This window comes from Tamandua tetradactyla, chromosome 13, assembly GCF_023851605.1.
Source record: "Tamandua tetradactyla isolate mTamTet1 chromosome 13, mTamTet1.pri, whole genome shotgun sequence".
NCBI lineage: Eukaryota > Metazoa > Chordata > Mammalia > Pilosa > Myrmecophagidae > Tamandua > Tamandua tetradactyla.
In genome coordinates this window covers 70,518,822-70,590,910 of record NC_135339.1, presented here as the reverse complement: position 1 = coordinate 70,590,910, position 72,089 = coordinate 70,518,822, and the positions used below count along the sequence as shown (strand labels likewise).

General features: G+C 37.6%; 1 long non-coding RNA gene and 1 other non-coding gene across 2 annotated transcripts; one reads left to right on the top strand and one right to left on the bottom strand.

Moving 5' to 3' along the window:
* The first annotated feature begins 33,782 nt into the window (after positions 1 to 33,782).
* On the top strand, positions 33,783 to 33,889 carry LOC143654730 (U6 spliceosomal RNA). Its single transcript, XR_013161921.1, has one exon. It is a non-coding gene; the product is annotated as a U6 spliceosomal RNA (small nuclear RNA).
* A 15,714-nt stretch (positions 33,890 to 49,603) lies between these two features.
* Positions 49,604 to 62,100, bottom strand: LOC143653221 (uncharacterized). The gene is made up of 3 exons (XR_013161169.1): positions 61,980 to 62,100; positions 51,998 to 52,055; positions 49,604 to 49,658 (listed from the first exon to the last, which is right to left on the bottom strand). It is a non-coding gene; the product is annotated as an uncharacterized LOC143653221 (long non-coding RNA).
* Between the last annotated feature and the right edge of the window lie 9,989 nt (positions 62,101 to 72,089).

The following is a 72,089-nucleotide window of genomic DNA, read 5'->3' as shown; positions in this document are numbered from 1 at the left end:
GTGGGTATTAACTTCAGATTAGAGGGAGATGTGACTCCATCCATTCCAGGTGGGTCTTGATTAATTTACTAGAATCTTTTAGAAGAGGAAACATTTTGGAGAGAGCTATGAGAGCTCCACGAGATATTAAAGAGCCCGTGCAGCCAGAAACCTTTGGTAATGCATGCCCCTGGGGGAGCTTCACAAAACAAGAAGCCTGGAGAGAATGTTAGCAGATGTCACTGTGTTCACCATGTGCCAGTTGAGAGGGAAACCCTAAACTTCAGCGACCTTTTTTAAGTGAAGGTAATCTCTTGTTGGTGCCTTAATTTGGGCATTTTTATGAACTTGCTTAAATTTGGACTTTTCCATGGCATTAGAACTGTAAACTAGCAACTTATTAAATTCCCCTTTTTAAAAGCCATTCTGTTTCTGGTATATTGCATTTGGGCAGCTAGCAAACTGGAACACATGGCAAGGCATGTGGTGAATCTCCTGGTCTCTCCTTTCTCTTCTATGTTGCATTGATTTCAGATTCTGGCTGCTTGCCCTATGGCTTTCTCTGTTTCTCTTTCTCTGAGTCTAGTCTATTACCAATTCACTATTGGGGATTTACAGTTTTCACTCAAAATTCTTAAGTTCCATGCTGCAGCTTCACCAAACATTAAATCCATGTAAAGAACTGTCTCTTGACAGTTTTTAAAATCTTAAAAAAGATGTAGAAGAACATCTATTTTGAGGTTTCCCTGGATGACCCTAGAGACCATTTTATCTGAGGAGCTTTATTAATAATTTGTATTCATAAAGGAGGGGTGTCAGGAATAGAAAGCTTTGGGATATACTGGATGAATTAGAGTACAGGTTTCTGTTCTGCAAGATTCTCAGAGCCTTTAGAATGTTATGGCAAATCTCTGAAAATAGATGGAGTTGGCAGCATTTCTTAAACATCTTTTTTCACAAAACCTTTTTGCTCCTGCTTCTTGTTTTGCAAGCAAAAATTTATATTGCAGGAAATATAGGTCTAATCCAAATGTATACTTTTACTGAAGGGGAAACTAAGGCAAAGAGGAGTGCGGTAATTTGTGGGTGGTAGTACATGTGGTCACTGTATGATACCAGAAACTGAGCAGGGGATGGGGAAGGTCATGGAACATAGTTTTACCCAAAGTCATGTGAGTAATGTGTTACAATATTTCATATTCTGTAATGAAATAACAGAGTGTACTAGACAGTGAAACAAAAGAGGAAGTGACAATTTTTTATCTGTCATTTGTTTCATTCTTTTAAAGATGACCCTCATCATTACACAGCACACAGAATGCTTAGAAATGGCATTTCTTCACTTTATGGCAGTGAAGATATGGCTCTTACATTAAATTTTTATTTGGTATTTGGAATAAAACCATAAAAACAGTTGTTTACATTACTTAAACCTTTATTCTAATCTATAGAAATGCTTTAAGAAATATATGGATGCATGTGAAATTATTTTTCATATGTCCCAGGATTTTAAGGGAGACAAATTGATTAAGCAATACTTAGTTTTTTTAGACAAGGAAACTAAATTGAGACCTGTGCTGGTTTGAAAGGATTTATGTACTGTAGAAAAGCCATGTTTTAAACCTAATCGCATTTTGTAAAGAATCGTCTCTTCTAATCCCTATTCAGTACTGTATGTTGGAAACTTTAACTAGCTTATCTCTATGGAGATGTGACTCAAACAAGTGTGGGTGTTAAACTTGACAAGGTGGAGACATGTCTCTGCCCATTCTACGTGGGTCTTGATGAGTGTTCTCGTTTGCTCACAGACGGAATGCAATACACCAGAAACAGAATGGCTTTTAAAACGGGTAATTTAATGAGTAGCTAGTTTATAGTTCTAAGGCTGAGGAGATGTCCCAATTAGACAAGTCTATAGAAATGTCCAATTTAAGGCATCCGGGGAAAGATACCTTGGTTCAAGAAGGCCAGAGAGGTTCAACATTTCTCTCTCAGCTGGAAGGGCACATGGCGAATGGGCTCAGGGTTCCTTTCTCATTTGGAAGGGCATATGGCAACCATGGCATCATCTTCTAGCTTCTCCTGGCTTCCTGTTTCATGAAGCTCCCTGGGAGACATTTCCCTTCTTCATCTCCTGGGCCGCTGGCTGGTGGACTTCAGCTTCTCGTGGCTATGTCGTTCTGCCCTGCTCTCTCTGAATCTCTCATTCTCCAAAATATTTACTCTTTTATAGGACTCCAATAAACCAGTCAAGACCCACCCAAGTGGGTGAAGACGTGTCATCCCCTAATCCAGTTTAACAACCACTCTTGACTAAATCACATCATCCAGGGAGATGATTTGACTACAGTTTCAAACATACAGTATTGAATAGAGATTATTCTACCTTTACGAAATGATATTTTGATTAAAACATGGCTTTTCTAGGGAGTATACTTCCTTTCAAACCAGCACAATGAGTTTACTGGAATTCTATAAAAGATGAATTATTTTGGAGAAAGCTTCAGAACACCACAGAACCACAAAGCAGAGAGTCCACTAGCCAGTGACTTTTGGAGATGAAAAAGGAAAAATTCTCCCAGGGAGTTTCATGAAACAAGAAGCTGAAAGAGAAAGCTAGCAGATTTCACCATGTGCCCTTCCAGCTGAGACAGAAACCCTGTATGTTACAGGCCCTCTTGACTCTAGATATATTTCCCTGGGTGCTTTAGATTGGACATTTTTATACACGTGTTTTAACTGGGACATTTTCATGACCTTAGAACTGTAAACTTATAATTTATTAAATTCTCCTTTTTAAAAGCCACTCCATTTCTGGTATGTTGCGTTCTAGAAACTAGCAAACTAGAGCAGGCCCATCTCAGTTAAACAGCAAGGTCTCACAATTTGTTTGTGGCAGAGCTGGGATAGGAACCAGTTCTCTGTATTCCCATAGCACAGTATTTCCCATCTTGCAAGATCATCCATTGTAATGCCAAATTATTGACAATGACTACAATGTATTCTCATTTAAACTTCCATTTATTTGTGTAAGATGGGGGCAGTTCTGGAAAACAAAATCAACTTATCATTCCTTGATTCTGGTTCCTCTATTTTAGTCTGTGTTTGTTACATGATCCAACTCCTCTAAATTCAGATGGTCTAAAGCAACTCTATTACCAGTAACCACTTCTACTTATCATAGCCAGTATTGAATAAGGACATTCTTTTTGCATCAAATTATTAATGTGTACAACACTGTTTTCAAAAACAGGATTGACCCCGAAGCATAATAAATATCTTCTCAGCCTAGAAGCATAATATACTTGGTGAAATCACCTTCAATCCAGATATATATATACATGAAACCACAACCTAAAGGAAAGAACATTAGAAGCCTACATTAGAACCTGTTTACCCATGTGCTAGGAGATTAATTTTATAAAATTCATTTTGTAATAATCAAGTTTATCCTAGACAACCTTTTGTTATTTATCAAACTGGGACAAGAAAGGGGACAGTTCAGATTTGCCTAATTGTTTTATCCCATTTTGGGTGGGGGAAAAATATCAGTGATAAGAAAAATTAGTAAAATGCTAAAGTAAAAGGCTATTTTAGAAAATAATCCAGAAAAAATAAAAAGACTACAAGGTTTCTGCATGTGTTTTCACTTGTTATTTCCCAACCACCGACTATTGATTTAAATTTTGATTTTCCATTAAACACCTATATGTCTATTACTTATTGAGTTCAATATGAGAGAATTAAACCACTGGAGTGGGAGGATGGTGAAGATATTTGTATGATGGAAAATGACCAGGAAAAACCAATCCATATTAAGGGGAATGGAATTTTGAAGAAATACTGAAAATCACTTAATGTCACTGTAACTCCATGCAAAGTAAGTTACTATGTGCATTTGGTAGGTTGAATCATGCACCTTCATTTAGACATGTTCTTGGTCTAGTCCCACATGCCTGTGGGTTTGAACCTATTGCAAATAGCATCTTGAAAAGATGTTGTTTTAGTTAAGGTATGGTCCAAGTGAATGAGGTTGGGCCTTAATCCAGATGACTTTATAAGCAGAAGAAATTGAGAGAGAACTCCATGGAGAGAAACCAGAAGCTGAAAATCAATGGAACCCTGAAGAGAAAGGAGAGAACATTACTGTGTGATGAGAAAGCCAAGGAACCTACAGATTGTTGGTCAGCAGAATGCTACTGACCCTGGAAAGATGCAAATTTTCTATCATCTGAAACCATGAACCAATAAATTCAGGTTGTTTAAGCCAAAATCAGTTTGTAGCATTTGTGATACTCACCTAAGCAAACCTAAGACAGTGCAGACGAGAAATATTTGAAACACAGGAGGTCACAGAATGTGGAAATATGTAAATGTTCACAGCTGTCTTGGCTTCAAGGTTTAGGTTTTTCTCCAGAGCCAGTCTCAGAGTTTTATTTCAATTGAAAGATTTACCTGATATATGAAGCAATAAGATTCTAACAGAATTCATTGAAGAGAATTGATTTCTGCAGTGACATATGATTTATTCATTCACATCTCTGAGCTATTTAGAGGAAATTATTCATGGGATTGTATCATTAGTTTAAAAGTTTCTGCAGTTGTTTTATGTCAGTATAATTTTAAACCATATAAGATTATTTGGAAAAGCATTTAAATAAGTATACAATTATTTTCATATATTTTTAGATTGAGATTTCAAGGAGTAATTGCTTCTTAATTTGTTATATCAGTGAAAGCCCTTACCCACAGGGGTAAAAAGATGTAGTGCCCCCTCACAATTCCTCCATTTAGAGAATTGCTTTAGAAGTCAAAACAGGCACTCAGTCAAACCTATGCTGATCGTTTCGCTTCTCTAGTCCCAAGCTTCTGGAATCTTCTAAACCTGTGCCTCATCCATAGTACAGACAGAGAACACAAGTCTCTTGATAGAATAATCAAATGTATTGGGGAAGGAAGCATTTTTTGTTATGAGAAGCAGGGCCTTCTTCTTCAGAGGATGTGCTAGCAGAAGAGCTAGTGGAATTTCTGAAACTGGGCAGAAACCTTATTTTCAAGGAAATTTTCTTTGTAGGACGTCAAGGAGGAGAACTTTTTAGGTGACTATGGGATGTATCTCCAAAGATAGAACATATGACAATGGTGATGGTGCCCAGAGACAACTCAGCTTTCCCTTGGGCCTGGGCTCTACAAAGGTTGACAACAGCATGGGTTTTTGCAAGCAATCTTCCTGCCTTTTGCTCTGTTGGCTGGGATAAAACCAGTGAATTGAATTCTTTATCATTTTGTTGAGTGGCAGGAAATGGAGTGCCTTGCTGATATACTGTCCTGAGCTGGGTGGCTGGTTGTTCTGGTGTGGGAGCCCCTCAATCCTGTATCCCTTCCTCAGTGTTATCCTTCTTTGTGTCTCCTGGAGTCTTCTGTTTCTCTACATGTTGGGTAAGATTTAACCAGTGGAACTTTTCCAGCTCTCTGGCTTTCAGGATGTCTTTTTGTTTGTTTGCTTCCTGATAAATAGTAGACTTGTCAATCTTAGCTCTGTCCCCACATTCTTTGGCCCCTGAGGGAATTCTTATCTTTATCTCCCACGTCTTTTACCCAGGGTCTTTGAACATCTTCTCTTCTCTCATCATCTAATCCACTGAACAAGGACTCCAGGTCGAGTTTTTGCCTCATTCAGGCCAACACTGATTACTTGCTCCCATTAATAGGACTTGAGTAAAGTGCGAAATCCAAGAAGATAATGCATTGCAACACATACACATATATATAACCCATGTTCTGAGTGGAGGTAAATTAGCAAGCATTTATAAAGTTCAAATTTTTCATGGTTTAGCATTGTTCAGCTCTGAAGGCAGAGCTGCAGGATCTCTTAATATTGTGGTAATTAATACTCAGTGTGTGATGTCTCATTGTATTCAATTTATGCTTACTGTGCCCTGCCAAAATGCAATAAAAAGAACATTTTAAAAGCCAGGGAGGCATAAATTATTAACAAGATTATTTTTCTCTTTTTCTGAAGCATGATTTTAAATAACAGTTAGGGAAATGTCATCCAGGGCATTTGGAGGTTGCAACTTTTGTTATTAATAAATGCTTTGGCTGAAGCAATGCAATTTAGGTGTACCTTAGAGTGTGAGTAATGCATACACATGGTAGGATGCATGGATGTACACCATCCCCCTCCATTTTAAGTCAAGAAGGAGTATTGGATGGGGAGAGTTTCTGGGAAAGTGTCTGAAGAACAGTGGAAGTGGGGAGCAAGAGTGATATGTGCTCCCAAACTCAAGGAGATATTTCCCTGTAGGTGGCACCCAGGGAGGTGAACTGGTGACCTCAAGTTTCTACCCTCCACCTCCCTCTATCTCCTATGAAGGATTTATGGCTAAAAAGTGAATCAGTTCTCCATCTTGAGGACCATCCTTGCTATTCTGGATATCCTTATGAATACCATGAATTCTATTTGAGTGGTTTCTGTATATCTTCTTTGGTTGAAGACTTGTTTCTTATGGAGAGAGGAGCAGCACAGAAAATTCTGGGGTGACAACAGATAAGAACAACGGGATAATCAGACAACAATGAGAGTGTAGTGCTATTTTCAAGATTTTAACGATGAGAGAGGATATGAACAATGCTAGAAGTAAGGAGGCACTAGCATCTGGGGAAGACAATAGGGAAGACAAAAGGGCAGCTGATGCTTTTCATGTAGCAGGAATTGGAGGGCATGTAGAGTAATGGCATACAGCCATGACCTCAGTTTATAAAATTTATATATTTTTAAATGCCATAGAAATTTATTTATATAAAGTTCAAAATAAAGCACAATTCACCTTTGCTGTTCAAAGACAGAATGTTGGTTGCCATGTGGAGAAAGTGACTGGAAAGGGGTTGGAGGAATTTAGGCGAGGTGGCAGTGGTAAGTCTTGCTTCAAATGATAAATAAGGGAGTTTAGTTTGTGAACAGTCATCAAGCTGTATACTGATGGTTTATGCACTTTTCTGGTTCTATATTAAATTTCAAAGACCTCTGAAAAAATCATGTTGGGATGACTCAGCTCCTTCCTGTGAGGTAATGATGCCAATATCAAGCTCCTGGACCTCTGCACTCCTGGTGAATAAGGGGAATATGATGCATACTGGCTTAAAGCTAAAAGAAGGAAAAGTAGAAGGCTTTCTTTCTCAATGCACAGCTTCACTCCTTACATTTAAAGATAGTAAAAAGCGTATATAATTGAGATTCTACCTTTTGGAAGAAACAAACCTATTCTAAAGAAATTAGGTGAAACTGTAAATGAGAAATGAAAATATGAGGAGAGCTTTCTTTCTCTCAGCTTTATAAATTTTAATAAGTACTTTATTGGGCTATAAGCAAGAGAATATTTGTGTATATAGCCATGATGTCATTTAAATTGTGGCATCATTTTGAGAGCAATCATGGAGAATTTATAGAAGAAAGAATTGGATATTTTCATTGTAGATGTCATGAGCTCTTTCAAAGCCATATATTATTACAGGTTTTCAAAATAGAAATGAAGAATCCCCTGAATCATTCTAGGGTTTAATTTCTAATAAGGTAAATATAGATAGGTTTAACCTACCTAAACACAAAGCTCTTTGGGATCTCAATATTTTTGTTAAAAATACAGAGGTTTTGTGAGACCAAAAAGTGAGAAAAATCACTGTGAATGATCTCCAGCCTGGATTGGTCCATTTCTTGTGATAACCTCACAAGAATCCATTGTTATAGAACTCCAAGCCCCTTTATAAGGGGATCTTAGGTTCCTGGTCTGCTAACCGAGGAAGGAGGTTTTGGTAACTTGTGGGACTTAGACAAACCTAGCTTGTTTATATCTTGTTCCTGTGGATTCTTTATTTTGTTCATTATTTTCCATTCTTTTCTTTACTCATTTTTCTTATTTTCTTTTTTTTTAACATTTTGTATTGTGAAATATAACATATATGATGAAAAGTGATAAATTTCAAAGTACAGTTTAATAAAAGTTATAGAGCAAGTTTCATAGTATAGTATAGGTAACAGTTCCACAATTTCAGGTATTTCCTCCTAGCTGTTCTAATACATTAGAGACTAACAAATATCAATATAATGATCCAGTAACTATAATAGTTTGTGACTATCTTTATTACAGCTCTTCCCTCTCATTTGATCCTTGTCCAATCTTCAGGAATATTTGGGTAACAACCATTCTTACTTCTTCATGTTGAAAAGGGGCATCAACATTATGGGGGGGGGTAATGCAATTAGCTGATATCCTGGATAGACTGGTGCCTCTGGGTTTCAGGACTTACCTGGCACAGAAACAATCTGGAGGTTTTAAGTTTCTGAAAACTAATTAGTGAGTGAAACTTTATGCAGTCTTAGATAGAGCCCTGGGTTATCTTTAGGGTTTTCAGGAATACTGTTGGTTGGGGCTTGGCATACCATGGCAATTTGCAGCATCTAGCTGAAGCTTGCATAAAAGTAACCTCCAGAATCACCTCTCAATGCTATTTTAAATCTCTTAGTCTCTAATACCTTATTTTGTATTATTATATCAGAAAGACATTGTCAAACTCATGATGCCAAGGCCAGGCTCATCATGGGAGTCATGTCCCAAGTTGCCAAGGAGACTTACACCCCTGGAACTCATGTCCCACGTGGTGGTGGGGGTAATGAGTTGATTTGTGGACTTGAGCTTAGAGAGAGGCTGCATCTGAGCAATAAAAGAGGTTCTCTGGAGGTGATTCAGGCATAATTATAGGTAGGCTTAGATTCCCCATTACAGAAATAAATTTAGTAAGAGCAAGCCTTAAGTGCAAGGGCTTGGGTCATTAAATTGGGAGTCCCTAATGCTTGAAAGAGGATCAGTAATTCCCCAGATGGGGAAGTTTAATAGTTCTATATTTTTTCTACAGTCTCTCAAGGGACTTTGCCAATACTTAAACAAATTTTTTTATTGAGAAATCTTCATGCACATCCATTTTATACATGGTGTACAATCGATGGCTCACAATATCATCACATAGAGGTGTATTCATTACCATGCATTCTTTAGAACATTTGCATCACATCAGGAAAAGAAAAAGAAAAAAGAAAAAAACTCATACATACCACACACCTTAACCCTCCCTTTCATTGACCACTAGTGTCTCCATCTACCCAATTAATTTTACCCTTTGTCCCCCTTATTATTCATTTATTTTTTTATCCATATTTTTTGCTCATCTGTCCATACCCTGGATATAAGGAGCATTAGGTACTAGGTTTTCACAACCATACAGACACATTGTAAATGTTATATCTTTAAACAATCATCTTCAAGAATCTAGGCTACTGGAACACTGCTCAGCAGTTTCAGGTACTTCCCTCCAACCACTCTAATACACCATAAACTGAAAAGGGATATCTATATAATGCATAAGGATAACCTCCAGGAAAACCTCTTGACTCTGTTTGAAATCTGTCAGCTACTGAAACTTTATTTTGTCTCATTTCTCTCCTCTCCCTTTTGGTCAAGAAGGCTTTCTCCATCTCTTAATGCTGGGTCCCAGCTTATCCTAGGCTTTCTGCCCAATGTTACCAGGGAGATTTACATCCCTGAGAGTCATGTCCCACACAGGAGGGAGGGCAATGAGTTCACCTGCTGAATTGACTTAGAGAGAGAGGCCATATCTGAGCAACAAAAGAGGTTCTCTGGGGGTGACACTTAGGTCTAATTTTAAGCAAGCTTAGTCTATCCTTTGCAGGAATATGTTTCATAGGGGTGAACCCCAAGATTGAGGGCTCAGCCTATTGATTTGATTGTCCCCACTGCTTCTAAGAATATCAGAAACTCTCCAAATGGGGAAGTTGAATATTTCCTCCTTTTTCCCCATTCCCCCAAGAGGACTTTGAAAATTCTTCTTTATTCATTGCCCAAATTACTCTGGGATTTACTGGCGTATCACACTAACCTGAAGAAACCAATAAGCTCTCACACCCTAACAAGATTCCATGTTCTTATGGTGTTCAACTAAACTGACCATACAAGTTAAATTTGGAAATGCACTACCCAAAATGTAAATTTTGTACCAAATAAACATCTCTCCCTTTAGTCTCACTGAGAAGTTGACATTTTAAAAGGTGGATGATATCATCCTTTACCCAGTCTTCTGATCTACCTTAGTCCTATCCAGATCAGCTTCGTTCATATCTCTACTGGATGTTTGATCACTTTTTCAACTCTTTAAACAGTTCCTTATGGGATACTGCTGAATTCCATACCTTCAGAGCACTAACTCTGAATCTCAGGTGCTACATACACACCCAAAGTTGCTGGGAAAGACCATATACAAATAGCCCAGTATCTTGAATTTAGAATTAACAGTTATATCTTATGAATCTATGTGACTGCTATAAGAGTTTTATGATATATGACTCTTTGCAATAAGCCCCAATCTGAAAACCAATGCTCTTGACTTGAGTTCAAATTTTTGTATTACACTTAGTCCATATGATTGCAGCATGATAATATTTGTCTTTTTGTTCCTGGCATTCCATTCAACATACAGCTCTTAAGGTTCATTCACCTAATTGTATGCCTCACAACTTCATTCCTTCTTTTAGCTGCTCAGTAATCCATTACATGTATATGCCGTAGTTCTCCCTTCCATTCCTCAATTGTTATATTCTTAGGCCACCTCCATTCATTGTGGATCAGGCATATTGCTGCCAGAAACACCAGTGTGCAAATGTCCATTCATGTCCCCATACTCAGTTCCTTTAGGTATATACTGAGCAATGAGGTTACAGGATCATATTTTGCCAATACTTTTTAATTATTTGTCCAACGTACTCTGGAATGACTCAGTGTATTACAGTTAAGCTATACAGAATTACAGGATCTCATTCCCTATTTTAAGCTCATTGTGTTTAGGTCATTTGCATGAAGTAGCCAGACAGGTTGTTAGATTGTGTGCTGCAGAAAATTTAAGTTTTGAACAAAATAAACACTCTTTCTTTGGTCTCACACTGAAGGTGACGTTCTAAAATACAGACACTGTTATCCTTTACCCTGTATTCTGATTTACCTTCATCCCAACCAGATCAGCTTCATTTTTAGGTCTAACTGAAGTGTTATCTTTTTTGGTTTCTTTAACAGTTGTATGAAGTAGTGCTGACTTTCAGAGCTTCAGAACTCCAGCTCTGAGTCTTAGGTGTCACACAGGTAGCCAAAACTCCAGGAAAATACCAGGTTAAATGCATATAGCACAGCATCTAGAATTTAGAAATAAGACTTAAAGCTAAGGAGTAAATCTGACTGCTGTAAGAGCTTGCAATCTAGGTCCCAATTTTCTTATAAGTATTTTCTAAGAGAAACCATACAGTATTTGTCCTTTTGCCTCTGGTTCATTTTGCTCAACGTAATGTCCTCAAGGTTCATTCACCTCCTTGCATGCCTCATGACTTCATTCCTTTCTATAGCTGTACAATATTCCATTATATGTACATACCACAGTTAGCCCTTGTGCTTCTCAGTCGATGTACCCTTCAGCAAACTCCATCCATTAAGTATCATAAATAATGCTGGCATAAACATCAGTGTGCAGATGTCTATTTGAGTATTGTTTTCAGTTCTTCCAAGTGGATTTCTAATAACGGGATTGCCTAATCATATGACAATCCTGTATTTAGCCTTATGTAGCTCCCCTACATTACCCACCAGAGGGACTACCCCATTCAGCTGCCAGCATTGAATAAATATCCCTCTCTCTCCACATTTTCTCTAGCACTGGAGTCTTTCTGTTTATTGGTTTATTTATTGAATCTGCAGAGTTTATTGAAATATATTCATATATACCCCAAATAAACAACGTCTCACAGTGTTCTCAGTGGTACGATCATTATCACTCTCAATTTAAGGCAATTTTCATTCTTCCAAAGGGAAAACTAACAAACATACAAACCCGCACCAAAGAGAAAACTCAAAACGCCCATAACTCTTATCCTCCACAAGTATTTATCCTTAGTATTATTGTGGTACTAGTGAGGCATTCCTGTTAAATATAGTCCACAGCATGCAATAGGTAGTTTTTCCCATATACCACTCATTAATTTCTTGTACAAGTGTCATACTGTATTAGTTAGGGTTCTCTAGAGAAACAGAATCAACAGGGAACACTTGCAAATATAAAATTTATAAAAGTGTCTCACATGACCGCAGGAACACAGAGTCCAAAATCCACAAGGCAGGCTGTGAAACCGATGACTCCAATGGAGGGTCTGGATGAACTCTGCAGGAGAGGCTCACCAGCCGAAGCAGGAATGGGGCCTGTCTCCTCTGAGTCCTCCTTAAAAGGCTTCCCGTGATTAGATTTAGCATCACTTATTGTAGAAGACACTCCCCTTTGACTGATTACAAATGGAATCAGCAGTGGATGCAACTGACGTGATCATGACCTAATCCTATGAAATGTCTTCATTGCAACACAGGCCCGTACTTGCCCCATCAGATAAACAGCTACCACAACTTGGCCAAGTTGACACATGTCCCTAACCATGACACATACCTTTGAAGTAGTTCATACAAGAACTTATTTGTATTTGTAGTGCTAATCAGTGAGATACATGACTTTAAACAACACCTTTCCATCATATTCACCTTCAATATGGTACTATTACTTAAAATTCCACTAGTACTACCAACACCTCTATCAATTCTCATACATTTAATTCAACCTTGTAAATAATTGGTACATATTAGGAAAATGTTCCTCCTTTTCTATCTTCTGTCTATCTCTAGTCACTTATATTCTACATTTTAAGACTCTGAATTTACATTTTCTAGGGGGTTCATGTTGGTGAAGTCATGCAATATCTATCCTTTTCTGTCTGACTTATTTCATTCAACATTATTTCTTCAGGGTTCATCCATGTTGTCATATGCTTTCAGGACCTCATTCCTTCTTACTGCTGCATAATATTCCATCATATGTGTATAACACATTTTGTTTATCCACTTGTCTGTTGACAAACTCTTGGATTGTTTCCATCTTTTGGAAATTGTGACTAATACCATTATGGACATTGGTGTGCATATGTCTGTTTTTGTCACTGCTTTCAGATCTTCCAGGTGTATATCAAGTGGTGAAATTGCTGGGTTGTAGGGTATTTAAGTATTTCGTTTTCTGAGGAACTGGCAAATTGTTTTCCATAGTAGCTGTACCATTATACATTCCCAACAGCAGTGAATAAGTGTTCCAATTTTTCCACATCCTCTCCAACATCTGTAGTTTCCTCTTTGTTAAATGGCAGCCATTCTTATAGGTGAGATGATATTTCATTGTGATTTTGATTCACATTTCCCTAATAGCCAATGCAGATGAATGCATTTTCATGTGCTTTTTAGCTATTTGTATTTCTTTTTCAGAAAAATGTCTATTCATATCTTTTGCCCATTTTATAAATGAATTGTTCATTTTTTGGTTGTTGAGTTATAGGATTTCTTTATATATACTACACATCAAACCTTTATCATATTTATGGTTTCCAAATATTTTCTCCCATTGATTTGTCAGCCTCTCCACCATTTTGACAAAGTCTTTTCAGGCACAGAAGCATTGGATTTTGAGGAATTCCCATTTATCTGTTTTTTCTTTCATTGCTTGTGCTTTGGGGTGTAAGGTCTAAAAAGCTACTGCCTATTACAAGGTCTTAAAGATGTTTCCCTATATTTTCTGCTAGGAGTTTTACAGTAGTGGCTCTTATATTTAAGTGTTTGGTCTACTTTCAGTTAATTTTTGTATAGGGTGAAATTAGGGGTCCTCTTTCATTCTTTGGGTGCTATTGATATCCAGTTCAGGTCCATTTAATGAAAAGACTATTTGGTCTCAATTCAGTGGATCTAGGGTACCTTGTTGAATATCAATTGACCATAGATTTGGTGGTCTATTTCCAGATTCTCAGTTTGATTCCATTGATCAATATATCTATCTTTGTGCCAGAATCATGTTGTTTTGACCACAGTGGCTTTATATTAAGATTTAAAATCAGGAAGTGCAGTCTTCTGACGTCATTCTTCTGTTTTAGAATATTTCTGTCTATTTGAGGCTCCTTTCTCTTCCAAATAAATTTGGTAACTAGCCTTTCCAAGTCTTCAATGTGAGTTGTTGAAATTTTGATTGGTATTGCATTGAATCTGTAGATCAATTTGCATAGAATTGACATTTTGCAACATTTAACCTTTCTATGCATACACATGAAATATCTTTCCACATATTTATGACTTCTTTGATTTTTTTTAGTAAAGTAATAGTTTTCTGTTTAGAGGTTCTTTACATCCTTGGTTAAGTTTATTTCTAAATACTTGATTCTTTTAATTGCTATTGTGAATGCAATATTTTTCTTAATTGCCTCCTCAGTTAGGTCAATACTAGTATATAGAAACAATATTGAGTTATGCACATTAATTTTATATCCTGCCACTTTGCTAAATTTGTTTGTTAGCTCAAGTAGCTTTTTCAAGGATTTTACAGGATTTTCCAAATATAGGATCATATCATCTGCCAACGATGAAATGTTTACTACTTTCTCTTCTATTTGAATGCCTTTTATTTCTTTTTCGTGCCTGATTCCTCTAGCTAGAAGTTCTGCACAATGTTGAATAATAGTGGTGGTTGTGGGTGTACTTGTCTCATTCCCAAGTTAGGGGAAGGCTTTAAGTCTCTTGCCAATGAGCATGATGTTGGCTGTGGATTTTTCCTATATGCCCTTTCTCATATTGAGGAAGTTTACCTTGATTCTTACCTTTTGAAGTGTTTTTATCTTGTATCTTCATGTGTTTTGTTATTTTTTGCTGATTTCTTCCCATTTGATTATCTTGATAAAATACTTTTGAAAGTTGATTTCCTTCACTCACCTAAGGTTTTATAGTTGTTTGGGTTTGTGTTGAAGGTCTCCTTTGGCACTTGATTTATCAGTAATTTCTGGTCTGAACAAGACCAAGGCCTCCCATAGGCGATCCAGGTCTTTTTGGACATGTACGTATGGGAGATATGGTGGAGCAGCAGTTTCCAGGTTGCGCTTTACCTTTCTTCCCTGAAGATGGTGCTCTTGGGCCACCTCTTTCAGTAAAGCCTGCTTTTTCCCTGACTGCAGCTTGCTGGATGGGTGGGGTCCAAGTCAGGTGGAATTGCAGTTAATGGAACAGGTCTCCCTGTATGCTGGAGACTGCCAGCCTCAGTGGTGGGGGCTGGGGACTGTGCACTTTAGCAGAGAATCTGCTTGAGGGCATGATGATTCTCAGGCTGCTGAGTGGAAAAACCTCAGGCTGTGGGGTTGAAAGACCTCAGCCAGCTTCGAAGTACCCTACCAGTCAGCAGCCTGCAAGATCCCTACATACCCTGTACCCATGGACCAGTGGAGTGGCGGGGGGGCGGTGTGGGAGCTCCTGGTTCTTCTTCTGGTTCTCTACCTTGTCCCTGCCTCCCTGACCATGCACGCTGTGAGCACGGTGGGCTTCAGTGGAGAAAGGATACAGGCAGCAGAACATAGAAAGTCTGTCTCGCCTGCTCATTATCAGATGGGCCCTGCTATGCTCTGCACACCCTCTCCTCCCCCGGGGAGTTCTGCCCAGTCTTTCTCCAAACCACATGCCCACCGCAGCTTGCCTCAACAGTGGTGGTGGGGGGAGCGAGGGGCAGGGGGAGGGAGGGTGCACGGAGAGTCGGCACTGTGCATTGCAGCAAGTTCTGTTGTGTTTGGCTAAAATAAGTCTGTTGATTCCTGAATTCTCATACTGGAGCTCCGGGCTGCAGGGCTGAGATGACTTTCCAACTGGTTGAAAGATGGAAATATGGGAGTGCTCAACTCTTCCCTCATCCACTCGCTGCCAGCACTTAGCAGCCAGCCCCAGAGGTAGTCATGATTAAATGAATTCATGATTAAATGAATTATGACTCCTTTTAGTCATAATTTCTCAGCTTTTTCATCCAGATCCTCTCTATATAATGTAGAAGTCCCTCTCTGGTCACTGTTACCCTGGAACCATGGCCCAGTAGTTTTCTGCCTTTTCTCTACTTATTCCACATGGAGACATTAGCTCTGCCCCTCCTATTCCACCATCTTCCAGAATTCAGCTTCTGTACATCTTATATCTGCAATTGAACTGCCACAGAGACGGGCTGTTTTGACATAAGAATAAGTGAGTGGGACTGGCCTGGTGATTGCTTTAGAGAAATGGGCAGATTTCTCCACTATGGAAGAAAGAGAGTTCTCGGCCATAACCTTGTCTTCACAACTCCTACATGCTTTTATACTAAATTTAAGATAATCAGGGGTAAGATATTTCTTGATTTTGATTTCACAAGTCATTGGGCACTGATTTCTTTTTGTTTTCTGCTACTTTTTCCCTTTCTATATATGCAGACCTAAGATAAATTCTTCTAAGAAGTAAAGGCAAATATAAAGATATGACCTTTCCTTCACAAGGTTCAAGAAAGATTTGCATATATAAGGCAGAGGCGGCCCATGAAGTCCTGGTAGGTCATCCGTGTTCAGATCAGGTGGAGAAGGATTCAGTTGGGAGCTGGACTTCAGAAGCTGTGAAGTTCTTGGACAGGTGAAGGGAAGAGGATAGAACTTCATGAGGAGGAATTTGTAGCCTCTGGGAGGAAACAGTACGTGTGTAGAGCCCAGCTTGGCTGAGTCAGGAACTTCACATAGACACCTCGCCCCATTTACCTCTTTCTTCCACACACCATGGAAAGTGCTGATTGTGTTCTATTAGCCAGATTAAAATGACCTGTGGTCTTGGATCATGTTTTTTTTTTTTAAACTAATTTATATCCTTGGAACTGAACATAATGCCCTGGTAAGAGAATTTCACAGCAGGAGGCTTTAAAGTGTGTCTTCCTAAAACACTTGGTACTCTTCTTATTTTCTTGGTGTAAGAAAAACTATTTGTCTTGTTCTGATGACACTGAACACCACAGAAACAGACCACATACCATTTTACAGTAAACAATGTCTTGTTTGTTTGCTTGTTCTTTGCCGGGCTCCCAACTCGAGGCTCGACACAGGGAAGGTGGTATGAATAATAAACTTGTTTCTTTTCAAGGTCAAACTTGTTACTTCGCTTATCTCCATTTGTTCAGTTATGTGCATATTCTGATGTGCAACCAAAATGTCCTGGTTTTCTGTTCCTTCTCTTCCTTCTGTTCCTAGGATGGCCTCTACTGCAAAGCCATTTTGAAGGCTTTGATAAAACTAAACTTATGCCTAGATATATGGTGATTGTTGAGATCATTGCTTTTTGTTGTTATTGTGAAAACCTGCATGCTCATTACAAAGAATTCAAGCAATGATGAAAAGTATAAAAGTGAAAGTTAAAATAAAAACAGCTCATCTCTATCTTAGGCCAGCATGATTCCAGAATACTTTCTAAGTGGGCATATAGATACATTTCTACCAAAAAAAAAATCTAAGAATGAGATCATATTATATAAAAATATAATATTAAATTCAATTTCATTTAAATTGTAGGAAAAATAGAACTGTTGCTGAATTTTAAATAACTGTTACCTCATCCCAAGTTGTACTATTTCCTAATATGTTCTTATAAGATTAAGAAAGGTTATTTAAAAATTAAAAGGACGGAGTCATTCTGAGATTCTTCAACCTCATGTTTTACTTTTATATAATTTTAATTGACTTCCTGCTATGAAAGCTGAAAATAGCAGGCTTTTCATACTTGCATCTACACACCTATCCCTCTACCTTCTGATTTTTGTTGATTATGCTAATATTTTTATACTATCAGGATTTTAAACGTTTTGTTCTAGTATCATAATTTTGTAGCTTAATTCTGAATTCAAATTTTAATGGCCTTACTTCTCACCATTAGTTCCTTTTTAAACCGCAACTTCTTCATTGCCAAATTCTCTATTTTGATTAACTTTTAATGGCAATTTTTTAAGTTACTTTTCAACAGTGGTTTGTAGGGGTTTTATTTCCTGAGACCATTTATATTTGAGCCTTTTGAGTGATCATGATGTTGTTATCCACAATTTCTTTTTCTCAGAACATTGTAAGGCATACATAGATTATGTGCTCTTTTCTGCCTGTATGCCAGAGAAATTATTTCTTTATTTCTGATTTAGTGGCTTAACTGGGATATGAGTCAGGATTAAGTGTTGTATGTCAAGTTTTATGACACATCATATGACACTTCAATTTTCAGATTTTTAAAACTCATTTTAGAGAAAGTCTTATATATATATTTAAATGATTCTATTTGTTGTACTCTTTCCTTTGCAGATACCAAGAAATCTTAATGAAGAATAATTTTCTCAATGACCTTTCTAATTCTATAACTTTTGTCTATTTATCTGTATTTATTCATTAAGACTCTCCTCTATACTCATAATTCAGTGTTTTAGTGGCAACTATCTCTTATTTTTTTGAATGATTTTTTTTCCAATCCACTTCTCATTTCTGTCTTGATTCTAAATTTGCTATCTTTGGTCTGTACTATTCTTCTTTATATATTTCTATTGTTTATTCAGTTTGTCTTTAAGCTTTTTTTTTCATTAAATTGAAGTTTTTTTGTTGGTTGTTCTATAGTTGTAAGCAAATGTGAGAAATTCCCATGTTTCTTAAGTTATATTTTGTTCCAGCTATGCATCTTTGCTTTTTTATAGTTTCCTTCCCCATTTCTCCACATAATGTGTTTGCCTGAGGTTGGATAGGAAAAGATCTAGGACTTTCTATAACTTCCCTAGTTTATGGTATAGAGCTGGAACCTTGAGTCTTACAGTTAATCAGCCATGTTGTTTGATTTTACATGTTTCAACACTCTCTGCAGTAGCCAAGTATAGAATTTTCTCAGTCAAAAGAGGAGATCAATGTGACTATACCTTTTATGCATCTTTGAAATGAATGTGCTCATGAGAATATTTAGGATTATTGTCTCCTCACCTATACAGCTACCATGGTGTTAGATAGAGGGGCTGGGTTTGGGTATTGGGGGAGGTGAGTGTAAGAGGGGGCTAAAAGTTTAATGTTCTGCTTACCATATTCTGAGCCTTTTCACCTTCTTCCCCAGTCTGGTTTCTTAAGGCTTCTGCTGCCCAGTGGAAGCAAATAATTTTTTAATTGATATCCCAGAGGGAATGTTTTCTCCTAATCCATACAGAAGCCTCATATAGGGTATCTTGTCCCTGTTTCAAATTGTAGCATGCATGATAGGAGGTTTCTTCCTTATTTACATTTATGTGTTGTTGTTGTTTTAATTATTTCCTTTTATTTTTCTCCCTGATCCTTACAATATTCTCTTACTTTTGGAAAGGCCATAGTCTTATGTCTGGTGTTGTGGGGTGCACCAAAAGAGAGACCACATAATTCAAAAACTGCAAGCCAATTTGGAGTCTTTATTAGCCGGACGGCGACTGTCTCAGAAACTTCCAAGGAGGAAGATTCAGAGAGCAGCCTCCAGAGGTTTTCAAGGTGTGCTTATAAAGGCTAAAATCATGTTGTGGTTTTGAAGTTGCTAGCAAGCAAGTGTATCCTAGAAGCAGAAAAATGCTGTTAGCTGTTGTCAAAACACATCCCATTTTCTCAGTTTCCTAACATTGGTTATTGTTAAACTCTTGGGGACATTCCGCCCCAATGTTGTAGGAACTTTCCCTGCTTGTGCCTGATTGATTGCTCCTGCTTGGGTCTGATTGATTGCTCCTGACCCTCCACATCTGGGTGTCATGGTCAGGTTCATGTGTCAACTTGGCTAAGTGGTGGTACCTGTTTGTTTGGTTGGGCAAGTGCTGGCCTGTCTGTTGCGATGAGGACATTTCATAGAATTAAATCATGATCATGTCAGCTGCATCGACAGCTGATTCCATTTGTAATCAGCCAAAAGGGAGTGTCTTGTGCAATGAGTAATGCTTACTCTAATCACTGGAAGCCTTTTAAGGAGGATTTAGAAGAGAAAGGCTCTCTTCCTGCTTTGACTGACGAGCCTCTCCAGTGGAGTTTGTCCATACCCTCCATCAGAATCATTGGCTTCACAGCCTGCCCTGCATATTTTGGACTCTGCGTTCCTGTGGTCACATGAGACACTTTTATAAATTTAATATTTGCGAGCGTTCCCTGTTGATTCTGTTTCTCTAGAGATCCCTAACTAGTGCATCTTGGTACCAGGAGTGGTTCTTAAGAAACAGAATTTTAAAAATATTTTTTTTATGAATAGTTTTTTACTCTGACTGGACACAAAGGCACTAAGGACTCTGATTCCCATAATCAGAATTACACTCCCAATCCATCGAGTGAGTTGGCAAAAGAGATAATCAAAATATCACCATTCAATTCTCCTAATGCTTCGCTTGTATGAAGCCAGGCTCTGGGGGATAATGTTTTTGACACCTTTACAGAGTTTTGTGGAAATAAGAGGTATAGAGATGTTCACTGGTTATTGTTAGATACACTGGCTACATTAAGGAGTGAAAGGAATGGGCTTAAGGCTTCAAACAAAAAGCTTAAGTGCCATCTGACAGATATAGATGTTTCTATGAGTATCCTGAAGGAAAATCTTATTTCCTGTAGCTGTAGACTTGAGATCTCTGAAAATCAGACTCAGAAACTTATTCTTAGAGTAGCAACTTTACAACATAAACTGAAATTTCAATGTTGCATGGTGTCTGCTGTTAAAGTGAGGGCATTAATTGGAAAGGAGTGGGACCCTGAAAAATGGGATGGTGACATATGGATTGATAATGATGTTGGGGGTGAGATTGAAAACCCTAGGTCATGCTGAGTCTTCTCTAGATAACCCTGTAATACTTTGCCCTGAGGACATAACCACCCCATCTCCAGCCTACCTTGAGGAGTTGGCCACCCAACCTCCTCCTGAAGGGATTAGCCCTAGAGTTATTAATCCTGTTTCACCAGATGAAACTGCAAATGAAGGCCCTGAAGCAAATGGCTTGGAAGATATTTCTAATTCTTTTCATGACCCACCCCCACCCCCCTCATTTCTTCCAGATTTATAACTAGACTAAAGTCCCAACAGGCCCCTAAAGGTGAGGTACAAAGATTCACACATGAGGAAGTACATTATACTCCAAAAGAACTGTGTGAGTTTTCCAATTTATGTAGACAGAAATCAGGAGAATATGTGTGGCAATGGATTTTAAAGGTGTGGGATAATGGTGTGGGAGGAATATAAGGCTGGATCAGGTTGAATTTATTGATATGGGCCCACTAAGCAGAGATTCTACATTCAATGTTATAGCTTGAGGGGTTAGAAAAGGCATTATTAGTTTGTTTGGTTCGTTGAAATATGGATCCAAAGGTGACCAACATTACCTGAGGCTGAAATGCCAGAACTGCTCTGGTATAATGTAGATGAGAGGATCCAGAGGCTTAGAGAGATTGGAATGTTAGAATGGATTTATCATGCAAAGCCTGCTCTTACACCCCAGGAATGTCCAGAGGATGCACCTTTTACCAGAACAGTGAGAAATAAATTTGTGAGACTAGCACCATCATCCCTGAAGAGCTCTGTGGTTGCACTTCTTTGTAGGTCAGATATTATTGTAGCAACTGTGTTTAAGGAATCCTTAAACACAATGGAGATGATGGGATCCTGATTTGGCAGAAACCAGGCGGTAGCACTTAATCGCCAAAGACAGAGTAGATGTGGCTATTATAATAGACAGCAAACTCAAAGCAGGCATCAAAATTATATGATGCACAGAGATTTGTGGAATTGGCTAGTAAATCATGGGGTACCTAGAAATACAATAGAAAGGCAGTCTACTAAATTCTTGTTCGAGCTGTATGAACAAAAGTGTTATAGGTCAAGTGAACAGGAGTCTAACCTGAATTACAAAAACACAGAGTCACGGCCCCTTAATCAACTTCCAGACTTGAAACAGATTACAGACCCAGAGCCCTCTTAATGAAGGGGAGGCCAGGTCCCTTTGGGGGAGAACCCTGTTACACTGCCACAAATTTATACTGTTAATCTTCCTCCAAGTTTTCCCAAGGAGACTGATGGACATTTACCAATGTAACTGTGCATTGCAGAAAAGGAAATGAGCAGATATTTGGGGGATTATTAGACACTGGTTCAGAAGTGACATTAATTCCAGGGGACTCAAAACATCACTCTGGTCCACCAGTCAGAGTGGGGGCTTATGGAGGGCAGGTGATCAATGGGATTGTAGCTCAGGTCCATCTCACAGTGGGTCCAGTGGGCCGCTGGACCAATTCTGCACTTATTTCCCCAGTTCCAGAATGTATAATTGGTATAGATATACTGAGCAACTGGCAGAATCCCCACATTGGCTCTCTAACTTGTGCAGTGAGGCTATTATAGTGGGAAAGGCCAAGTGGAAGACCCTACTTCCATTTTAACTGCCCCTACCAAGCAAAATAGTAAATCAGAAGCAATACCAAATTCCTGGAGGGATTGCAGAGATTATTGCCACTCTTACAGACTTGAAGGATGCAGGGGTGGTGATTCCTACCACATCCGCACTCAACTCTCCTATTTGACCTGTGCAGAAAACAGATGGGTCATGGAGGATGACAGTGGATTATCATAAACTCAACCAGGTGGTAACTCTAATTGCAGCTATTGTTCCAGATGTGGTATTATTGCTTGAGTAAATCAATACATCCTCTGGTACCTGGTATGCTGGTACTGTTCTGGCAAATGCTTTTTTCTCAATAGCTATTAGTAAGGACCACCAGAAACAGTTTGCTTTCAATTGGCAAGGTCAGCAATATACTTTCACTGTCCTACCTCGGGTATATCAACTCTCCAGCCCTATGTCATAATCTTGTCCACAGGGAACTTGATTGTTTCTCCCTCCCACAGGACATCACACTGGTCCTTTATATTGATGATATCATGTTGATTGGACCTAGTGAGCAAGAAGTAGCAACTACTCTAGACTTACTGGTAAGACATTTGTGTGTCAGAGGATGGGAGATAAACCCAACAAAAATACAGGGGCCTTTCATCTCCATGAAATTTCTAAGTGTCCAGTAGTGTGGGGCATGTCGAGATATCCCTTCTAAGTTGAAGGATAAGTTGCTACATCTGGGCCCTCCTATGACCAAAAAAGAGGCAGAAGGCCTAGTTGGTCTCTTTGAATTTTGGCGACAACATATTCCTCATTTGGGTGTGCCCAATTATCGAGTGACCAGAAAAGTTGCTAATTTTTTTTGGGGGGGGACCTGAACAAAAAGAGACTCTGTGACAGGTCCAGGCTGCTGTACAAGCAGCTCTGCCATTTGGGCCATATGATCCAGCAGATCCAAGGGTGCTGGAAGTGTCAGTGGCAAATAGAGATGCTGTCTGGAGCCTTTGGCAGGCCCCTATAGGAGAATCACAATGCAGACTCTTAGGATTTTGGAACAAAGCCTTACCATCTGCTGCAGATAACTACTCTCCTTTTCAGAAATGGGTTTTGGCCTGCTACTGGGCCTTAGTAGAGACTGAACGCTTAACTATGGGCCACCAAGTTACCATGATACCTGAGTTGTCTTTCATGAGCTGGTTGTTGTCTGACCCACCAAGCCATAAAGTTGGGTGTGCATAGCAGCCCTCTATTGTAAAATGGGAATGGTATATAGGAGAAAGGGCCAGAGCAGGTCCTGAAGGCACAAGTAAGTTACATGAAGAAGTAGCCCAAATGCCCATGGTCTCTACTCCTGCCACATTACCTTCTCTTTCCCAGACCAGAGATTGCTTCTTGGGGAGTTCCTTACAGTGAATGACTGAGGAAGAGAAAATTCGGGCCTGGTTTACAGATGGTGCAGCACAATATGCAGGTACCACCCGAAAATGGACAGCTGCAACACTACAAACCTTTCTGGGGTGTCCTTGAAGTACAGTGGTGAGGGGAAGTCCCCCCAGTGGGCAGAACTTCGAGCAGTGCACGTGGTTGTTCATTTTGCTTGGAAGGAGAACTGACCAGAGGTGCATTTTTATACTGACTCATGGTTGTTTCTAATGTTTGGCTGGATGGTCAGGGACTTGGAAAGATCATAATTGGAAAATTGGTGACAAAGAGGTCTGGGGAAGAAGTATGTGGATAGACCCTTTTGCGTGGACTACAAACATGAACATATTTGTGTCCCATATGAGTGCACACCAGAGGATGACTTCAGCAGAGGAAGGTTTTAATAATCAAATGGATAAGATGACCCGTTCTGTGGATACTAGTCAGCCTCTTTCCCCAGAAACTCCTGTCATTGCCCAGTGGGCTCATGAACAAAGTGGTCATGGTGGTAGGGATGGAGGTTATGCATGGGCTCTGAAACATGGACTTCCACTCACCAAGGCTGACCTGGCTACAGCCACTGCTGAGTGCCCAATCTGCCAGCAGCAGAGACCTACACTCAGCCCCTAATATGGAATCATTCTCCAAGGTGACCAGCCAGCTACATGGTGGCAGGTTGATTAAATCGGACCACTCCCTTCATGGAAGGGGCAGTGATTTGTTCTAACTGGAATAAACACATACTCTGGATATGGGTTTGCTTTCCCTGCATGCAGTGCTTCCACCAAAACTACCATCTGTGGGCTTACAGAATGCCTTATCCATCATCATGGTATTCCACACAGCATTGCTTCTGATCAAGGAATATACTTCATAGCAAATGAAGTGTGGGAATGGACACATGCTCATGGAATTCTCTGGTCTTACCATGTTCCCCATCTTTCAGAAGCAGCTGGATTGATAGAATGATGGAATAGCCTTTTGAAAACTCAATTACGGTGCCAAGTAGGTGGCAATACCTTGAAAGTTTGGAGTAATGTTCTCCTGGAAGCTGTATATGATCTGAATCAGTGTCCCTGTATGGTGCTGTTTCTCCCATAGCCAGGATCCATGGATCCAGGAGTCAAGGGGGGGAAATGGGTTTGGTACCACTCACTATTACCCCTAATGATCCACTAGGAAAATTTTTGCTTCCTGTCCCTGCAACCCTGAGCTCTGCTGGTCTACAGGTTTTAGTTCCAAAATGGGGAGTGTTTCCACCAGGAGAAACAGCAATTCCATTGAACTGGAATCTAAGACTGCCACTTAGTCACTTTGGGCTACTTATGCCACTGGATCAACAAGCCAAGAAGGGGATTACATTATTGTCTGGGGTGATTGACCCCGACTATCAGGGGGAAGTAGGACTGCAACTACATAATGGAGGTAAAGAAGATTTATCTTGGAATATAGGAGATCCCCTAGGGTGACTTTTAGTACTATCATGCCCTGTGGTTTCAATAGAAAACTGCAAGAACCAATCCAGGCTGCACTACCAATGGCTCTGAAACTTCAGGGATGAAAGTTTGGGTCACCCCACCAGGCAAAGAAACATGGCCAGCTGAAGTGCTTGCTGAGGGTAAAGGGAACATGGAATGGGTAGTGGAAGAAGGTAGTGTTAAATATGAACTTTGACCACGTGATCAGTTACAGAAATGAGGGCTGTAATTCTGTTTTGTTCATGTTATACTATTTAAGTTGTAAGATATCAAGTTTGAGAATGAATATTACCCAAGGATTTGCACCCTATTCTGGAGAGATTTAATGTGTTTCCAGTCATATGCAGGGCAGTTGAGTATTGTTAGGTGAAAGGAAAATGTGTGTTTTATTGTTTTTTTATTTAGAAATTTAGGTATGGTTTAAGGTGGTATGTATAGCTACCAAGTTGACAAGGGGTGGACTGTCATGGTCAGGTTCATGTGTCACCTTGGCCAAGTGGTGGTACCTGTTTGTCTGGTTGGGCAAGTACTGGCCTGTCTGTTGCAATGAGGACATTTCATAGAATTAAATCATGATCATGTCAGCTGCATCCACAGCTGATTCCATTTGTAATTCACCAAAAGGGAGTGTCTTGTGCAATGAGTGATGCTTAATCTAATCACTGGACTCAATGTCATTCTCTTCCTTTCACTATTATACTGGATACTGAAAAACATGGAGCTGGGTTTTTTTCTCTGGTTGCTGAAGTTTAAAGGATAAAGCTTTGGAACTCTTTCCTGCCATGTGGGAAATGTGCATTAAGAAAAGGAATAGAATGAAGTATATAAAGAGGAAATCATAGACAGGCATTATGAAGAAAGTGAAGATGGTACATGTTCAGTCCCTTTTATTTGTCTGAAGTCCAGAAGTTTTCCCATCTTTGAATTACCTGAGACAACACATGATTTCTCTTTATTAAGATCATTTGGATTGACTTGATTTAGTCAAAAGTGTACTGCTGGTATTTTTAATGTACTATTAAATTTTTTTTCTGACCACATTCCCATATAAAAGGCATTATTGCACTAATTTTATAGAGGAGGAATCTGAGACTCCAAAGTCTGTGATTTATTCAGGTTATATAAATAGTAAGCAGAACATCAAACATGTCCTTTCAGACTCTGAGTGTGTACAAAATGATGGTAAGTTCAGTATAGAAGGCTTGCGGTTATGACTTATTTAACTTGCTTTTCAAAACAACTTAATAGGTGCATGGATATATAATGCTAATGTTACTGAAGTCCAGAGTTATGAAATTCATGTTAACCTGCACACAAGTGAATGTACTGAAAAGGGATTGAGGAGTAATATTAATGAATACATGTGACTTGCCCAATTATTGGCGCATTGGAATCCAGTGGGAACTGCTCTACATGACCTTGGGTGATCACAAATTTGGGTGGCATTCCTGGGCCAGAAAGGTTAAAAATTTAGGGTCTTTGGCAGAAAGAGAAGGTTTTAAAGAAAATAAGAGACACTGACCAGTGACATGGTAGAGGGGCAGAAAGACTATATTAGAAAGAAACCTTGAGTGTTTACTTAAATTCTCAACTATTCCTTTTTAATCCCTATCAGCCCCACCTAGCTTCTCTCTCAACCTTGGATACTGTGACTTCACCTAACTTATAAATTGACTTCCACTAGCATGTATCATCTCAATTTTATCCTGTTAAAATAGGAAACATGTCTCCTCTCAACTTCTTTCTAATCATTTTACAGGATCACATCCTTCTCCAGACTCCTATTTAGAGACCTTGTTTCCTTGATTACAGCCCACTCTTTCCTATATCATCAAAAACTTCTTGTAAACAACAAAAAAGTAAGTTTTCAAAAAATAAACCTCCCTGGATCTTATTTCTTCTTCTAGCACCTACCATGTTTCTCGCTTCCCTTCACTGAGAAAATTTTTAAGAAAATGACATGCACTTACGGTCCTCCTTTTCTCATTTTCTATTAATTTTCTTGCCCCATTACTTCATTCTATGGCCGCAAACAATCCTTCTATTCTTAAATTCCATTAGGCTTTCAAAAATGCTTATCTTCCTCAACCTCTGGACAGAATTTACTATTACTGAAGACCTCCTCTTTCTTGAAACATACCCTTAGTTATTATTTTAAGTATGCATACTCCCTACTTTTCTATAAAGGGATTTCTTTATTTTTGGTGTTTTCAGGTTCTTGTTCTAGCCAATAATCTTTTGTTTGTTTGTTTTGTTTTCTCTACACCCTCCCTTGAACTATATATATTTCTGTGGCTTCTGTGGCTACTTTATATTCCAATTATTGTACATTCTCTTTCTCCATCCTGGCTTATCTTCTGATCTGCATGCTCAATTATCTCCCCTTATGGTTGTGATACCACAACTGAAATCATTCTCTTTCCCCACAACACCATCAACAAATTTGCCTCTCAGAAAACATGAAGTCATCCTTGATTCCCTTTTCTCATTAACTTCCCACATCCAATAAAATTCCAGGGTTCAACCTTCTAAGTATCTCCCTAACCTTTCACCAGCCTCAGTACCATAGGTAATTTGGTACATCATCCAGGCCCTTCCTTCAGAACTTTGACACTCATTCCTGCAGTTCCTGGAAGTGTTAGCTGGTATTAGGTCTCATATGAGTCTTTCTCCAGCAATTACTGTTGGTTGAGGGATGCTATCTCACCAAATGTTAATCCCTTTCCAATGTGAGGTTCATGTGCTATGGCTGGTCAATGTGGCGTACAAAGGCCCAACACACTGATCACAATTTGAAACTTCTCTGCTGGACCTTTTCCTACTTCAGAACTCCCTATAGGACTGGTTGAGACTTCTGGTATAACAGCATCACAGTACAACTTCCTTCTCTGCTCTCCAATAATCTACCTGTACATAAATCTCTTTCTCAAAATCTATTTCCCAGTGAAACCCAACTTTTGCTATTCATGCTTATGCCAACATCATGTCTTGCTCATCTCACTCCACTCTTGTATTTCGAGTTCATTCACTACCCTGTAGCCAAAGTGATCCTAATATACCACTTGATCTTATCCAATTCTTGCTAAATCCATACAATCGATCCTATCACAGCTAAGGTAAATTTTAATGTTTCACACTTTACATTATAAGTGATGTAAGGTCAAGTGCCTGCCACCTCATAGGTTCCTAGTAGTTTTTAATGTAAATGAATGATTGATCACCTACCCTTTGCTTGAACTCCTTTATCAATAAAGATTTACTAATAAGAATAGCTAGTAGCCTAGAATAATGAATTCTAGTTCACACTCTGTCTCCAGTTAGCTTCATGACTTGGACAACTCTGGGCAAATTTTACAACCAATGGAAGGAAGGTGTTTCAAGACAGCTGGCCTCCAAGAAACCCACAAATCTGACATTCTACAGAGCTATACATCTGTCAGTTTATTGCTCAACCTGTGTTAGAACTCAGAGATGAAAAAAAAAGAAATGCGAAAAATATGAAAACTGATTAATATATAGAATTGAAGTAAATAACACTTATGAGCAGCCCTCTTAAAAATATAAGATTTTATTATTAACATGTTAAAAATATCAGAAAATGCTTTGCTGTCTCTTTTCTTACAACTCCTATGCATTGAATTGGGCATCTAGAATTCTTATGCCAGTTACGTAGGATTCTAGGTGTAGGCTCATTGTTTTCTTAACAAAGCAAAGCAAAGCCAACCACAGTTTATTTTGAGTTGGCTTGTAAGCACTGAGATGCGTTTTGTTCTTTTGTGGAGGACTGCAATGACCAACCAGTATATTGTCATGTAAAATTTTATTGTTTTTTGCTTATTCAGTCAGACAAAATATAAATGTTAAAATATTTGAGGAAATATGTGTCAATTTTATGCTAAAAAAAGCGCTAGTTGGATTTACCCGCATACATAATTTCACAAAATAAGAGATATACACTCCTACCGGAACAATCTCTGAGCACCATATGTTATGCAGTAAGTTTTGAATGTCTAATTCTTTTGCCATTTGAAATTCAAAAAAAAATCCATAAGACAAAAACTTCTCAGTAAAAAGAAGTTCAGTAACCATGCAACAAGGAAAAATCAACCTCCTACAGTCAAGATGATTCTCTTTTCCTAATTTAGCAATCTTTAATACAATATACAATCTTAAATAATATATATATATATTTTTTTTTTGCATGGGCAGGCACTGGGAACCAAATCCAATCTTCAGTAATATTTTATTTGTAAGTTTAGTAATAAATTTCTATTAACACAAAAATAGCAGTGCAATTCCAGAGGTGACTTATTACCTCTGGGTATCTTGTTGACAAACATATTAATAATATTATGATGCATGGCTTAAAATTGCTACTGATCAGAGTAAATGCTCATTACCTTGCTAAAACAGATGCTAGTCTCCATACAGAGGAGTAACTAAATGCTTATTGCTGCTGTGAAAAATAAGTATAATCATAGCAGCTGGAGGTGCTTCTCTTAATAGTATAGTGTCATTTTTCTCACCTACTTTTACACAGAAGTTGGATACCACCAGAAAAATTATGATGGAAAAGTGACCTTCGACATTTCCCCCATCCTTTTGGAGCCTTGACATCTGCATGAAATGTAAGTAAGATTTGTATATTATTTAATAGCATTGTGTGAGTGTTAATCTTTTGGTTTAGTAATTGTACTTTGGTTTATATAAAATGTTGAAACTTTTGAGAAAACTGGTTGAAGAATATACAGGCATTCTTTGTTAAAAATGCAGAATCCTGTTGTGTTATCATAAAGCATGTCAAGGAACAATGGGCTTGAAGCTGAAAGGCGAAACTTAATAAGTGACCAAGTTACTTTAAGGAGTCATTGCCCTATCACTGGATTCCAGTCCTTTCATCTAGGACACGCTACTTCATTTGTGCTGAGGGAGTCATGGCTTTAAAATTGAGGTTGCTACCCTTCCTATGGTCTCTTACTATGGCTTTGGTAAATAAACCTGCTTTTGATTAAGGTGTCATCTCCATAAATGATGGCCACATTCTTCTGAGACCTGAGCATCACCATTACTGCCCAGAGAATGGGAAGAGAGGGTACTCACGACTTGGAAAGCATTTCAGTAAATCATTAGCCTCAACAGAAATGTGTTTCCTTACTTTATAGAAGTGATTAATCACTAGAAAATGCATTCTTTCTATTAAATTAGGTTATTTGCCTCCTGCCATCCCCATATGGTAAACAGAAGGGTCTAGGCCAAGGGTACTTGGATTTCTGTAGATCCTTCAGAGGCTCTAAAATACTGGAGTCAGGAAAGTAGGAGAATATGCATTAATGCTGTGCATGTGTGATGCCAGGGGAGAAGAGGTTTCTATTTCATGGGGTACAGCTGAGAGAGAGATTTTACCTCCTCATTTAGGTGATGAGCAAGTAAGGGTGATTAATGAGTCCTTTTCCTGTGACTAGGTGTTCATCTGAAAAGTTGAATCATTTTAGGTTGATGGGTGCCCAGGGGTCTGTGAGGACAACAAGGAGCCTTTCCCTATCACTCTCTATTTCTTTTGCAGAGTAAGAGAAAAGAGCAAGAGGGAGATTGAAAATAGCATAAAACAAAAAATGAAAACTGTCTTAAAAAGAAACCAAAGGAAAGCTACAAAGTGTTGAAATATGGAATCGGATTTTTATTTTTATTTTTTTGTAGTTGCACAGTTGTGTACAATCTTGGGCCAAACCTAATGTCATTCTAATTTTTAAGTTGTTTGGGAAGTCTCAAAAATGCATCTGTTGTAGTATCCTCTAATTTATGAAAATGAAAAATCCCAGATATCATGGCAGCTTGGCAGGTATTCCATGACACTCTGGCCTCAGTTTCCTCTGATTCTTCTGACCATACAGAGGCAGCTTTGGGGTCTCAGCTTGCCCAGCCCACAGGTCTTATTTACCTGTTTCCTGACCTGAAAAGGAGAGAAAGACTTGGTCTACTATGAGCAACTGGGAAATATTCCTTCTCAATTCTCCCCAAAGGTATTGCTTTACAGGTTTTCCCTAGGCTGGGTTCTAAAGTGTCTCCTCCTCCTGAATTTCATTGTTTCATTGGGGTTTTCAACAGTCATCTCTCAGAGGAACCTCCAATGCATACTTCCTAGGATACATATTCCCAATTCCAAGCTTCTCTAATGCTAGTGATGCTGCCATGATGCAGATCATCTTCCCTCTCCTTCAGACGCTGTGAACCCTGATGTGCAGCTGCAGCTCTGAAATGTTAAGCCTGGCTGTCATTCCTGTGGACTACACCCACATTACCCAATAAAAGGGCAGTTTGAATCCTGCAAGACTATTTAGTAAATCTGCCTAGAACTCTCCTCTTCTGCTCTTGCTCAACTCACATTTCTTTCTTCCCCATCTCTACTCACTTATCCCTTTAGGATCCTGCCTCCTGCTTTGCATTCTCCTGGATGGTAGTCATTTTTCCAGCCACCCGTTCCTTGTCCCAGTCAACTTTGCTGCCCTCACATTGTAACTGAGAAATTAGGATTTAAGGGATGATTTTGATTATTGAATCATATTCCTTTTTGCTTTCTGGTATTTTGGAGTAGATAGACGGAAATTCCTGAAATCTCTAAATTGTAATCCAGCTGCCTTGATCTGTGATAATGATTGTATAGCCCTTATCTTCTGACCCTGTGATTGTAAAAACCTTGTGACTAACCTTCATTTGTACTCAGTCATCCACTTTTTCAACTTTAGAGTCTTGTAATCACTAAAGATAAGCCCCTAATGTTTATTAATGGTTTTGGATCTGCCCAAAACTAACCCACACCATGTCCAAAGTTATCTTGATAACGGAGACTGGATTGAACCAAAGTGGGCCTGCCAGACATGTGCAGTAGCTTAAATTTTAACCTATAAGTCACCTATACCTCATTCCACCATTTTCTTTCATACATTCTGTACTAAGAATGTAATCAATCTGAGCATACTCAATAATCAGATTACCTCTAATTCAGCATCTCGGGCCACTGTGCTCATTTTCCTAAACCCTGCCCATCTTTTCTCTAATAAAACTATCCGAATCACTGCAGTGAGAGATTTTGGGACACTGGGCCATTTGCTCTCCTACTACATATCTAATAATAAACTCTCTCTTTGAAACCCCAGTGTCTCAGGGTGTGTCAGGAATTGGTTATTGAGTGTGAAAGGCAAAAGAATCCATGGTCTTTTGTCTGGTAACAACATCTAGCTTTATCTCACTGGTTCTCAGCTGGAGAAGATTGTTTAAACACCTACAGTTTCCTTCTACCACCCTCCATTGGCGGCTTTCTCTAAATGACAAAATCTTTTCATGTTTGAGGATGTTTTTCCTCGTGAAAGACTCTGGTGGTTCTCCTTGCATTTTTCCTTTGATTCTTAAGTTCCCACAGGCCTCCAGCCTCACTCACCATTCACAGCTACTTCATCCTCTATTTACTCTAAGCTTTCGCACTTCCCCATGAGATTCGTTGATATTTAAAGATAGAGTTTGCATTGTGTCATTGACGTGAACAAAAACTACCTGCAGTTCATAGTATGAAAAATAGCATTGTTAATTTCCTTAACATAAAACTTTATTAGGATATTGAAACTGCTTGTACAAACTGCATACAGTTCCCCTGACAGAAAGCCACAAGTTGAGAGACTGTTTTATAACAAGTAGCTCTGTCTTCTGTAACACTGGTTCATCACTTTGATTGTCCTTGGGATTACCTGGGAATTTAAATAACAAAATCACTAAATCCCAATACACATCCTAAGAGACATTGATTTAATTGGTCTGACTATATTTGGTAGAAAGTGCTTTAAAAATCTGTCTAGATGATTCTAATTTACGATAAGTACTTAGAGCCACTGAAATAAAGGAGCTATCATAGGACTCCTGTTTTCAACCAAGCACTATCAGGAGCTACTTTCTACATGTCTCACCATAGACTAGTGAGATAAATATCATTCTCAGGTTCCATATGTGAAACTGAAGCTCAGAGAAATTAAGTAACTTGGACAAAACCACTGACTAGCCAGTAAGGACTAGAATTTGAAACCAGATCACTTGGGACTTCTACGTTTAGTTGTTTCTCAAATTTATGGTACTGTGTTGTGTCAGAGATATTTCAAGTATCAATCAGAAGATACTGCCTGAGCCCTCAAAATGATATTTATCAATACAATTGCTTTTCTCCATTTATTAAATCCATCACTCATTAATTCATGTATTCCTGTTTTATCAATGAATAACAAATATTTACCATAATTGGAGATGTTCTCAAGTTACCCACTTGTCAGTGAGAAGGATGGGTAATTGGTATGGGATGTATGAGTTTTTCTTTTTATTTTTTTTTCTGGAGTGATGCAAATGTTCTAAAAATGATCATGGTGATGAATATACAACTATTTGATGATGGTGATTGTACGCCATGTATAGACTGAATGTGTGTGAAGATTTGTCAATAAAAATATATTTTAAAAACCCTTTGAGGAATTCAGAAGAGCAAACAAACATTATAGTAATATATTTTGAGACCTACAGTCCTAGGTGCTCACTTCGGCAGCATATATGCTAAAATTGAAACAACACAGAGAAGATTAGCATGGCCTCTGTGCAAGGATGACACTCAAATTCATGAAGCGTTCCATATTTTTAATAAAGGAAAAAAGAAAAAAATTACAGTGCTAGGCACTGTAGATACTGTATCTGTTGCATACTGGTACTAGGTTAGTAGAATGTGGTGAACTGAAGCCATGAGGTTTGTGTGTGTTGAGAAATACACAAAGTCCAAGTGTGGCTGGAGCTTAATGAGCCAAAGGAAATATCCTAATAGGACCCTTCAGAAGAAGCCAAGAGTAGAAAATTCAGCTCATTTCAAGTCATAGAAGGGAGTTTAGACTTTACTCTTTGTAAACTGGGATGCCATTGAAAAGTTTCGAGGTATGTGCTAAATGTCATCAAAGCTAAAACTAGGCGGGAAGTAACTACATTAGCAAAAGCAAATTTACATATTGGTTTTAAAGAATAATTTGACTTTCATTTCAATAGCATAGAGGAATGGAATACTATGGTTTATACACGGAAGTGTGGGAGTTTTACGGAGGCTGGGATAAGGTGGTATTTGTAGTAAGTGGAGTCATGGGAACTGAGCAGGGAGAGTTATGTCACCAGGAGGGGGTTCTGAACTGCACTACCCAGGGAGTGCCTGAGAGCAATGGCGTTACTACCAATTAAATTCCAGGGACGGGGTTGGGCATGGGAATCAGGCAGTCATGCGACATTCTCAGAAACAGAAGTGAGCTGCTGTTTTAAATTGAGTAAAATACATCTTTAGGAAGCTGCATTCTCTTCTTCAGTTTGCAGGGCCCTTTGTTTCAGGCTAGTCATATACCCTTGTCAAGATATTTTGGGTAGTAATGAAATCTTTTTCTTTCTTTTATGTCAGTTTCCTTTTATTATTGTCAGGGAGGCTTTGTTAGCAGGCTTCATGATGTCTCTTCTGAATTACGTAACTACAATACTTTTTCTTTTCTTATTTAAACTGTAGCAAATGATCAGGAAAAACAGGAAAAGAAGATGCCTATGACTCAGATGTTATTTTTATCTTTTTTTTTTTTTATCGCATGGGTTACAGCTGAATGGCAAATCCTTTCTTAAAGGAATGTAAGAGCAGCAAACCTCTGTGGCTGGCACAGGAAGTATGTAGGAAAATGACACTAGATTAAACAATAACGCTGGAAACAGTCAGCCAGCAACAATTATTAAGACTCTGTCTGTACAGTATCTTGTATTATTCTTATTTAAGAGTTGAATACTACTTTCATGAGGCCATGGGTTGTGACTTGTGTATCTTTATCTGCCTTCCTGAATTCTGCGTTGATACTGAGTTGGTCCTGTTAAGGTCCAAAAACCAAAAGGGACAACATAGCTCACTGTCTACCCTATGCCAGGTACTGTAGCACTGTTTTAATGATGGAGAAATAAAGAGGAAAGTAATAAAATTTCTGCATTATTTATATTTGCCGCCTCAAATTTACCTCTGAAAGTATATGGGTAAAATTTAAGTAATTTTTCATGTTATTGATATTTTTGTGCTATGATATCCCTTTACTGGAAACATCTTGGGACATTGACTGAGTCCTATTCAATTCAGTGTCTCTGCAACTACCTGGTTTTCACAGACACTTAGTAGTTATTTTCAGACTCATCTTGCTGGGAAAGCAATGTATATGTGTATCAAAAATTAATCATAACAAGAGATATCTAAAATATTAAAAGAACAATGCAAAAGGGATCACAGGTAATTCATGCTTAAGATAAACATTTTTTAACTGAGTTAACTTTTTCTAGGCTAATTCAAGAAAAAGAATGCCTAGTCCTTTGATCACAGATCTTACAAATGTATGGGGAAAGTGTGAAACTAAGTCCAGAAAGGATTTGAAATTATTGTAAAAGAAACATACAAATACATAGGGAAAATAAGCATATATACATTCTGGGAAGGGTTGGGGATGCAGATTGCCCTTTGAAGCAAGTATTTACCATTTGTGCAAATTATTATTTAGTAATGTGGTAAGAATTTAGTAATTTGATATCATTTGGTAATCATGAAATATTTAGTAATTTGTGCTATTTGGTAAATGAACACCTTCCTTTCATTCACCTTCATTCACCTTGATGATAAAGGTGAATGAAGGTGAATGAAAGGATGAGGTAGGATGGGGGTTGGATAACTAATAGTCATAAACACAGGAATCACTTGGCCTAAGCTAGGCATATATTTTTAATTTACAGCCACATTTTTTAATTATTGTTTTTCTTTATTAGAGAAGTTGTGAGTTTACAAAACAATCATACATTAAATATAGAACTCCATATACAACCCTTTTATTAACATCCCACCCCATTTCTTCCTAATCAAGACACTTACTGTGGCACGGCTGACCTTCCAAGTCTGAGGATTCAGACAATCCAGATTTCTTTTACTCTTACCATTCCAGGATCAGATTTTTAGCTTTTCCTTCCTTATTGGTAAAGAATATGAAAATCTCTTTATATATGTTCACAATTAGAGCTTCTGCTTTTTTTTTCTCATAGCCTTTATGTGATAATTAATCATGCATAGTCTTCTGTATTAGCTAGAGTTCTCTAGAGAAACAGAATTAACAGGGAACACTTGCATATTTAATATTTATAAAAGTGTCTCACATGACCACGGAAACGCAGAGTACAAAATCCTCAGGGCAGGCTGTGAAGCCAATGATTCTGATGGAGGGTCTGGACAAATGTCAAGGAGAGGCTCATCAGCCAAAGCAGGAAGAGATCCTGTCTCTTCTGAATCCTTCTTAAAATGCTTCTGGTGATTAGAGTAAGCATCACTCATTGCAGAAGACACTCCCCTTGGCTGATTACAAATGGAATCAGTTATGGGTGCAGCTGATGTGATCATGATTTAATTCTATGAAATGTCCTCATCACAACAGGCCAGCACTTGCCCAACCAACCAAACAGGTACCACCACTTGGCCAAGTTGTTTCCAGTAAAGGATATCATAGCACAATAATATTAATAACATGAACCTGACCATGACACCTTCCAATATATGTATTTTTCTAGCACATCAATTACTCTTAGAGCCATCTTTTTCCATGGACCTTAAATTGCTATTTCCCTCAAACCTTGTGAGGGCCTCAGTTATACCAGCACTTTTCCTTTCATCTGTATCCCATGCCACTTGACCATTGTTGAAAGTTTTACCAGTCACACCATTACCACAGGCAGGGGTAATTTATACTTTGCTAAATACCATCATGGAATCTTTTTGCCAAGTGGTCACCGGGTGATTCAGCTCCAAAATTCCAGTTTAGAGTCTGATTCCTAGAGTCATTTTTTTTTATTTTTATTTATTTTTTATTTTATTTTTTTTATTAATTAACGGAATAAAAGAAATTAACCCAACATTTAGAAATCATACCATTCTACATATGCAATCAGTAATTCTTAACATCATCACATAGATGCATGATCATCATTTCTTAGTACATTTGCATTGGTTTAGAAGAACTAGCAACACAACAGAAAAAGATATAGAATGTTAATATAGAGAAAAAAAAATAAAAGTAATAATAATAGTAAAAAAAAAAAAAACCTATAGCTCAGATGCAGCTTCACTCAGTGTTTTAACATGATTTCTTTCCAATTAGGTATTATTGTGCTGTCCATTTTTGAGTTTTTGTATCTAGTCCAGTTGCACAGTCTGTTTCCCTTCAGCTCCAATTACCCATCATCTTACCCTGTTTCTAACTCCTGCTGTACTCTGTTACCAATGACATATTCCAAGTTTATTCTCGAATGTTGGTTCACATCAGTGGGTCCATACAGTATTTGTCCTTTAGTTTTTGGCTAGACTCACTCAGCATAATGTTCTCTAGGTCCATCCATGTTATTACATGCTTCATAAGTTTATCCTGTCTTAAAGCTGCATAATATTCCATCGTATGTATATACCACAGTTTGTTTAGCCACTCGTCTGTTGATGGACATTTTGGCTGTTTCCATCTCTTTGCAATTGTAAATAACGCTGCTATAAACATTGGTGTGCAAATGTCCGTTTGTGTCTTTGCCCTTAAGGCCTTTGAGTAGATACCCAGCAATGGTATTGCTGGGTCGTATGGCAATTCTATATTCAGCTTTTTGAGGAACCGCCAAACTGCCTTCCACAGTGGTTGCACCGTTTGACATTCCCACCAACAGTGGATAAGTGTGCCTCTTTCTCTGCATCCTCTCTAGCACTTGTCATTTTCTGTTTTGTTGATAATGGCCATTCTGGTGGGTGTGAGATGATATCTCATTGTGGTTTTGATTTGCATTTCTCTAATGGCCAGGGACATTGAGCATCTCTTCATATGCCTTTTGGCCATTTGTATTTCCTCTTCTGGTAGGTGTCTGTTCAAGTCTTTTTCCCATTTTGTAATTGGGTTGGCTGTCTTTTTGTTGTTGAGTTGAACAATCTCTTTATAAATTCTGGATACTAGACCTTTATCTGATATGTCGTTTCCAAATATTGTCTCCCATTGTGTAGGCTGTCTTTCTACTTTCTTGATGAAGTTCTTTGATGCACGAAAGTGTTTAATTTTGAGGAGCTCCCATTTATTTATTTCCTTCTTCAGTTCTCTTGCTTTAGGTTTAAGGTCCATAAAACTGCCTCCAATTGTAAGTTTCATAAGATATCTCCCTACATTTTCCTCTAACTGTTTTATGGTCTTAGACCCAATGTTTAGATCTTTGATCCATTTTGAGTTAACTTTTGTATAGGATGTGAGATATGGGTCTTCTTTCATTCTTTTGCATATGGATATCCAGTTCTCTAGGCACCATTTATTGAAGAGACTGTTCTGTCCCAGGTGAGTTGGCTTGACTGCCTTATCAAAGATCAAATGTCCATAGATGAGATGGTCTGTATCTGAGCACTCTATTGGATTCCATTGGTCGATATATCTATCTTTATGCCAATACCATGCTGTTTTGACCACTGTGGCTTCATAATCTGCCTTAAAGTCAGGCAGCGTGAGACCTCCAGCTTCGTTTTTTTTCCTCAAGATGTTTTTAGCAATTCGGGGCACCCTGCCCTTCCAGATAAATTTGCTTATTGGGTTTTCTATTTCTGAAAAATAAGTTGTTGGGATTTTGATTGATATTGCATTGAATCTGTAAATCAATTTAGGTAGGATTGACATCTTAACTATATTTAGTCTTCCAATCCATGAACACGGTATGTCCTTCCATCTATTTAGGTCTTCTGTGATTTCTTTTAGCAGTTTTTTGTAGTTTTCTTTATATAGGTTTTTTGTCTCTTTAGTTAAATTTATTCCTAGGTTTTTTATTCTTTTAGTTGCAATTGTAAATGGGATTCGTTTCTTGGTTTCCCCCTCAGTTTGTTCATTACTAGTGTATAGAAATGCTACAGATTTTTGAATGTTGATCTTGTAACCTGCTACTTTGCTGTACTCATTTATTAGCTCTAGTTGTTTTGTTGTGGATTTTTCCGGGTTTTTGACGTATAGTATATCGTCTGCAAACAGTGATAGTTTTACTTCTTCCTTTCCAATTTTGATGCCTTGTATTTCTTTTTCTTGTCTAATTGCTCTGGCTAGAACCTCCAACACAATGTTGAGTAATAGTGGTGATAATGGACATCCTTGTCCTGTTCCTGACCTTAGGGGGAAAGTTTTCAATTCTTCCCCATTGAGGATGATATTAGCTGTGGGTTTTTCATATATTCCCTCTATCATTTTAAGGAAGTTCCCTTGTATTCCTATTCTTTGAAGTGTTTTCAACAGGAAAGGATGTTGAATCTTGTCAAATGCCTTCTCTGCATCAATTGAGATGATCATGTGATTTTTCTGCTTTGATTTGTTGATATGGTGTATTACATTAATTGATTTTCTTATGTCGAACCATCCTTGCATACCTGAGATGAATCCTACTTGGTCATGATGTATAATTCTTTTAATGTGTTGCTGGATACTATTTGCTAGAATTTTATTGAGGATTTTTGCATCTATATTCATTAGAGAGATTGGTCTGTAGTTTTCTTTTTTTGTAATATCTTTGCCTGGTTTTGGTATGAGGGTGATGTTGGCTTCATAGAATGAATTAGGTAGTTTTCCCTCCACTTCAATTTTTTTGAAGAGTTTGAGGAGAGTTGGTACTAATTCTTTCTGGAATGTTTGATAGAATTCACATGTGAAGCCATCTGGTCCTGGACTTTTCTTTTTAGGAAGCTTTTGAATGACTAATTCAATTTCTTTACTTGTGATTGGTTTGTTGAGGTCATCTATTTCTTCTTGAGTCAAAGTTGGTTGTAGAGTCATTTCTTGAACCAGCCATTGCCTACTGGTTTCCCAGGAAAAACACTCTGAAACTGAAACTTGAGGGCAGGGTGTTTATCAGGGACTGCTGTTATAAGCAATAACTTTGAAAGTTCAAGTAAAGAAAGATTGGGCAGCAAAATTTAACTGCAATACAATTGTAACTGCAACTTCAAGTGATCACATGGATCACTTTGAAGCTGGGATAACCCTTCAGACATGTCCTGAACTGAGGCAAGCCTTGCTTCGTTTAGTCATTATATGCAGACCATTCCAGGTTCTCATCGCATCATGAACAGAACCTTTTCCACAAGGCAATTATTAAGGAAACATGGAGCTGAGAGTCATCAGCAGCCTACGCTCTGAGAAAGTCAGTGTCTCAGCCATAAAGAGAGACATGATGAGACACCGCGCCATCTACTAGTTAGTCAAAACAAGTAGTTAGTCAAAACAAGACCTCATTGTCTTGTGAGTGATAATGACAGAGCACTTCCACTACAAGAAAGAAGACATCACAGGTGTTTTTTAATAGAAGTGATTGAAATATATTAGCATACCATATAATCATCCAGAGTGTACAATCAGTGATTCAGAGTATCATCATATAATTGTGCATTCATCACCACAATCAATGTTTAAACATTTTTATTATTCCAAACTAGTACATATAAGAATAAGAATTAAAATGAACTCCCAAATGTCCCATGCCCCTTATTCCCACCTATTATTTATTTATTTTTGCCTTTATTTTTTTACTTAACTCCTCCCTACACTGGATAAAAGGAGTATCAGCCACAAAATTTCACAATCACGTGGTCACACTGTAAAAGCTGTGTAGTTATACAATTGTCTTTACAAATCAAGGCTACTGGAAGACAGTTCAACAGATTCAGGTATTTCCTTCTAGCTATTCCAATCCACTAAAAACTAAAAGCGGGGTGGGCCATGGTGGCTCAGCAGACAGAGTTCTCACCTGCCATGCCAAAGGTCCAGGGTTCAATTTCCAGTGCCTGCTCATGCAAAAAAAGAAAAATACAAACAAACAAAAAAAACTAAAAGAGTAATATTTATATAAGACATAAAAATAACCTCCAGAATGACCTCTCAACTCTATTTGAAATCTCTCAACCACTGAGACTTTCTTTTATTTCATCTCTCTTCCCCCTTTTGGTCAAGAAGTCTTTCTCAGTCCCATAATGCCAAGTCCAGGCTCATCCCTGGGAGTTATGTGCCGCATTGCCAGGGATATTTACACACCTAGGAGTCATGTCCCACATAGTGGAGAAAGCAGTGAGTTCACCTGCTGAGCTGACTTTGAGAGACCACATCTGAGCAACAAAAGAGGTTCTCTGGGACTGACTCTTAGACATAGTTACAAATAGGCTTAGCTTCTCCTTTGCAGGAATGTTTCATAAGGGCAAGCCCCAGATTGAGGGTTTAATCTATTAAATTGCTACACCACAGTGCTTACGAGAACATCAGGAATTCCCCATGTGGGGAAATTTAATATTTCCACATAATTTCCCAGTCCTTCAAGGGGGCTTTGCAAATATTTTTTTATTCTCTGCCCAAATTACTCTGGGATATATCAGGACATCACAATGACCTGTACAAACTAACAAGATCTCACTCACTATTCAAGGTTCCATGTAATTATGGTATCACAGGGGTTTGCAGTGGGAATAGTCAAAGAGGCCATCAGGTAGGAGGTGAGGCATGGTTCAATTCACTCCCGCCTGTATCAACCCAGTCTGAGCTATCTTTCCCTTTCTAGTCACTTCTTCTTGGGCCTATGTGTCTTCTGGGCAGTTCAGTTTAGGCCACTGTGGTGTCATGTATTGCTGATATTCCTGTTCCAAATAAGAATATTTTGAAAAAGTTGTTAAATAAGGTTATTTCTGATACTGCTTCCTTGTATCTTTACCTGTATAACCTAAGTCTCTGTGGGAAACTTGTTATCAACTTAATACAATGATAGTTTTGGCCCTGCGTATATCTTTTCTAAGCCCACGTGTCTTCCTTTCAGTACTCTGTCAATTTATTTATTTTCATTCCTCCTGGTATTTATAATCCTTTCCACTAACAGTACCTCAGGAACATTTCCTTTCTCTCAAAAGCAGTTAAATTGTTCAGTTGTTACAATGACAACTGCAAGAACTGTATTCTCTATTCACCAGTTCCATTTATCATGAGTTTGAGTGATACAACTTCTGAATGACTGATGACTTCTGTCTGCCTGTGTAATGCCAGAGAATCTCCTCCTTCTAATCAAAAAGTAAACTTGAATTTGAGTATCAGTTGTAAGCCTGCTATGTAAGGGAAGAATTTAATTTGAGAACCTCTTAATTTGCTATTGTTACATTCTTAGGTGTCATTGTAAGCAACATTTAACAGTACACTTTTCACAGGAAATGAAATTTGAACAATGATGCACTTCTCTTTGATGGGTTTACACTGTGAAGAGATACATGTGTATTTCTAAATATACATATACATGCCTGTATATGTGTGTGTGTGTGTTTGTTTACACACAGACAATAAGAAGATAGGTAAAGCACAAGGAGAAAATGGACAGAATGTCCTGAGAAAAGGGTAATTGGTAGATTATTAGATAAGAATGTGTTATGTGCATGGAAGGATATATATTTCCAGATAGGTGGTATAGAAAAATTTAGAACACATTTGAAAGTACTTGTGAGACTCAGGATATATTTGTTGATTTAAAATGAAACAAATTATTTTTCACTTGGAGACATTTTTATTTTTAATTCTTATCAAAGTAGGTAAGTGGTAATAGTTCTAATAGTTTAAAAAAAGCTACCTACATATTTGTAGCAATATGGGAGATGGACTGGCCACAGGTGAAGGGGTTTATTCAGACACCAACCTGGCAGGGGGGGTCTAAAGTCAGACTTTAGCCCACAAAATCTTTATATCTGAGGATCTGGGTGGGATAAAAAGTTAAATGTGCTTAAGTCTTGTAGGGCTGTAACTGCTGGAGAGTAGATGCAGCTGCTGGAGGGCGAATGTAGGATCAGTTAATGGGATTGCTGTGTGGGAATTTCTGTTAAGGGCTAGGCATTATGGAACTGTAGTGTGGGAATATTGGTCAAGGGCTAGTCACATTATGGGGGAAGGGGTCTTGCCTAACATTCCAGCCTTTTGTTATATATGTGAGAACAGAAAAAAAGTGGGTAGGAAGGGATTATTGGGTCATGCCAGGGAGAGAATGCAAGGAAAGGGGGTGAAATTATTCATTCTGGCTGCTTCCTGCTGTTAGGGGTCAACCTGGGGATTTCGGTTTTCTTCCTCTCTGGCACTGATGTAAGGGGGGGATTTTCTTTTGGAAAAGAGACTGATACTAAACTTCTCACAACAGAATAGTATTTTCCAGGTGGTTTTGAGTAACACTGTAGACTGTATAAAATGTGCTAGAGCTCACATGATGTAGAGTCCTGTGGATATTAAGAGAAGAAGAGTTATTAGTGGGGTGAAGATTGGGATAAGCCAGGAGAGCTATGAGGTTTTTTCTTTTTAATTCTTGGAATGGTAAAGGGTGAAGGTCTGTTTTCTGTATCTGCTGCCAGCTGGTGGTGGTGATGGTGGGGGGTCATATAGAGCCTTTCCTACATTTTGTTACAGGGCAGTGGCTGGCACTGATGTTCCTGCTGTGGAAGTATGACAGTCTGATATGTCACTGATAGCCTGATTTGTTATTGCTTGGACAGTTCTGTGAATAATGCCAGCTAAGAGTTTTAAGAGACATGGCCTAAAAATGAGGAAGGATATCTGGACAATGACTCCTTAACTGCTTCAAAGCTGAAAAGAGATGTTATTAAAAGACAGAGGGATGATATGACAGAACTGGTTGTTGTTCTTAGAGGGTCCAAGTGACCCAGTGATCTCCAGGTTTTAGAGCTTCTCTGACATTGGAGTAATCTGGAGGTTTTAAGTCTCTGAAAAACAAACTTAAGAAGTAAAATTTTATAGAGCACAGGATATTTTTTCAGGGTTTCCAGGAACACTGTTGGTTGAGGTTTGGTATATTGTGCCAGTTTGCAATATCTGGCTGAAACTTGCATAATAGTAACCCCCAGAATGACCTCTTGACTCTATTTGAAATCTGTTAGCCATTGAAACTCTATTCCCTTTCCCCTTTTTGGTCAGTTAATCCATGCCAGGGCCAGTTATGTCCCACAATGCCAGGGTTATGTCCCACGATGCCTGCACCAGGCTTATACCCCTGAAAATCATGTTCCATGTTAGGGGGATGTGCAGAGTTTGGCTTAGAGAGAGACCACATTTGAGTAACAATAGAGATTTTCTGGAGATCTCTGTTAAGTACTAATCATAAATAGGTTCAGTTTGCTATTGTAGAAATAAGTTTCATGAGGGCAAGCCTTAAAATTGTGGTGTTGGATTATTATATTGGGAGCCCCTTTTGCTGAAGAAAATGTCAAGAATTCCTCAGGTGGGGAAGTTTAATGGTTCTATTTTTCCCAGTCCCTCGAGGGACTTTGCAAACACTTTTTCAAAATGTATCATTACATAACATTAATTTGTACAGAATATTAAGAGCTTACTCCTTTTTTTTCTAGGTTCTATATCAAATAAAGCTGAATTAGTTCAAAATAACTGAATAGATTAAATTAGAGTGCTGTAGAAAACTTAAATTTGGATAGAATAAATACTTTTTTTATCTCACACGAAAGTTAAAGCTTTTAAAATACAGACAACATTATTCTTTGCCTTGCATATTGATTTACTTTAGTTCTAACCAGATCAATTTCATCACATACTTAATCAGTTTGATATTTTTCAGTTGCAACTTTTAACAGTTGCTGTATGGACCCATGCTGACTTTCAGAGCTGGGGAACTAAATCTGAGTTTCAGGTGTTACACAGATGCTTAAAGTTCCAGGAAACTACTAGGTAATACAAAGAGTAAATCATGTTAGGACTTAAGAATAACAGTTAAAGTTTATAATCTGAGCTTTAATTTTTATAGGCATTTTAAAATGAAGCTATCTTTAGGGCAGTGCAACAGTGGCTCAGCGGCAGGATTCTGTTTGCCATGCTGGAGACCCGGGTACAATTCCTGGAGCTTGTCTATGTAAAACAAACAAACAAAAAATGAAGCTATCTTTAGAATATAAACAGACAGTTGTTTTATATTAACAAACCATGGCCGAGTTTTTTTTCTGCCTCACTTTTGTACATTTATTAGAGTCATGTTAATAGATAAAATAGTATACACACACACATATATATTTGTTCTGCCTTTCTTTTAAAGTTTTTTCTTGTTAGAGATGGAGCTTTGATTTATAGCTGACTCATATTATTTTTAGAGAAGTATAACAGCAATGCAGTGCAACTGATAATTTGGTTGTTTCTATGATCTGTAGCTTTTTAAGAATAATTAAAACTATGATTAATAACACTATACTACTGCTGAAATTAAGATTTCTGAATTTTGCCTTTTAGAGTTTTTTTCTCTTATTCACCCACTGATCAGGTTTTCTCAATGAAGCCTTCCTGGGTGTCAGTACCAAAATGTTAGATTTAAAGAAGGCTTAGAGACAGACTGATCACAGGCGAGGGGGTTTATTCAGACACCAGAATGGTGGGGGTCTGAAATTAAACTTAGGTCCACCAGGAAGAACAATTAGGGGATTTTTATACCTGAGGGTATGGGTGGGGTGAAAACTTAACACCACTGTAGTCATGCAGGGCTGTAACTACTTGAGGGTGGATGCAGCTGCTGGAGGGCAGGTGTAGGATCAATGAATGGGATTGCTATGTAGAAATATCCATTAAGGGTTAGTCATTAAGGAACTGCAGTTTGGGAATATCCATTAAGGGCTAGCTATTATGGAACTGCTGTTAAGAGCTAGTCGCATCATGGGGGAGGGGTCTTGCCTAACACATATCTCTGCATTTGAACAGTTCCCATTTGGTTGTTCCACACGCCTCACATGTGGTTATGATGGGCCCATCTCTGACAATATTTATAGTCATTTATCAAAAAATATATATAGATATATATATTATGCCCCAAGCACTGCTCTAGAACAATGTGACATAGGGCTGACAAGATTCCTGTTCTCTTGGCTTTACCTTCTAGTTGGGAAGACACATTTCCTTGTGCAAATGTGTGTTTACTTATAACTGCTATTAAAGGAAAGGGCAAAAATAATGGGGTCATTATGAGAGAGTAACTGACCCAGTCCAGGAATGAGGGTGATCATGGAAAGTTCCCAAGAAAATGAAACAATTTAAAAATATCCAGAATGTGAGTAGATGCTAATTAGGACACTAAGTTAAAGGGGGCAATGCAGTAAAATGCAAGGGAATCACAGCATATGAAGGTTCCTGAAACAAATAGAACATGTATACATCTAGCTACAAATGAGTATAATGGATGGTGGCCAGCATGGATAGAATGGAGGGAAGACTGACCAGAGGGGTGGCTAGAGAGACACACAAGGACCAGACCACGCCTGCCCTGCTAGATCATATTATGGATTTTGTATTTTATCATAAAAGCAATATAAGTCTTTGAAGGGCATTGACAGGACAAGAATTTGCTTATGGGTCAAGTAAACATAGCACTATATGTAGAAAAAAATAAAGCAAGTTTGAGAGTGGTTTATATATGGCCACTATTGGCTGACTTGAAGGAAGTGATGTTTGTTGCATCTCTCCTCTTTTGGAATCCATTTCCCAAATGGCCCTAAGAATTACATTCATCCAGAATCTCTGCTCTTGACCACTTTGACATGTAGGATGAGGAGAAATTGGGTTCTCTTTTGTCTCTGTAGAGTATAGTCTACTCTAATAGTGTACTCTTAGGTGCCTTTCTGACTTTGTATTAATCAAGATTCTCTAGAGAAACAGAACCAGCCAGATTGATAAATAGTTACACACACACATACACACACACACATTTGTAAAGTAATTTATTAATTTATCATAAGAAATTGGTTCACACAATTGTGGGGAAGTAAAAATTCCATATGGCAGGTCAGAGGATAGAAATTCTTGGAGGAGTGGTTTTGAAGACTAAGTCTGTAGGGGAGAAACAGGGAGGAGAAGAGGATATAGTCTGGAGCTAGAATACCTCGTTTTTAATACCTACAACTGATTGGGTGAAGCCCACCACCTTGCTGAGGACAGCTGATTATAGATACTAATCCCATCTATCAAAGACCTCCACAGTTACAAGCAGGCAGTATTGGACCAAGGTAGTCAAGTTGACACATAAAATTATCTATCACGGACCCATTATTAGTTTCTGAAATGCACTGATCTGAGGAAGTGAGTTTGGGTGAGGTCTTCCGGAAAACAGAAGCTATGTTAAAAGGTGGAGGGTCGAACTGCTCTCCCCTCCCACCCACTCAAACTGTTGTTAACAGCGGTTAAACATGTCAACATGGATAACAATGCATTTTTAAGTGGATTAAATATCAAATTTTAAGTGGATTAAAGTGGATTTTAAGTGATATTTAAGTGGATTAAATATCAAAATTTAAATATCAAATATCAGTTTGAATTGATGAAATCTATACACATTACTGAAATCAATGCCTGGAGGCACTTTCAGTTTAGAGAGAGTCCCAGAATAAGAAAGGACATATGTTATTGATTCTGGACTACTGGTGCCTGTCAGACCTATTCTTATTCATAATCACTCTGACCTTTTCTTCTTATGATCCCTTTCATTCTTTCTTTCATTCTATTAATTTGCTTTTTGAGGCTATTCTGCCACTTCTTACCCCTAAACTAACTTTCCTCCCAAATCCAGTACACAAGCTGCTCACTATCTTTCATTCACTATCTCTCGCTCATTATCTCTCTCCCTCCCTTCCACCCCCTTCTTTCTCTCTCTCTCCCAATTCCTTTATGTGGTGAAATCTAGCAAAGAAAAATGTATATCCAGAAACTGAACCCTGACATCTATCATCTGAGTTATTTAAAACTTAACTGGACAAAGTTATCCAGGATGGACTGCAGGAATTCCCTAGCTTCAGCTAAATGAGGATGAAGAAACTATTTAAAGGAGAAGACCAAAACCAAAATTTCATCCCTCCCTATCTCCAGTTTTCTCCTAGGCTAAAAATTTTTTTAACTCCTACTTAAATCAGCAATTATTATCAGACAAAGATGGTGGCTTTTCTGCCTGATGCACTCAATGATTAATTCCTGAGACACTGGGGTTTCAAAGAGAGGAGGAAGGGTTTATTGCTAGGCACGAGGCAGGAGATCAGATGGCCTAGTAGCTCAAAAACCTGCCTCCAAGAAGTGCAGAAATTCTGACAGTTTTACAGTATCAAAAGATGGGCAGGTTTGAGAATAATGAACACAATGGCTCCAGGTGATGATAGTAGAGATTATCTAATTATTGAGCATGCACAGATTGGTTACATGGTTAGTCATAGAACATATATAAGAAAATAGCGGCCTTAATATGATGAGTATGATTTTTAGTATTATAATAAGGTATAGGTCATGTATAGGCTAAAGTCTAAGCTAATGTACATGAGAGGCAGGCCCATTTTGGTTATATTCGGTTTTGATTACCAAGATAACTTTTATTCAGTTTTGATTACCAAGATAACTTTGGAATTGGGGTGTGTTTTTTCTGGGCTGACCCGAATTCCTTCATTAATAAAAACATTAGGGACTATCCTCAGTGATCACAAGATTCCAAAGTCGAAAAAATAAATAAAATAGGTACAAGTGATGGTCAGTCGCAAGGTTTTTACAGTCACAAGCGTCAGTATCAGTGATCAGGGCGGTTGGATTATAGTTCACAGTTCTCAGGTATTTCCCTCTATCTACTTCAGTATACCAGAAAGATACAGGGAATATTTATATAATTAAGTAACCATAATCATCCCTTCAATCCTAACTTCTGATACAGGGTATATTTATATATTATAAAAATACAGGGTATATTTATATAATTCAATAACCATAATCATCCCTTCAATCCTACACTGCATCTACAGTCGTCAAGATTCAATGATCTTCCATAGAAAAATTCATTAGGAACTAGAAAAAAAAAGGGGGGGGGAAGGAGACTAAGGAAGCCCTACTATTAATATAAAAAACCAACATAGTCCTATGGATGAAGATCTGAATTGAGTGTGGTGGGATGGTGGGATCTAAGCTCCTTTTCTTGGTCTCCTCCTTATTCTGAACAAAAGGAAATTTTTTTCTCTGGAAACAAACAAGTCTGTAAGTCTTGCTAATATTTCATGGCAAATTGCATATTTATATATCACATCCTAATCTAAGTATTATTTTTGTTGGTCCAAAAGCAAAGCTTCCATCTTCGTTAAAAATAATTTTCCTCCTCATTATATACATGGCAATTTTCTGAAGTTTGTTTGCTTATTTGTTTATTTATGGGCTAGACTTGCAGAATACCACAAAAAAAGTGTCTACCCTAAAAATTGCAAAATACTAGCATTGTTACAATGGTTTGGACTGTACATCTCAAACAAAGGTGCGAAGTTTTTCTTGTTGACAGCATCATAAAGATAACACTCTACAAAATCATAACAGAAAGAACATCTGTGATTTGATAAACCAAATCTATGTACTTGAAATTATAGTTTATGCAGCACTTTTACAAATATTTTCTCCTTTAATATTCAGTTTGGGTATTATTATTAACTGCATTCTACAAAGGAAGAAACTATAACTCAGAAATGGGAAATCAATTGACTCCTGTCACACAGGTAGTAAGTGGCAGAGCTGGAATGCACATCTAGATCAATTGACTCCAAAGCTCCATGCTCTTTTCATTCTATCACCCTGCTCTTTTAAATCATTCTTTTAACACCTCAGATACTAGTAACATGCCAATGATACATTTTATATATTAAGTGTGCACTCCACTGGCTACCTGCACTGCACTCCACTTCTATATATGCCAGACCAATAAACATAGACTGATATATACAATCTCTTTTGTCTAATTTCAAACATTACTTTTCAGTTATAGGAAAATCCTTATGCAATTTTTTTTTATGCTTGATGCTTCTTCGGTGAAGGAATTAACCCTTCTCCTGATCACTCATTGTTCTTGTCCAATTTGCCTATTTATTTCTCAGGCCCCCTAGCCCCAGTCTTTACCAGCTTCATCGACCTCTCCTTCCAGATCAGGCCACTCTAGGATACACATGTGCTCTGAGAAAGCATAACGCAAAGGCAAAAATCACTCATTATTTACTAATAAGTAAACAGACTATCATTAAACACCTCCAAATCCTGAAAATGAGGATGCCAAGGTGTAACAATTGAAATAAATGCTTTAATACTCTGAGTTATGTGAATAAAGCATAGAATATAGCAAGTGCTTTCAGGAAGATCTTCATAAATTCTTGTCTCAGCAGCCCTTCGAGACTGAGGTGCTCCGCTTTCACTCTGCATGCTACTCTGAAAGACCCAATTCCGTCTTTGCCACCTGTCAAGGTTTTCATTTGTGGGTAGCTCTGTTTTCAGAGGCGACTCTTTGCTCTCTCTTCACCCATATAGAGGTGTCTGTCTTATCTGTCCCACTTTCTGAGTTTCAGGTCCCTGTTATAAAAGCTCAACTTAGAGGAAAAATTCCAGTGACATCTTTCTTTGTCATTGTTTTTAAGGTGGTGATCTTGAGAGAAAGAGCACTGGGGTTAGTTTAATCACTCTGTTCCCATTTAAAGAGTAATGATTGAAATAATAAATAGAGCAATACATATTCATAGTAATAGCACCTACTTTTATTGATTATTGTGTATTCATTTATTGAGTATTTCTTGCCTCTAGTACTGTAATAAAAGAGTAAGCACATTTGCTCACCTATTTCTCAAATCAATACAACTGGGCAGGTACTTATGTTGTCATCTTTTTTTTACATGACCAATCCAGTACTTCGAGGAGTTAGGTATCATTCTGCAAATGACTCTCACATGCTTAAATATGATCCTAAGCACCATCTGTGGCTGCAAAGCAAAGTCAAATTCCTGTCTGGCTTTTGTGATTGGGGTTGTTTTGCAAGTCCTATGTGTTTATTCACTTCCATTTCTACCACTTAGATGGGCAAGGACTAGGAATAAAATGGAATAGATGGAGCTCATGGTCCAGGTGAGGAGGGGAAAATACAAACAGGTAAACTGCTCAAGAAAGTCATCAGCCCATAGGTGTGAGACAGAAAGAATGAATCTTAATACAAGTCCAGTGATATGGAAATTGGTTTGACATGGCAGAGCCAATGTCAGAGCAAGGGTGACTGGCATAGCTCAGAGTAATCCATGAAATTGATGGGCACCATGTAATAATAGTCCTATGTTGAGGTCATGGTATCAGAGTCAAAGGACACAGTATGAATCAGGAATGGGACTGGTGCTTTCCTCAGTGTGGAGAATGGTTACTGACACATACCAGATTTTTCATATATATATATATATATATATATATATATAAATGCAAAGAAAGCTTAAGTATAAATAGCACCTCAAATTCATAATTGCACAGATAAAATATAGGTAAACTATAGATGGAGTATATAGATATCAAATAATATTGAAGTGGTAAATGTATATGTGGAAGTGATGCATTATAGAGACAGTCGCAGAATACTTGACTATACAATATGACTTAAGCATTCTTCATCCTAAGAAGACAGTAACATTTTCATTCAACTTACTGATACTTTTTGAAATCCATCATATGCTCAGTGGGGCATTAGGTTTTGTACTAGAGACAAATGAAAACTAAAAGTAAAATCTCTACTCCTTTTATTCAAGAAATTTTCAGTCTACCTTGAGGAAGAATATAAAACACATATAATTAGAGAAGAATAACTGTATGATCCTGAGGGGATTTAGTGATCCATTCAGGCACCTGAGGAGCCTGGAGAAATCTGGGGAAACCTCTTGGAGGAGAGAGGCTTGGTCTGGAACTGGAAGAAAAGGTAAAATTTGCATAGTTATAAGGAGAATGGCCATTGTTTGGGGAGAAGCAGTGATCAAAGAAAACCTCTAAGGAGGAAGGAGCAGGCTGGGTCCCTGTAGGGATAGAGGGTCCATGCAGGAGGTTGGGAGCATTAAATAGATCAGCTAAAGTGTCACCAAACGAAGGGTGTGTAATTGATCCAAGCAATAGGAATTTCTTATTCTCATATCCCTATTTTAAAACAATTACTTTTATTGAATCATCGATGTAGCACAAAGCAATATTCTAAAACTTACTTTATGCAATATGTGATTTAAATGTGTGTCCATGTCTAATTTAATATATTAAATAGTGTATGCCATTGCATTATTTGGTCATCACCCACAATCTAAAAGTTTACATCTTTTAAAATTGCCTAAAATAAAACTTTGTTTTGATGTCATAGAAAAAAGTGGAGCATCCCTTTATGTTCAAGCTACCTTATGTTTGTGTATATATGGAAATTCATATTTCCCATAGAAAAAAGGTTTTACTGGGTCTCTTCATTATCATGCAATATGCAATGACTCAACTGGGGAGAGATGTGGACCAAGCCACATGAAAACATAGTGGCTTCAGGGGCCAGCCACACTGTAGGTCCTTCATGTCCCAGTGCCTGCTGAGAGAAACCCATCCCGTTCACATGGACACAGATGTTTGAATTGGGCATTGATCTATAAGCCAAAACAACCATTGGTGTCTTGAGAGGGTGAAGTCAGTTGTTGCAGATTGCCTGTTTTCTCCTGGAATCTCTTCTCAATCCTCCCCTCACATTTACACAAGGGTGGAGCATATGGGTAGCTTCAACTTTCTGACAAGGCTCAACCTTTTGTCTGTCAATGTTAGAAAGAAATGTAGGAAGGGCAGTAGGAAGCAGGGAGCTTTGCAGTTTGTAACAGAGCACCTCAATGAGCCAACCCTTCTGACTGAGAAAGCTTTTCCTGAGGGCTCTAAGAATGTGAGACGTTTGCCATGGAAATCCACTTCTTCATCAAGGTTTCTGCTTTCTCATATGTTGTCAGGTCCCAGTGTGATTATCATGGCATGCTGTGCTGTTTTCTGAAATTCTTCCTGAAGTTCAAGATACATCCATAAGCTATCAACCCAATGCTAATTGAATTTGTCCCCAGTTCCACTGCTTTCTGTATACCCCAGGCTATGGCTGCTTTGTTGCTGATGTGTGGTACATTTGTACACCTTTGTTCTTTTTTTTTTTTTGCTGTGGGAAGGGAATGCAGAAATGCTACTCAGAGTTACCTGTTTTCCTTTGGATCAACGGGTGTCTCACTGTCTCTAGATTCTGCGCCTGACAGAATGTGGAGGAACTACAAGAGGAGATGGCTCAGAACTAAGTGACCTTTAGCTCTGATCTCTCCTCATTTTGTAGTCTTGAACAGGGTACTACCTGCTAATCTGGAAATCAATTCCCTTATCTTTAAAAGGAAGACTTGAGTTAGAAGATTTCCAGGAGCCCCTGAGATTATTTTACAATAATATGATTATAGATATTTCCATCATCATAATTATGTCTAGCAGAAATTCTGTCAGAGGAAGCACTAAGTATTTTATATAATCCTAGACTTCCTTTCATGCAAGAAAGGAGCTATGCCTCCTTGCTACTGCTGCCACGGAAATGGTCTTTAACAGTTGGGTTGTAACATGACATTACTTAAGTGTATAAAATCAGTAAACCTCAAGAATCACTGTGCAATGGGAGAACACAGTCTTGAATTCCAGAAAATCAAGGATCAAACTAGGTTCTATCATGGATTCTAAGAATGTGAGATGTTTGCCATGGAAATCCACTTCTTCATCAAGGTTTCTGCTTTCTCATATGTTTAAGTGACTTCACCACTATAAAGGGGATGATAATCACAATATCATCATAAAAGGGGATGAGACTCTCTTCCTCACAGTTGTGGCTTTTGTGACTTTGAGTCCCTGCCTACCTCTCTTTTGTCTTTCATTTACTTCATCAATATATTCAATTGATCTAAATACTCTTTACCATGAATTCATCCCCAAATATCCTGTGATTCTAATATTTTAAATGTTTTGAGCATCTATTATATCTCGGTTCTGTAGGTTTTTATAAGATGCAAATGCATCATGATGAGGGTCCCTCTGATAAGGTTTTATTCCCCCATACACATCTTTTGATAGAGAGGTCAAGACAGAGTCAGCCAGGAGAAAAGAGGAAAAGAAAAAATCATTGTGTGGATCTGCAAAGTCTTTGATCACCCTGTTGCTCTGAGAGCAAGAGCAGGGAAATTCTAGAACTCACCTGAGCTATCCATCAAGGCTGGCCAAGATGCTGGCTGAGTTAAACATGAGCTAAGATAAAGCTGACACTTCTTTCAAAGTCAAAAATATATTCTGAGTAACCAGAGTATGGGTGTCAGCTAGAGTCCCTCCTTCGTAATAGATGCAGTCAGGTCTCTGGGTGTTATTTTTAGGCTCAGCTTGTTGTTTCTTGGCATTTTATTTTGCTCTGACATACTTTTCTTCTTTGGAATGAGAACAGCCGATGAGACATGGAGTTAATATCCTAAAGTACATATTCATGAAGCTGGGAGTATATTTTACTTCAAAAAAAGTCAGTTGACATTGAAACTGTATATATTTCAAGAGAACAGGCAGATGATATGAATTCACAGAGATATCCATAAGAGAAGGCAAGTTATCATGGAGCATCCTGGAGTAAAGGCCTTTCTTCATTATCTAATGATTGGTATAGAGACTATAAGTTCTTGAAATCAAAAGATAAGTACCACCAAACTAGTTTTTGAGTTCAGACTCCCAACTCTCTGGCTATTTGTCCCTCTGAACTATTTTTCCATAGGAGTCCATGAGAGATCTTACCCTTTCCTCATGCCTACATGTGGTAGAATATACATGTATACCAAAAGGAAAGAAGGGCCAAATTTGTTTACTTTCAAAAAATGGAAAAATATCATTTTTATATTTGGCATTAACTGGTTTTTATTATGGTAAAATATTATCTTGAATTTCTTTTGTGAAATTTCCCCTTTCCTGCTCTTAGTCTATGGACTTTGAATAAATAGAATTGACTTTATTCTCCAGTCTAAGCCTACATTTCTTCATGCTGGATATATACTATACTTACTTGAAAAGTTTAAATAAAGTGGATGCCTGAGTGGTTCTCCCATATATCCTGACCTAATTGATTTAGGGTAAGTTCCGATGATGAATATTTTTAAAGATTCCTAAATTGATTGCAGTGTTTAGCCAGGGTGGAGAACAACTGATCTAATTTCATCAGGATGTCTTAATCCCCAGAAATAGTGATTGTTCAAAGGATAAGAATTTAACTCAATGTAAGTCAATGGGAGCATGAACATTTTCCAGATGCCTGGGGGGAAGCAAAAATGATATGATTTAGAGCTTCAGTTCTTTCATTGTCACCATGAGAATCAAGTCTTTATTAAAATACAGTCAAGTCATGGATTAGAGCAGAGTTGAGCTGTATGGTAAGAGGTGTGTCCTGTTCATGATGTTCAAACCACACATGTCCTGTTGTAGTATTAACCCTTGAGTTTACAGTTGCAGGACCTAGAATATACTTTCTGGATGTACATAGTTTTTGTTTGTTTTCATCAGTTGATGCCCTAATACACTTTCCTTTGGGACAGTAAGATGAGAACTCTAGTTTCCTAGAGTTTATCTCCATAAGCATGGGACACTAACTCATACCTTATATAGTTACTTTATAATGTAGTTTTACAGCTTTCCTAAAACTGCATAGGTTTGATGCACCAAAAAAAAAAAGAAGAAGAAGAAGAAATCCTGTTCAGTAAGGGGAAATTCTTCAGAGTAGATTCCCCATTCTCTCCTCCTATTCTGGAGCATTGGCATTTATTTAATACTCTGAGAAATATTTATAAGAAGGGAAAGAATATTCAGATTTCTTTAACCCAGAGGAAACTTGAGCCTTTTTCACCATGGAATTATTTGCTTTAAAGAAGACCTTTAAAAGTTCTCTAAACTAGTGTTTTAAGGGCAACATTGGGAAATACTGTTGAGATCTTAAAGGTTACACATATCATTATTTATTTCTACAATTTAGATTCATGTTTCCAAATAAGATTTTAGGATAACTTAATATTTTTTAGATGAGGAAAATGAGTGAATTTTGAAGCATGATATAGGACAGAGAAATATAGGTTGTATTCTATAAGAGTGACAGTTTGAGGATTTAAGCTCATTAAGGTTTTCATCAACCCTTGAGTCCCAGGGACTCACCCCAAAACCATAAGAGTAAGAAATACCTCTACTAACATCCTCTGTATACCTGACACCATATATATACAATGGAATACCATATTTTGTTTATCCATTCATCTGTTTATAGACACTTGGGTGGTTTTCATCTTTTGGGAACTGTGAATAATGCCACTAAGAACATTGGTGTGCAAATGTCTATTCACGTCCCTGATCTTCTGGGAATATCCTAGTAGCAGGATTGCTGAATCATAAGGCAACTCTATACTTAGCTTCCTGAGGAACTGCCAAACCCAGCTCTATAGCAGCTGTGTCATTTTATATTTCCAACAGGAGTGAATGTGTTCCTGTTTTACCACATCCTCTCCAATACTTGTAGTTTCTTGTTTGTTTAATAGTGGCCATCCTAATATGTGTGAGATATGTCAATGTGATTTTGATTTGCTTTTTCCTAATGGCTAGTGAGGCTGAGCATTTGTTCCTGTGCTAAAATTTTTTGCCATCTGTATTTCCTTCTTGGAAAAATGTCTATTCATGACTTTTGCCCATTTTTTTTAACTGATCTGTTTTTCTTTTTATTTTTGAGTTGTAGGGTTTCTTTATATGCTCTAGATATCAAAATCTTATCAGATGTGTGGGTCACACATATTTTCTCCTATTAGGTCAGCTGCCTTTTCACTCTTTTGGAAAGTCCCTTTGAAGCACGAAAGTATTCAGTATTGAGGAGGTCCCATTTATCTATTTTTTCTTTCATTGCTTGTGCTTTGGCTGTAAAGTCCAGGAAACTACCTGTTATCACTAAATTTCGAAGATGTTTCTCATATTTTCTTCTAGGAGTTTCATGATACTTGCTTTTATATTCAGATCTTTGGTCCATTTTTAATTAATTTTAAATGGTGTGAGATAAGAGTATGCTTTCATTCTTTTGGATATGGATATCTAGTTCTCCCAACACCATTTATTAAAGAGACGGTTCTGTCCCAGTTGAGCAGATTTAGGAGCCTTGTCAAAAATCAACTAACCATAGATCACAAAGTCTATTTCTGAATTCATAATTTGATTCCATTGATTGATATGTCTTTCTTTATGCCAGTATCATGCTGTATTGACCACTGTGACTTCATAATATGCTTTAAAATCAGGAAGCATGAATCACCCCCCACTTTTATTCTTTTTAAATGTGTTTTTTTTTTTTTACATGGGCAGGCACCAGGAATTGAACCTGGATCTCTGGCATGGCAGGCGAGAACTGTGCCACTGAGCCACTGTAACCTGCCCTTAAATGTGTTTTTGACTACTCATGGCTCCTTACCCTTCCAAATAAATTTGATAACTAGCTTTTATCAAATGAATAGACATTTTTACAAGTATTTGATTGGTATTACATTGAGTCTGTAGATCAATTTGGATAGAATTGACATCTTAACAACATTTAGTCTTCCAATCCATGAACATGGGCTGTCTTTCCATTTATTTAGGTCTTTGACTTCTTTAAGCAATGTTGTGTAGTTGTCTGTGTAAAAGTCCTTTATATCCTTATTTAAGTTTATTTCTAGCTATTTAATTATTTTAGTTGCTATTATAATGGATTTTTTCTTAATTACTTCCTCAGATAGGTAATTACTAATGTTCAGAAACACTACCAATTTTTGTGTGTTGACCATTTATCCCACTCTTTTCTGAACTCTTTTATTAACTTATGTAGCTTTGTAACAATTTTTTCATGATTTTCTACATATAGGTCATGTTGTCTGCAAATAGCAAAAGTTTTACTTCTTCCTTTCCAATTTGGGTACCTTTAACTTCTTTTCTTGCCTCATTGCTCTAGGTAGGACTTCTAGCATATAATGATGAATAAAAGGGGTGACATTGTGCATCCTTGTTTGTTCCTGCACTAAGAGAGAATGTGTTGAATCTCTGGACATTAAGTATGATACTAGCTGTGGCTTTGTCATATATGCCCTTTATCATATTGAGGAAGTTACCTTTGATTCCTGCCCTTTAAAGTGATTTTATTAAGAAAGGATGTTGGATTTTTTCAAATGCTTTTTCTGCGTCAATCAAGATGATTATGTGGCTTTTCCCCTTTTGATTTGTTAATGTGGTATATTGCATTAATTGATTTTCTTGTGTTGAGCCACCCTTGCATACCTGGAATAAAACCTACTTGGTCATAGTGTATAATTCTTGTAATGTGCTGTTGGATTTGATTTGAAAGTACTTTGTTGAGAATTTTTGCGTTTATATTCACTAGAGAGATTGCTCTGTAGTTTTCTTTTTTTAAAGCTATCTTTAATAGGCTCTGGGACTGGGGTGATGTTGGCTTCACAGGATGAATTTGGTAGTTCTTCCTCCTCAATTTTTTGGAAGTGTTTGAGCAGGATTGGTATTAATTCTTCTGGAATGCTTGGTAAGTTTTACTTGTGAAGCCATCTGCACCTGGGCTTTACTTTGTGGGAAGATTTTTGATGACTGATTCAATCTCTTTACTTGTGATTGGTTTGTTGAGGTCTTCTGTTTCTATTCAAATCAGTATAGGTTGTTTGTGTGTTTCTCGAAAATTGTCCCTTTCATCGAGGCTTTTTCTTGGTATACAGTTGTTCATTGTGTCCCCTTATGCTCTTTTTTATTTCTTTGAGTCTGTGGTAACGACTGCCCTCTCGTTTCTGATTTTGTTTGTTTGCATCTTTTCTATTATTGTCTTTGTCATAATAGCTGAGTTTGTCAATTTCATTAATCTTCTCAAAGAATTGACTTTTGGTTTCGTTGATTCACTGTGTTGTTCTTCTTAATTTCATTTATTTCTGCTGTAATCTTTACTTCTTTCCTTCTGCATGCTTTGGGGTTAGTTTGCTGATCTTTTTCTAGTTTCTCCAGTTCTTCAGTTAGGTCTTTGGCTTTAACTCTTTATTCCTTTTTAACGTAGGCATTTAGGGCTATAAATTTACCTATCTCCACCTTTGCTCTATCCCATAAATTTTGATGTGATGTGTTCTCATTTTGATTTGTCTTGAGATATTTTCTGATTTCTCTTTCAATTTCTTCTTTGACCCAATGATTGCTTAAGAGCATGTTGTTTAACCTCCATATATTTGTGAAATTTCTGGTTCTTCAGTTGCTATTGATTTTTGGTTTCATTTCATTAAGATCAAAGAAAGTGCTTTCTATAATTTCTTTTAAAAATTATTTAAGAGCTGTTTTCTGCCCCAGCATATGGCCTGTACTTGGGATGTCCCATGAGCACTTGAGACTATGTATAGCCTGCTGTTTGGGGTTGCAATTTTCTATATATGCCTGTTAGATTTAGTTCATGTGTCATATTATTTTGGTTCCTTTTGTCCTTATTGATCCTCTGTTTAGATGTTCTATCTATTACAGAAAATGGTCTGTTGAAATCTCCTACTTTTATTATAGAAACATCTATTATTCCTTTCAGTTTTATCAGTGTTTGCCTCATGTACTTTAGGACACCTAGATTAGGTGCATAAATATTTATGATTGTTATATTTTCTTGGTAGGTTGCTCCTTTTATTAATATATAGTGCCTTTCTTTATCTCATAACATTTTTGCATTTAATACCTATTTTATTTGATGTTAGTATAACTATCCCAGACTTTTTTGGGTACTGCTTATATGAAATAACTTTTTTTCATCCTTTCACTTTCAACCTTTCTGTATCTTTGGGTCTAAAATGAGTATATTGTAAATAATGTTTAGTTGGATCATTTTTTTTACTCATTCTGCCAATCTTTGTCATTTGATTGGAGTGTAATCCATTAACAATCAATGTTATTACTATAATAGTCATCTTTATTTTGACCATTTCATCTCTTGGCTTTTATTTGTTAGATCCTTTATTTTTCTCTCATTTTATCCTTTCAGTTACCCTTACTGAGAGTCATTACTATCCTTCAAGCCACTCTCATCTTTTTTTTTTCAATTAGCAGAACTCCCTTTAGTATTTCTTGAATGGCAGGTCTCTTGTTAGTAAACTCTCTCAACTTTTGTTAATCTGTGAGTATTTTAAGCTCTCCCTCATTTTCGAAGGTCAGTTTTGCTGGATAAAGAATACTTGGCTGACAGTTTTTATCTTTCAGTATCTTGAATATATCATATTACTACTTTCTTGCCTCCATGGTGTCTGATGAGAAGTCAGCACTGAATGTTTTGTGGCTTCCCTTGTATGTGATAAATCGCTTTTCTCTTGCTGCTTTCAAGATTCCGTCCTTCTCTTTGGCATTTGACAGCCTCATTAGTACATGTCTTCGACTGGGTCTATTCAGATTTATTCTATTTGGGGTACATCGAGCTTCTTGGGTTTTCATATTTATGTTTTTTATAAGATTTGCAAAATTTTCAGCCATTATGTCTTTAAATATTCTTCCTGGCCTTTGACCCTTCTCTTCTCCTTCTGGGACACATAAAATGTGCATATTTGTGTGCTTCATGTTGTCACAGCTCAATTTTTTTTCTCCATTTGTTCTATTGTGTGTTTGAGTTTGGTAGCTCTATCCTGTAGTTCACATTTCCTTTCTTCTGCCCTTCAGATTTGCTGATGTGTGTCCCACTTATTTTTAATTCCATCTACTGCATCTTTTATTTCCATAAGATCTGCTATTTTTCTATGTAATCTTTCAAACTCTTCTTTATACTCTCCTACTCTTCTTAATATCCTTTACCTCTTTAACCATCTCATTGAAATTTAGAAGATTTGTTTGACCATCTTTAATTAGTTGAGCTAAATTCTGTATTTTCTCAGAATTTTTTAGCTTGATCATTTGGTTTGGCCATATTTTCTGGTTTTCTCAATATGCCTTGTAATTTTTTGCTGGTTTCTGGATATCAGTTTTTCTTGATAAGGTCATTTTGAAAGTTGGTTTCCCTCTCTTCTAAGATTTTGTTGTTGATTGGGTTCATGTTGGAGATTTCCTTTGGTACTTGGTTCATTAGTATTTTGCAGCCAAACCAGGGCCACGCTCCCATGAAGGGGTATATACCTGAACCAAAGGGCCCTAGAGAAAGGGTCAGGAAGGCAGCTTTTCAGACAGTACTTTCTCAGCATTCTCAGCAGTGTACGTTCTCTGGCATATTGTTCCTCATGGTTCAACAAAGGTAGGTTGTTTTTTTATCCCTCTGACCCCTCTATTTTTGTAGTGAGTGGAGATAAAGTCCCTGTGGTGCTGTAGGCAGCTTTCCAGAAAGGACCAAGGCTGTGGGCCCCTACTATCCTATTTCACTGACCAACAGTTGAGACAGAGGTCTCCTTTTTTTCTCTCCCAGACTGCTGCAGCCCAACAGGCAAGACCAAGGCATGCTCTGGGCTATTGGACTCAGGAGTGGGAAAGGGGGCTTGGCGTTGCAGTGGAGATCAGTTGCTCACTATAGCTTCTCTATTTGTGGAAATAGTGGGAGGTACTAGCACCCTGGGCTTCTGTAAAGTTTCAAAGCTGCAAGACACACAGGGTCACCCCTTCCAGCCAGCCACTGGAACCACACTGTGCCATATCCGCACTTTTCCCTAGGGAAGGGCCTCTCTGTCTCCCCCAGCCTGCTGCAACCAGGCAGATGAGAGCCAGACAAACCCTGAACTGCCAGTCTCAGGGGATGGGGGCTGGGTGCTGGGTACCCTGGTGCAGATCAGTCTCTTGCCTTAGTCTCAGTCTCTGAGTTTGTAGAATCAGTGCAGCAAATGGAAAGGTTCTAGGCTGCAGGACTGAGAGGGTTAACATCACAAGCCAAGGATTTGCCCAGGACTGTGCCATATGCAGGTCTTAATGTGGTGGATGGACCATAGGCATCACAATGGAGACCAGTTCCATGCTGCAGTCTCTTAGCTCCTGGTATCCATGGAGCCCCTAACTTCTGAACTTCGGCAAGAGGAGGCACTAGACTGTGGGACCAAGAGGGCCAACATCGCTGGTGGCCAGTTAGAGCTTGACTGCACAGCCTTTCATCAGCTGATGAGAACCAAGCTGTCCCACAGCTGCCAGGCTCAGTGGGAAGGAGGGGTATCAGGCACTATTTGAGCTCACTCACCACAGTTTCTCTGTTTTTTTCATCCAGCTGCTGCTCATTTGTTGCAATGGTCTTTCCTTGGTCTCCCAAGCCCCAGAAGCACTGCTTCAGATCATTCTTGCTTGTTCTTTAGGTGCTTCTGGTGGAAGAGTGCACTCTTCCCTTCCTTATTCCACCATCTTCACAGAAGTCTTCCAAGTGTATTTTTAAAGGTATATTTTGATTGAAAGCATTTTAACCATCTTGCCAAACCCTACATCTCTCCATACCTTATATATTTCTCACAGACATATAGTCACACTTTTCCATATCCAGTTTAGGATAAAATGTTCTTCATGGTCAGCTAGCTGAATTATGGATTTTCAGGACATGGATTTTAATAGACAGCTCATATATTCATTCCACATAAATATAATAAAAAGTCATGTGGATTTCTACTTAGAGGTTTTTTTCTACTTAAGAGATAACTTCTGAGTTTTGAACAGTATGTTAGAGTTGACAAAAACTTCTGTACATATCATTTCATTAGGTACTTGCAATAATTCTGTGGGATAGAGAGCACAGAAACCATTACACTCTTTTTACTTATTTATTATCTACTTTGTTATCACTGTACTGTGTTACATATATAAATTGGAGCAACATACTTATTGTATTCAATAAACTTAACCTAGGACATTCAGACATGTCAGTGGATAATTGAAATCTTATGTATGGATTGTGCAGATGTGCGACAATACTCAGTAGTTTTTAGCAGTATGTTTTGATAGGACTTTATGGTGTGTGTGAATTTTGTCCAAGATCATACAACTATTCCATGATAGACCTTGGGTTCATGTTCAGTTTTCTCTCTAGTTGTGAATGGCCAAGTTCTGCCTGCCACACTGCTTTGAGCTTCTTTGAAAAGTGGTGCCAAAAAATTGTCCCTCTTTTATACGGGGGCTCAGAACAAATCATCCTAGATATTTTTGGTTCCTTGCCATATTTCTTTGGGAGAGAAATACCTTTTCATTACAAAATTGCAATAGCTGTGATTGTGGAATTAACATCACAATAATAATCAAATGTAATTTAAACAAATGTGTACCAATTTATACTGGGCTTTAACCATTGTATTGGGCATTTAAGTTTAATGAACTAACTTAAGATTCCCTAGAAGCCATGGTAGACTGCATTCTAAAATCTACTTTTGTTTGACAATTTATCTTTCTCCCCTCATCTCCAAATTAAAAGGAAAAAGAGCCAAATTTCTGTAATCTGATTGTATGCAAATAAAGTCAGAGCTAAAATAATAAAAGAATGCCAATTTATAATCAAACTACTATCTTTGATGACCCCCCCTTTGTGTATCTAAAATTTTATGAGTGAATAACTTTTGAACATTAATTAGCTCATCAGCACAAAACCTTTATCACTTTTCTGAGGCTGGCAAATGGGTATAGTTACTTATTCATGGTTGATCATCTTGTTCTGGATGCTCTGATCATATCTGTAATTGTGGTTAGATACAGTGAGCGTCACTAATTTTCTTTAAAGAAAAGGAGTCAATCTGGTTGGAAACAAGGTCTATAAAACTTGTTTTGAAGCTGCATTTGAATAACAAGGGCACTATTTTTTCTTAGATCATGAATTTTTAAAGATGATTTTAGAGAAATGAGTGCTGGCGGAATTCGGCCTGGTTTAGCTGGAGCGCTCCCAGGTCTTTCCTTGGCACAACCAGTGGGTTCTCAGGTTTCTCTTTCTCCCTTGTTACTGGGTGCAGCTAATCCAGTGACTGATTGCTTAAATAATTGTACACATCCTGCCAGTGATCAAATGAGAGACAACACTCATTGGTTCAATGGCATCACAGCAGCACGCTTGGACTCAATCTCTCTCTTCTTAGTTTTCTTACTCTCTGCTTTTCCACATAATCCTGCAACTTTTGCCTTTCCACTCAAGCCCAATGGAATTTCCAAAATGGTAAATCTGATGTAGTAACTGATTATTTAATCAATCATTTATCCAACAAATAAACACTACTTAAGAACACTATATTGACAAGTTTGCAGAGCAGAGCCATTGAATTTCTTCATTAACCTTGTTTATGTGACTAAGGTAGTCACATAAGTTTCAAGAATAGCTAGAATGATGATATGTTCTGTGATTGAACTTGGTCATCTTTGTAGGAAGCAAACAGAGACCTTTACCAGTTATCATACATTTCATATTTTTGATATACGTGAAAAGTTAATTTACTTATTATCTTCAGATGCACATTTTGAAGCTCCAATCTAGTTAATCTTGTTAAAGATATCCCATTCCTATTAATTAAGAGAATTGAAATAATCATTGGGATTAAATATTGGGAAATCTTGCTTATTTGTTTTTCATCTGCCTGCAGCCTGGCATCAAGGAAATCCTAGTTGTTGGACCAGTTGAGGATTAGTCCTGATTCCATAGTCAAGAAGGACTGAAAATCAATTTTCATCCCCTTATAGATAAAATGGTCAGCAATATCATTGTTACTGTATTATAGATGGGGAATGTTTAACTTAAAGATGCACAGTATCCTTCTAAAAATATACTCCCCAAGAATTTGGTGGAGTTGGGAGTAGAAATTGCAGTGTTATACTTCTCAGAAACATGAAGTCTGGTTCCAGTTCAACAACTTGAAGTTCAGTCAATTAAACTGAAAAAAATTTTTAAATGTACTTAAGACATTTGCTAAGCACTGAGGTATATAAAAAATGAAAAAGGCACATTTAAGTTCTTGGAGAGCTTCATATTGGATTACTAAATACTCTTATTTAAATAATAATTATTAAGTTTAATTAGAAAATCCATCTGTCATTCACACTTCAAGATGAATCAATTTAATCAGATTGCTTTTCTCTAATCCTTAGCTTATTTGACTGATTTACATGGAGATATGAATAACTTAGCAAGTAGTCCCTGATACATGTATGGAATAGACATTCTGCTTAGAGAAAGACAGGATTTTCACCTGAAGAACATCAGAATTTTAGCATACAAAGAGAATATGATCACAAGAATCCTAGGGAGTTGTGTAAATTGGACACCAACAGTTGAGGAAAAACTTAGAAATGGAGATGAAAGAGCTTCAAAGTCAAATTTACCTGCTAGGTGATTTAACCAGAAATGAACTGAGTAGATGATTTTGGTTGGGAGTATGAGACAAATGGCAATGCTCAATGTTTCTGATATACTGTCACTGTCTTTTGGGAGTTGCATTGGTTGAAATGCTATATGAAGTCCTCAATCTTCAAAGTCTCCTCCTTGAGGTTTCTCAGGCTTCTGAAATGATGAGAAAGGTAACATAATGCCATCTCCAGAGAAGCCTTTGGCAGCTTTGAGACTTAATAACCTGGGTTCAGGTTTCCTGGTTCCCTTATGGGAAGACTCACCCATGTCTCCAGGCCACTTGACGTTACCCTAGGGCACTATTCACAGATCTTTCCCTGGCTCTCCTCCTTATACCTTCTGACCCTAACAGCAATATCAAGGTTATTTGTGGTCCTGGATTCTTCTAAGTTTCCCTAATACAGAATTTCAAGGCAGACTAGGGCCAGAGCTTCTCTCCTAGCCTTTATACTGCCAGCTTTCAGTTTCTCTAATTACTTGACCCTCCAGTATCTGGGTCTCATCAGTAGGTGCCAATCTAAAATTAAGGCTATTTAAACAAATAGTAAAAAATTAAGTCTTGGGAAATGGGGAATGGTAGAGAAATGGTGAGAAAATTCATTTCTCTTGTTGGCGCCACCATAGGAGAAGAGATAGGCTATCAGCTGTCATGGCTGGTGAGTCCTCAGAAGTTTGAGTTTAATAACTATGTTGGAAAATATTTAATAATTAGACTAATTTCTTTAGATAACTTTACATGGAATAACCTAGAAATAATTCTTTAGGATTCTGTTTTGTCTCTTTCATTGTTTCCAGTTTTTCAATGTTGGCTGAAATCTGCTGACTTATTTACTACTGCTATAAACAAAATCCAAAGTGATACTTTCGGTTCCTCTAAGTGGCCCCTCACTCAGCCCCTGTGTCCTCTGACCAATATCAGCTCATACAGTGCTTAACAGTGATGCTTCAGCTATGACATGCATATTAATAAGACTTATGTTTTCTTCATCCAGATGTTTCTCAGTTTAGAATCTGCCAAGCATATTAGGGGAGGGGTTTGACAGTATTAGAACAGGCAAAAAAGAGACATCATAGTCTGAGTTGCATTTAGAGACAAAGATTACAACTTTGGAGTTAGCTGCAGAGAGAGAGTTTATTTGACCCAGAGGGCAGGGCCAGTCTTCCAGGCACAAAAGTGGTACATTACATTTTGAAAAGGAAATGGAAAACTTGAAAAGTAAGGCAAGCTGCATTTGAAGAAGATAGAAGATGGCTGATAGGGAGGTTTCATGGGGAGGTGGAATAATTTGGGGTGTGGTAGGCAATGTACAAAGTAAAGTAATAAGAACAAAAGTAGCTTGTTTTGTTAGTACAACTTCTTAGAGTATATCTAACCACCCTTTAGATGTCAGGAATGGACCATCCTTTAAAGACACACAACTATGACTGATGGAATTTTTTGACCAGGTATAAAACAAAGTTATATGATATGCAAGCACTAATATTTAAACATCAGGTGTTACATTCCCATTTTATAGCTGAAGACACATTTCATAAGATACATGTATAACATCTGGTGTATATTTTTGAAAACTCAATTTCATATTCTACAGGCACATTTGAGACTTGTGAAATGCCTTAAGAACAATGATAAAACATCATGCCAGATACTAAAAATGAGTGTAAAAGTATGCTGGTTTGAAAGGATGTATGTACCCTAAAAAAGCCATGTTTTAATCCCAACCCCATTTTGTAAAGGCAGCTATTTCTTCTAATTCCTATTCAGTACTGTATATTTGAAACTGCAATTACATCATTTACCTGGAAATGTGACTCAAACAGTGGTTGTTAAGCTGGATTAGGTGGAAACATGTCTCCATCCATTCACATGGGTTTTGATTAGTTTACTGGAATCCTATAAAAGAGGAAACATTTTGGAGGATGGGAGAGATTCTGAGAGAGCACAGAATGACATGGCCACAAGCAACAGAGAGTCCACTAGATAGCAATCTTTGGAGATGAAGAAGGAAAATATCTTCTGGGGTGCTTCATGAAACAGGAAGCCAGGAAAGAAAGTTAGCAGATGATACCATGTCCGCCACATGCATTTCCAGATAACAGAGAAACCCTGTCTGTGTTTACCATGTGCCATTCCAGATGAGAGAGAAACTCTGAACTTCATCAGCCTGCTTGAATCAAGGTATCTTTCCCTGGATGCCTTAGATTAGACATTTCTATAGACTTGTTTAAATGGAACATTTTCTCAGCCTTAGAACTGTAAACTAGCAACTTATTAAATTCCCCTTTTTAAAAGCCATTTCATTTCTGATATATTAAATTCCAGCGGCTAGCAAACTAGAACAATAATCAAACCATGTATAACATTTAATAAAATTTTTTACATGCCATGTAATGAGTTTATGACCTTAGCACTTGAGCCCTTTACTAGGCTCGCTTTGGGAAAAAATAATTTGAATTTCAAGATGATATTAAATTCCATACTTCTCAGTGACAAGAAGTCAGCCCATTCTCCATGGTAGCAAGACTCTTTTTGTCTCTAGAGGTGCTCTGGCACTCTTCCATGTATCTAAGCCCATTATGTAAGTTCATGTATCTTTTTCCCATTAGTTTGTGAGATCTTAGAGGGGAGATAGTTGATCTTTCCTCATTTGACAAAATGTTGAATGTTATTCATCATTCAACAAAATGTTCTGCTTAGCACCTTCTCTTTTATAATAGAAATTCAGTGAAAAAAACTTGTGAACTGGAATGCAAAGCCAGCATTCCTTATTTTTCTCAAGTCTTTCTCTTCTTTCTCTTTCTCTCTGTATTTGTCAGTCTGCCCCTCCTTTATTTTGGCCAGAGTGGTCCTTTTGTATAAAGAAAAATTAACTCTCTCTTTCTGAAGTAAAATATTTTAGAAAAACAGAAAAAGAGGCATGAAACAATGAAAATGAAGAGTGAACCTGGGTGTGTTTGTGTGGTATTTTCAAGAGACTGTTACCTAGGTAAGCTATAGTCAGATAAATTTAAAAGGTTTGATTCAATCTTTGTTTACCCAATTGTGGACTGACTCACTGTCCCTGCTAAGTTTGGGCAGCTGAAACCAGGCATATATGGATTGTTTCTGTAGAAGTGAGTCTCAAGAGAAAACTATGAGAGAGTAGTTCGCAGCCATGGTTCCTGAAGACTTCCAGATCCTGGTTTAAGACCATCCTTAAATCCAGCTGTGTGACCTACATTTTGGTTCCAGAAGATACTTCTGTGTCCTTCCAGTGCATTTTCCTCACTTGCTTAAGCTATTTTGAAAGTTGCCTGTTACTTTCAAACAAAGGAGATCTGATAAAAGACATGCTAAATTGCATAGTTCAGACCATGATTGAAAATAGAATTCCAAGAAATTAAGCAGATCTATGCAGTCCACTTCAGAGAAATGGGGCTTGAGTTGGGCCTTAAGACAAGAATATTCACAAAGCTAGAAGAAGAGGGAAGGCTTGTAAGTGGTGTGAGAAACATATTCAACCTAGCCTTTAACAGAGGGCTTATGATATGTGAATTACTTATATATCTGAAAAAAAACAAACAAACAAGTATTCCTGTTGGAGATTGTGATTGTTTGCAATTGTCATGTTGACCTAAAAATGTTGCAACAGTTGGATACCCATGTATTTCATCCCACCTATCTTGCAAAATATTGCAACAAAATGAAGATCCAGTATAGACAAAGCGCAGAAACATTGAAGAAATCCACATGACTGTATTATGATAGGAATATAATCTAGTCTTTCTGAGCTACAGTGTTCCCATCTATAAACTAGAGAAAACAAAGCATACCACATCGATTTAATGGGAAAATTAAATGGAATTCTAAATGCAAAGTCCCTAGTATAATCCTACAAAGTCTTTTGAATGAAAGTGAATTTCTTCCCCATTCTAACATTGAGCATCTACTCTCCTGTCCATCAGAGTTGAGATAGCACTGATTATCTGTCATCATCATATAAAAAAATAAAAAATAAAAATAGAAAAAAAAGTGACAATATAATGGTGACTTTTACTACTAATTGAGCAAAAACAACAAAAATAAAAGCCTGCATCACGAGCATATACTTAATGCTCTACTTGTATTATACTATTCAATCCTAACAGCAACTCTGAGAGGCACAAATGCAGGACAGATTTCCCATGTGGTTACTCTGGGATTATGGCCAACTTGTTTAGAGTTTGTAATAGCAAGTGCACCTCTGCTGTGAAATTGAGTCAAATAGTGCCATGAAAACAAATGCTGTTTCTCACACCAAATCAGAGTATTTGAGGCCTTTAATGAAAGTCATACTGGTAAGTTCTGGAGGGCATGTGTTCTCTGGAGAGTTGGGGAGTATGTGTTTGATGGGGGCTTCAGAAATCAGTGACTGTATATGACTTGGCAATGTGAGGAGAAAGAATGTATGAATTGGCAAAAAAACAATACAAGCCAGGACACTCTATCTGCTAACTAGATCAGCTGAGTGACCCTTTGTAAGTTACTTTGCATCTGTAAGCTTCAGTTCTTCATATACAATAGTTGAGTTTTCTCTGTTTTATAATAGAAGGAAATTGCACTAGATTAGTAATTCTCAAACCCAGCTATACATTAAAATCACTCGCTAAATGTTAAAAGAAAGTGATACCTGGGTCCTAGAAAAACTAATTAAATCAGAATACTTAAGACCAGGCTAGTGCCTGGTCATAAATATTCAAGCTTCAAAATTACTGAAAAGGGTACTTCTAAGATTGACCTTAGGGCTAAGATTCTTGGTATTAGATACTAGACAGGAGAAGATGAAGAGCCCAGTGTGCCTTTTTAAAAGTGAAAGGCCAAAGAAAATGATGTAGTTCAAATGAAAGCTATGACAGCCTAGTTATTTTGAAAAACTATTTAATAGGATAATACCAACCCGTTGAAACGTTGAGTCTAGAATTCCTAATTACTTAAAGTTGGCCCTTCTGAGAGATTTTTTGAACCCATTAATACAATAAATATTTATTGCCCGTCTAACAAGTATAAGTCTCTTCTGGGTTTTGTAGTATAACCAGAAATAATAATTTATTATAACCCTTCCTGAAGGAAATTTATAATATCTTTAGTGGCAATTAGCTGTGAGAATAAGAGTGATATTTTGCAGCGAGATCCTTATTTCTTTCCTTGCATACCAGGAAATACTTCATGAAGAAGGTAGCTTTTGAATTAGGCCTTGAGAATTGTGGGGAACCAAAAATGCTTGTGAACTCATGATTGGCATGGACAGATTCTTCCAATAAGGCTAAGTAACAAATCCATCCACTTCTACTTTTTTATATATTATAATATATTCCTTTATACATTTATAATGTATTATTTACCAAAAAATGAGAATAAAAATTCAATTTCAAAGGAACATTCAGGAAAACTAGAAAACTATGATTTGAAGCTCGTCAAGGGGGAATTTGGATCTAAGATCAAAATTTAAACGTAGTAAGGACCAACCCCAAAGTTCAAGATTCATTGAAGCTTGTATTAAGAATACTATTAGAATGGTTATTGTATTTGCTTTATAATTTTTCTGTTGTCTGTATCCTTCTAAGCTATATATATCCCAAGTAGATATTTGTGTGTTCATATGATATTGTTATACACAAAGGAAAAAGAAATCATTCTGTGGCTTGTGAAGCTTGTAAATGATAACAATATGGTCTTGGAAGAATTAAGGTAACTTTTCTGGTACTAAAACCTTGAGGAGGAATTTTAGATATGATCTAGTCAAAACTTCTACTTGAAGTAGAATCTGCATTATGTCATTCTTGACAGAGGGCTCTACTACCTCTGCTCTCACACTTTGAATCCTGAGATGCTCCCTGCCGACACAACCAGTCCAGTTTCGGACTTCTCTGCTCTTCCTTCATGCACTGTGGAGAACAACAGATAAAATTCAAAGATATAGAACTTGTAATATCCACTTTAAACTGGTGATGTTGCTTTCAAACATTGGAATCAATAAATATTACGAGAAGAGAAGGGAAAAATATTGAACAGTGGGTGACTCATCTTCAAGGAAGCATACATAATGCCTTATATTTGGGTGTCTTTAGGATCCTTTAGTGGCGCCATAGAATGACAATAATAAAGCTATGAAGGCTTTACGAATCACCAAACCTAACTTTTCTCATAATATATAAAATAGAGGTCTTGGGCATTGTACTTGATAATAATTGCTTTGCTTATAAAGCATCCTGCTTCTTCTGCAATGGACAAAAATTTAATATTTTAATTTTTAAAAAAATGTAATGGACTTTGAAATCCATAAGAATATATTTAAATAATTAAATGGTAACTTAGAAGAACTTCAACTTTGCTATGATTGTCACAGGTAACAATGGTACCCCACCCCCTCTAAACTTCATATTTCAGGATTTTCTACTGATCCTTCATTGCTTGTAAAGAATGCAACTGGAATACTACGAGCTGGAGCCAAACAATGACAGTTTGTTATTTCTCCACATTGTTGCTTCAGTTCTTTTGCGGTCAGGAAGAGAACCTGGTGTTTATTGAAATTTTCCAATATGAGAACACTAAGCATGCTAGACCGGTTATTTTATTTTATT